The sequence below is a fragment of the Panicum virgatum genome, chromosome 7N (genome assembly GCF_016808335.1).
Source record: "Panicum virgatum strain AP13 chromosome 7N, P.virgatum_v5, whole genome shotgun sequence".
Classification (NCBI taxonomy): domain Eukaryota; kingdom Viridiplantae; phylum Streptophyta; class Magnoliopsida; order Poales; family Poaceae; genus Panicum; species Panicum virgatum.
This window is the reverse complement of record NC_053151.1, coordinates 6,364,527-6,436,451: the sequence shown is the minus strand read 5'-3', so window position 1 is coordinate 6,436,451 and position 71,925 is coordinate 6,364,527. Positions and strand designations below refer to the sequence as shown.

Genomic DNA, 71,925 nt, shown 5'->3' with positions numbered 1-71,925 from the left:
CAGAAGACTAAGAAGACTTGTAAATCGGCTCTTGCGTGAGCATCTGGGCCATGTATCCTTAGATTTAGTTCAAGGTTAGAGATAGAGTCCGATCGGGACAATATTAGTTTAGATTGTTTCCCAAGTCTCTGGACTATAAATATGTATCCTTTGTTATTCGTAAGGAGAGCGTCATCACGACTCGCAAACAACAACTCTCGGCGCATCGCCACCCCTAATCCTAGGGTTTCATCCAAGTAAGCGCCATGCTGCGCTGATCGCTTCTTGCGATCAGGGCAGTATTGTTCTTGCTTTTACCTTGGTATTACTCATACTGAAGCGTTTTTTATGGCGAGTAGTACTAGTTATCATGATGTTCGTAGCATGACTTTTAGTAGATCTGTTGTGCTTCGTTGCTTATCATCTACGAATATCATGTTGTCTCTGTGCAGTCACGTTTCAATCTCATGCTAGTTCTTGTCGCATAGAATTAGTTGCACAGAGGCAACACCCTGCTTCTTTTATGTCTAGTAGATCTGATCTGTTATGGTTTGCTCTTATTCTTAAGAGATGGCATAATATCTGCTAGGTTAGGCCTTGCAAACGGATTGGATGATCCAGTGGTGTAATAGATGCTTTATCTTAGCCCAGATAGAGATTGTTCCGGGAATCGGCTCTTGCTAGTTCTTAGGCCTCTATTTTGGGTTGTGGTTTAGTTATCTGTTATGTTCATTAGGCCTAGTCACGTGTAGGATGTTCCGATCTAGCAGTGAAGCTGTTACCATCGTGGATTAGATCAATTAGATTTAATTGAAGCAGTTTTATAGTTATTTGCTTTATTTATCATATCTGGATACAATCAGATCCCATCTGACACCGGGACTCGATCGGCTCTTTAAAGCCGATGCAAGAGTCGTCTCGGGGAGCTGACCACGGCTCGGACTTACGTTTACACGTGTCTTTGTATGCAGGAAACTGTTCGGAGCACGTCTGCACCCTCCTGATCGGGTATAGGTCAGGTGGCACACCCGGTTTTCACACATCCTCCGGGCGCGTGACGGAATTGCGGGCCGTCGACGAGGGAGCAGTGCCTGCCAGTGCCCCAGCAACCTCCCGGCTCTTCGTGTTGCCCGTCGCTGCTCGCCGGTGGGTTTCGACTAACAACACATTCTGGCACGCCTGGTGGGACACTTCTCGGCAACAACGTTCCCTGCAACAATGACTGGAGCTCAAGATCAAGAACCCGCTCCCAAGCCCGTCACGTATGAAGAGCTTCCTCCTGAACACAAGAAGAAGTATGACGAGATCAAAGCTCTGCTGGAAGCCGATCTCATCGGCTCTTTTGAGAAGACTCGCAACCATGGCATCAGGTGGAAGGGGTTCTCACCAGAAGGCGCTCTTGACAATGTAGATCTGTCTGTACCATCTAAAGAGCGCACCATAGCCCTGCGTCAGGAGATGAACTACATGGTGGCCCATGCACTTCATCGGCACTCTCAGAGCCTGATGAACGAACTTGAGCGCATGGCGCATCGCGTCATCCAGGAGATAATCAAGAACCAATACTCATTTGCAGCTCCCAGACCATAGAGCTCGGCGATCTACGTCATCCACAAGGTCGGCGGTGATCCTGGAGAAGGCCAGTTCCTCACCGAGCCACCCAAGGAGATTCCGCACGGCTACACGTGCGCCTACATCCTTGACAGCGTCAGTCCAGCACGCTCGGTGCAGATGGTGAACCCAGGAGCTTCTGGAGCAGACGCAGAAAAACAAGCGTGGCTGGCAAAGTACGCTACTGGGCCGAGTGCTGAGCCATCGGCCCCAGGAGTTCTTAGTGTGGAGCAGGTCAGTGCAATACTGAGGGACCAGTTCGGCATCCTGGCCAAGAGGAAAGCAATCAGCTATTCCAAGCCGTATCCAAGCGACTATGACTTGATCCCACTGCCATCCAAGTATCGGCTCCCTGAGTTAACCAAGTTCAACGGGTCAGAGGGAGCCAGCTCCATCGAGCATGTGAGACGATACTTAACGCAGCTTGGGATGATCTCAGTGTCGGATCCATTGAGGGTCTGGTTCTTCGGCCAATTCCTTACAGGCCCAGCTTTTGGATGGTATGCATCACTGGCTCCGGATTCGATTCGGACTTGGAGGCAGCTTGAAGATCAATTCCATACCCAGTACCATTCGGAGGCTGCTGAAGCTGCAATTGCTGACCTCGCCCAAGTCAGGCAGAAGCGAGGAGAGATTGTGTCAGAATACATACAGCGCTTCAGGGAGGTCAAGAACCAATGCTACTCGTCGCGCATCACAGAGAAGGAGGCAGTCGATCTGGCTGTCCTGGGACTCACTAAGCCGATCAAGGATGTGGCTTTTCAGTTGGAGTTCACATCTCTGGCGCACCTGGTGCAGAAGCTTACAGCGTACGAGCATTATCATCCTGAGCTGTACGAGGACAAGTTCAAGCGCCATGTAAACATGGCCCAGGCGGATGAATCTGATGACTCTGGTGAAGAGCAAGAAGTAGCCGTGGCAGAGTGGACCCGGGGGGGCAAACCCTGTCCCGTGCAAGTGGGTCGAACAGCAGGGACTTGTGAAGGGCTTCGACTTTGACGTGACCAAGGCGGAGCAGATATTTGATCTGCTTCTCAAAGAAAAACAGCTGAAGCTCCCAGAGAATCACAAGTTGCCGACGGCCCAAGAGCTGCAGGGAAGACTGTACTGCAAATGGCACCACTCATTCACTCATTCCACGGGTGAGTGCAAGGAGCTACGTCGTCAGATACAATCGGCTATCGAGCAAGGCCGATTAATCCTGGCTCAACACACAATGAAGGTTGACACCAAGCCCTTCCTGCAAGCTAATGTGGAGCTGTCAGCTTTCGCATCCGAGGGCCAGGACTTGGCATTCCAGATCAACATGGTGGGACCCATGCACCGCCATGATAAGCAGAGGAGAGAGGCCGCTTCTGACAAACGGCCGCAAGATGAACGTGAGCTGGAACAGCGGCATGTGACTGAAGAGCAAGTGCGCCACATCCGCAATCGTGTTGCCCGTCGCTGCTCGCCGGTGGGTTTCGACTGACAACAGCCGCGCATTTGGAGCTGCTGGGCCTCGCGGGATGAGGAAGTGGGCCGATGCGGGGGAGAGGAAGAGGGGAAACGGGCCGGCTGGGTTTGGGCTGTTTTGCTGGGTTGGGTTGAGTCTTCTAACTCCTTTCCTTTTCTATTCTATTTCCTATTTCAAACACCACTCAACCTATTTGAATTCAAATTCAAATTTGAATTCAACCCTAACACTCAACCAAAAAGAGTAATGCACCAGCATGAATGCAACAACAAATTTTAAACTTTGCCAAATTTTAATTACATGTGGATCAAAATTATATTAAATGCAAGTCTAAGCATATAAAACCTTAGAAAATTAAATAAAGCCAATTAAATTTATTAATAATTACTGAAGTTTAAATTAGGGTGTTATAGAGGGTGACGAAGACCGCCGTCTGCGAGATGGAGTTGGGGCCGAAGTTGTGCAACTCTACCCCGTAATAGTCGCACAGCGCTCGCATAAATCTGCCGACGGGGATGCCGAATCCCCGCTCGTGGAGCCGCACGGGGCTCACAATGTAGCCGTCGGGGGAGATTCGGCTCGATCTCCTCCGATCGCGGGGGAATCCACGCTGGCCGCTCCGAGTTGATGTTCGCCGACAGTAGCCTCTCTGCAACCAGCTGCTCTAAAACCGCCGCGGTGGCGGTGTTCCTCCCCACGGCAACGGCTCCTGGATGTCCGACATCGCTTCGAATCGCCAGGGAACGCGGGGAACCAAGCTCGACGATGGCTAAGGTGTGCTCTCACTCTCTCCTTCTTCTTCCTCCTCTCGCTCTCGACTCTAGGCTCCGGATGCAGGGGAGGTGGAGAAGGCAGGGGAGACGAAGGCAAGATGGCCAGATGAGCCCAAACGATCCCCCCTTCCCCGCTTTATCCATCAAGACGGGCGGATTCGCCGCCGCGGCCCGAATCCATCGCATTGAATGCAGTAGATTTTACTGTCGCCGACAGCTAGGCCCCACGACCGCGGAGTCTCCCTCGCGCGCACTCGGCGATAATTATGGCGTGGTAACCGACGGGCACGACGCGACTGTAGCATTGTTCCAACCGTCAGCCGCCGCCCACGCCTCTTTGCCTACCCGAGGCAGCCGCCTGAAAAGGCGCGCCCCACACCATGCTATGCGTACTGGGCCACGTAGACCACGACTAGCGGGAGACTGGTGCGCACAACTGCCGACTCCGCGCCATTTTAGCGAACCGTTACGGAATATTCCCCCCGGGGATTCCTTACCGTCGAAGGAAATCAATTTCGAGGCCTTACTGATTAGGGGTTCGAAGCCTGGCCCGTCGAGGGTTTGACAGGCGCCCCAGATCACCAGAGTCAGGGACTGCATGGATGTGCCGTACAAGCTACCCTCGAACGCAGAGTTCGAGACATCCTACACAGTGTTCAAGGCCAGTCGAGGGTTCCTAGCAGGGGGATCCCATCGAGGGAGAGAATCGAGCCCTCGGACCCTATCGAATGGGTCCGAGCCCCGCCTAGCAAACCTTTGCAAGCGCTTTATGTGACGTGTCCACAGACCACAAGCTGACCCTTACCGAATGGGGCACGGACGTCCACTTGAACCACCCGCTAACAGCTCACTGAAGCAGCCATAGCTCGCGGACCAGGCATGGGTAGTATGGTGCGCTTCACCCCTCCTCCCTGTGGAAGGGCGACGAGGGTCATAATAAAAGGTGAGGGTCCCCTGAACGCCTTCACACAGGCCAGGGCTCGGGGGCTCCTCGCACGCCGCGGTTCAGGCCGCACCCTCGAATGGATTGACAACCGTCGATTGTGAAGTTCCATGTATTTAGCCAGAACCCCCACTCTTAACGCGCGCCCGCCAGATGGTTCAATAGGACCCCGAGTCACTGCGCCAGCATGAAAAACACAGAGGCCGGCTGAAAGGAATGCCAATGCCGGCTAAAAAGGAAGCTGAGCAGTCTCCCCAGTAAAGCAACCAAGCAGGGCGACGTTTATAGCCCTTGGACGAGTGCAAGCACTCCTCCAAGGCCTCGGGGGCTACACCCACGGGTGCACTGACGCGCCCCCACGGAGGAAACTTCACACATTCAAGGATCGAATCCCCCGCAGACCAGCTTGAACGCCCTCATCAGCATGATGGCGACATCCCCAGCAGCTGCGCCACGGTGCTCAAAGTGGCTATGACCTGCATAGACAACTCGGAGTGGCCACCTCACTACTTCTCCAGCGACGAACCCCGATCCTAGATCGGACTCCTCCAACAATGCTCCCCGGAGCACTGTTGCGCCCCCGCCGGGCAAACCGAGACCACCGCGGTCAGCACCCGAGTCACGCCCTCGAAGGGTTAAGCCTCTGCGGGGCTGATGCTCACCCCTACAAAGGCTTGGGGGCTACTGTCGGGTACCATGATTAGGGGCACCCTAACCAGGGGACTAAAATCACCCTAAAAACGCAAACACATGTTAGGCAACCGGACCCACGAAGGCCTACAGCCTCCTTCCAATCCGGAAGAAAGGAAAGGACTCAAAGAAGCCCAATACGCAGCCCACGTACATAGTGCGGCCCATCCATGCCCCCTCAAACCCGCGGGGCGATCTCCGCCTCGCTTGAGGGCTCCCCGTCGAGACCCTCGACCACGCCCCATGTTTTCGCCTCGCTCTAGGGTAGCGAGCCTAACCTCAAGAGAGCAGATCGACTCCGCCTCGCTCGAGACCACCCCTCGACCGAAAGGACAAACCACCATCCGCCCACTCTCCCGCCGTACGGAGGCATTAAATGCCAACCACTCCACCGCAGCGCCCGGGTTAGGCGGCGTCAGGACGCCACTCAGCACAGAGGCTGTGACCGGAGTCCCGTCCGCCAACTCCGGTCACTGCTCCGCCATCCCGGACGCTGTGGCGCCACTGTGAAAACCTGCGACGCTGTGTAAGACATGCTCGGCACTGCTCCAGCCACTGTACAGGCAACTCCTTGTACTTCCTTCGTACTTTCCCCTCCGCAGGAACCTCAAGCGGTATGGGCACGACCCTCGAGCGCGGCCCGAGCCTTGACCAGATCAAGACCCCCGCCCGCAGGACCATCGAAACACCGCCACGTCAAGCGCAGGGGACGGTACCCTCTACAGCAACCGCCACGCCACCCGCTGGAGCTATAAGGACGCCGGCGCGATCCCCAAAAGGCCAAGGATGATGCCCAGGACGACTGCCACGCCAGGCACCATGCCCCATAGTGTACTTTCTACAGTGCTCGACCACTGCACCCCCGCGATTCGGGGAGAAGACGACGACTTCCGCGATCTCCTGTGCATGTACACACCGCCCCTCCTTGTGTCTGTAAAAGGCTAGAGGCGAGCTCTATCTTTGGGATCTGGCGGGACACTACACTCGGCACCACTCACAGAGCACATACTCTCTTCTGAGCCCCGATATTGGCACTCGCCTTAATCAACTCCTCCTCTAGCAGAGACATGGGAGCTTCCCTCCCTCTCTCGCCTTGCTTGTACCCCCTACTACAGGCAGCCCCGGTGCAAGACAGTACAGTGCTCTCGCACACCCTTTGCTGGATGTACGGCCCCGCGACCGGAACCAGGATAAACCCGTGCGTGACTGTGTTGCCTCCTGCATCAACCATCTGGGATGAGGAACACGCAGCATCATCACTAGTTGGTGCCGGACCACCAGGTCAGGACACCGACAGTGATGAAAGAAAAGTGAAGCGTAGTTTGGTGAAGTTTGTAAAGGTTCAATGGAGCAATCACTCTGAATACGAAGCCACTTGGGAGCATGAAGATTGATTACGTCAAGAATACCCAGAATTCTTTTCCAATGAGTAAGTTTTCTTTCTACCACACCCCACTTCCTTAATGAAGTTCATCTTTCTAGATATTGTTATATGTGGACACAGTCACCATCAAGAAAACTCTAAGAATGTCTCATCACCTCACATCATCTCTACCTTTGTGCATTATCTCTTAGATATTTACCCTGTCTAGGTGAATATGGCCTCAACCTAGTCTGAGTTTTTCCTTCCCTACTTATCTACCTCAATCTCGGGACGAGATTTTCTTAAGGGGGAGAGTTGCCACGACCCCTGTGCTGGGCACGTGTGCTTCCATGGCGCACATCGTGGAGTGCCGCGTGTCAGCCCCACCATCGGCCATCCTCGTGCCACGTGCCTCCCTACCCTGCATCGATGAGTGAGCCACGGCAAGCTGCGCCCATCCCGCGACCGCGCACAGGCTCGTCAACGCCATGTGCCGGCCGTCGAGCGTGATTCATCCCCCTTCCCCGGCCTTCCACGGCATTCGTGCCATCCCTATCCTTATCCTCGTGCCCAGCCACTCCTCTTCCTCCTTCAGTTCGAGCCGAGCAGAGCCGCCCCGCCATTGCCGCCGCCGCCTGGAGCTCCGCTACCGGCCACGATTAACCACCCTCGGTGAGCCCCTCGCAGTTTCCTCGCATGGGGAGCATCCCCTCATCGTCCTCGACCCGTTCCCCTCCTAATCCGGTCCTCTCCCTAGCCGTGTAGGGCCATCGGCGCCGCCCTCCGCCCGCCACAGCCCGCTGCCATCGCGCCGCCTCCTCACTGCCGCTCCCCGTTCTGCGCCTTGCCGGTGAGGTTCGCCGCCTCCTTCTCATCGCCATGCGCCCTATTGACGCTCCTTAGCGCCCCAATTTATGTACCGCAAGCACACGGATCGTGGTAGCTTTTCCCTTAGAGTACTCCCCCAAGGTTTATCAATCCGTGGATCGACAAAGAACTACCTAAGGTTTTCCATCTAATCTAACAGATCTATCCTAATATGAAGCATGAATTGCACATATAGAGTAAACCTTTGATAGATATGAGTGTTGTGTAAAGGTTGATCTCATCCATGAACATAGGCATAACCATAGAAAAACCAAAGACATGACTAGGCCTATCATCATCTAGTTGTAGTTCAAGTTAATGAGCAAATAAATCATGCATATCAATCAATAGCATCCTTAAATCAAAACCTCCAATCCAACCCCTCGGGAACCCCTCTACTCAGGCCGTGCCCAGTCACAACACTCCCTTTGGACAAAGACACCCCGAAGCACGCTAGACGTGTCGAACCCCCTTGGGTAGATCCGGTATGAACTCCTAGCCAACATAGCTACAAGAACACCACATGCAATCTATGTCGAGAATAGATCTAGGAATAAGCACACCCAAGGCAAGAACGAAATAAAAAAGGAGAGACATGATTGCTAGCGATTCGGAAGACATGATTATCATTACTCACATAATAGATGTGTTTGGATCATCACCGCCGTGTGCACACCATCGATGAATCCAACTAGCTCATGAACTCCGCCATGGCACAACCACGCAGGGAGGCCATGGCGGCTAGGGGCGGCCTAAGCCATCTCCTAGACAACTTCGAAGACTTGCGGCGGCCGTCGTCTCCCTCCGGTCTTGGCCCTAGGTTTTCGTCGAGTTCTGGGTGGATGGATGCCGCGAGTTGAAGGGGAGGCCGAACCGCCTCGGAAACGGGCTAGGCCGGCCAGCTCATGGGCCTAGGCCGGCCGGCCTACCCTCTTTCGGGCCCGCCTCGGTCTCATCTTTCGCGTGTGGGCTCCTTGCATCTTCTAGAGTTTATGTCCTTCACGATTGCACCCCTTTGGATGTCGTTATCTTGGAGATATCTTCGTGGAAAGGATAGGATAGGGAATCCTTCCTTAAATCTTCATTTGCTTTGCTTAATCCCGAAGTATCTTGATCTCATCTTCGTGGACTTGGTCCTTTGGGCTCTCTTGGAGGATGGATGTGCATGAATGGGCTTCGAATCAACATGGGCTTTGGTCATTCCTTTGGGCTTTGGCCTTCATCTTTCTCCGTGTTAGCGCTCGATCATGGGCCTCGTCATTTTATGCTCCAAAATAGGCCAAAAACCTGCAAAAAGCGAAGTTCCTCCAAAATATATGTGCAAATGTGAAAATGACCAATAATTAGGCCGGGGTTAGGACGGTTAGTAATTTTGATATTAAATTCATGCCATTATCAAGGATAAATAAGGGATAAAATGGGTACTTAAGGAGCGCCAACATTCCCCCCATGCTTAAACCTTGCTCGTCCTCGAGTAAGTCCAGGAGCTTTGCTTATAAAGAAATCAGCGTTGCCCCTCAATGTCCTCTCTGCACTTAGTCATACATAACAAGACATATTGCTCTCTCAAGTATTTAGCATTTAAGTTCATGTTGTGACCGGCTACTTTTTCATTATGGAAGATAGACTAGCAATTAAAAAACAAACCACAATAATAAATAAATGCAATGCCCTCAAACTTAAGCGAACTTCAAACCTTTACCTTGTTTCATCGTGAAGAGTTTTCAAAAGAATGCATATCAAACATAAGTGAGGTTCTCTTGCAAAAGATCATGGAAACACTCATCTCATCAAGTCGCTCAAACCTACATTAGATTGTCTTCAGCCTATTCTACTCATATATAAAAGTGGAAGGCTTATGTGGAGCTTGGTAGGTAAAAACAATCCTAGCAAAACATTATACTTGAAATATTATCAAACTAAGAGAGAGATCTAATGGAATTACCGAGATTAGTCAAAAAGGTCATTGGAAAAAAATGTTGGAGAGGGAGAAAGATGAAACACACACATTTAGATAGGTGGACATGTGCAAGTGGCAAATGGATGATCCCGAGATACAAATGAAGTTCTCGTTATCGGATTGCACATGGTTGGATGATTTGAGTATGGAATAGTTCTTCAAAGTAACTTGAAAAAATAATGAAGCCAAAAAGAGCTAAGGAGCATTTTATTCTTCTCTTTTTTTTCTTTCATTTTTCATTTCTTTTCTCCCTTTTTTCATTTTTCTATTTTTCTCTTTATTTCTTTTTTTCTTTCTTTTTGCTTCTTAGAACTTTTGATAAAATAGAATACTTACCCAGCCATCCCCTATGCTTGAACGAATGCTCGTCCTCGAGTATGAATAGTGGGAGAACCAACTAGCTGGGGTAAGTATCTCAAATTCACCTCCTTCTTCGTAGAACCTCTTGAATCTCCGGGGAGCCTTGTCTCCCAAAACTTTTCTTTATATGGTGCCCTTGATTCTTTTTTATTCCGTCGAAATGATAATCCATACTTAAATTGGGTTGTGGTCAAGGAGGTAATCACAAAAAGATATTTTTGGTTTAGGGTGGATATCCAACGTGGTTTGTAAAATTCCCAAAGTAGAAACTCACAATGCATGGATAAATAGGCTAGCAAAAAGAAGGTTACACAAAAAAAATGGAATGACCAGCTTCTTAGTCTCATACCAAAGAAATCAATCTTAATCCAACTCATCAAAATATAAGTTTGCAATCTAAAGGTTTCATCATGAAAGCACGTCTCTGTCCATGTGCAAAATTTGATGAAAACTGCAGGGCTTGCTCTCGAACTTTGGAGATGTTGACGAATTTGATTTCTTCTTTGATCACGAATTCATGGGAACGCTTTGTCATGCCTGCAAAACAATCAAGTGCACACACTATCCCCGGGGTGACGGTCGGGAGTAGAGACAAATGCCAACAAACCAACCATCCCTAGAATCTCAACTTGTGGGATAGCTAGCTTAGCGAAATCTGATTAGTGTACGTGTCTGCAAGTGTAAATGCAGATCAAAGGAAGATATATAAACAATGACAATGTTTGCACCAAGTTCTAAACACCATGTTTATAACTAGGTTGCTTAATTTTCTATATAGCCATAAAGATATAACCTAGGTCAAAACACCATGTTCATTTCAAGGTTAAAAATTCTTCACGACGCAAGAAAGGTAAAGCGCATTGCAAAGCTTATAAATCAACCTAAAGCAACATGAGAACAAAATGGATTGCTATCTTGGTCAAAAGAGCTTAAAGATGGAGGTCCGCAAACAAGTTTAAACACCACGTTTACACAAGATTGCAAAAGATAAATGCTATCATGATAAGCATTACATGGATAGGAAAGCATACATCAATAAGATTGAGACCAAGCTAGCAAAATGAGGGCATGAACAATGGAATGGATGCAAAGTGCAAATGCAAAGTTAGCAAAAACAAGTGTTAGCAAGGTTGAAAGGACCTTTCGATGTTGTTCCGCAACTAGCTTATTCAAAAACAATTGCTAAGAGTGACAAAAAGCCTCCGCGACACTTCATAAGAAGTGAGGCTTTTGTTAATGAAAAGGTTATTTATCGAAAAGGACCAAGCAACCGAGCTAACAAGGTTTTAGAAGTAGGTTTATGGGTTTCCTATATTTTTGGCTTAAAATAAAAATTTTGAAGAGAGAGTGTTGGGTATAGAATTCCTATCTAAGGTGGTTTTAAAAAAACTAGAGAGAAATAGAAGTTAGATTTTTTTTGAATGAAAAACATAACCTATGGTTTTAGGATTGCTCTATGAGTGGTTTTCCTAAGGGTTTTAGGATCTCAAAAGCGAGGCTAGTCAATGTTTTTAGAAAAAGTTTTTTTTTCAATGCAACATGCAATGCAATGCAAGGGTGAGACAAACAACATGGTATGCAATGCAACACAGGGTGGGTGAACAAAATGATATGACATGATGAGGTGGTCTAAATCAAAACAAAAAGTTAGCCTAAGTTAACTAGCCACAAGTTTAGAATCAAAGGGTGGTGCAATGCTTCATAAATCTCTCTAAAAAGACATAAAGAAAAAGACTCAAAACACTAATAGGCACACAAAAAGGTCTACAAGTTTCCCAAGATCAAATAACAAAGTGCTCCCTCAATAGCATTTAGAATGAACAACATGAAGTTGTGGTTTTTGTTAGAGCAATGGTACAATGTTACTTGATATTCCGATTAAAGAGTGCAATGTAGACGGTCATATTAATATATATAAAATAAAAGAACAGGTTGCCTCCCGCAAAGCGCTTCATTTAAAGTCATAGAGCTCGACTTTCTTACCTTTAAATTGATGCGAAGCCATGGTCCTTCATGCAAGAGGTGAAGGTGTTCCATGCAGCTCTTATTCCACTTCCCTTGTTGGACATGATCAATCACGCTTAATGGAAAACTTGCCCAATCGTTTCTCACATCATCATCACCTCCTTCTTTGTTGTCCTTCGTCGCTACCTTTCTTTTCACGGATTTTCCTCTCTGTCCAGATTGGGAGTTGCGCCAACCAATTGATCCAATGCAAGGTGCACGGAATCTTCTTTCCAACAAGTCTTCATTTGCCCAAAACGCATTCCAATTGAGGGAGTTATGCCCCTTTTTCCCCGTCACTACAATCTGCCCCGTGCTGATTTCAGCACATGCATCTCCGATGTTTGAGACATAGCTCCTCCCGTGGGTCTTCAATTGTATCGATCATGGATGCGTTGAAATGAGGACTTGATTGAGATCCTGAATATTCAACTTTCTTGCATTGTAAATCTCTGGATTTGTGCACAAAATTGATGAGGCTTAGCGACGTCTGTTCTTGAAACTTGAAGATGTTGATGATGGTGATCAAAATTTTGGGCATGGTTTCCCTCCTTATCATTTGAGTTTCATGTCTTGCATGGTTAGTGAAATTCGGGGCTTCTCCCGACATGTGCTCTTTTAGGGTCATGAGCTTGACCAAGCGCAAAGCAAGATCGAGATTTGCAATTATTTGTAACCATATGCAACATAATCACATCCTCAATTAAATTTCAACAACAAGGCATGGTGTAATTAAATACAGCATGTGTTTCTTGCATAGCACGGAGCTCATTATTAGGCAGAGGTTCTTTAAGCATGAAATCAACATTCTCAAGAAACTCTAGCCTATCATCATGAAAAGAACAAGGCATAGAATTTAAACTTTCATTCCGACTATCGGTTCGAGCATGAGATTTTTAAAGATTATCAACAAAACCAATAGAAGCTTGAGAATTCAATGTATACCTTGGCCTCGGAGCTTTTTCATACTCATTGGAGTCGTGGTGCTTTGTGCGAGATGTCATCTTGATGCACTCTTCATGGTCTGTCGTGGTTTGCTTCTCACATCTCCATGTGTTGAATGTTGCGCTCTTGTAATCGTCGTGGTTTGTTTGCAACATCTTCATTTGTCGAAGGTCGACCGCTTGTGCCTTCATTTGCCAATGTCATTAGGGTTCTTCCTCTGTTCCAAGCCTCTGAATTTTATCATATACGCTTGATGAAAGCATCGCCCAAGCTCCCCTTCATTGTTGTCATCGTCATCTTCTCTATCTTGTTCTCATCGCATTGCTCCTGTCTCTTCTTCATGGAATCTCTCCTGTATACTCAACAGAACATATACCAAAATATAGACCTATTGAAATGTTTATGAAATTACTTTTCCAACGAGTGGTCATTCATCTTAAACCGAGTCCAAACGAGGGAGTTATGCCCATTTCACTTTTGGCGCTGCGTGCTGTCCAGAAATTTTCAGAGTGCACAACCTTCAATGTTTTGGCCATACCCTCTTGTAGGAATCTCCAATTGTCTTGGTTATTGATTCGTTGGAATGGGAACTTTGTGGAGCTTTTGAATATCCAAAAATATGCTGCTATTTGCTTCTGAGGTCGAGCTGGACATTGATGAGAACAATATGTTCTTGTGTATTCATCCGAAGATGTCAATGATCTCGATCATGTGGTCTTTGGAGCGTAGTGTCGTGCGTCCCTAGGCTTCAAGGTCATCACCATTGATTACCAGCAAATATCACGGCTTCAATGATGTGTCTTCTCTATTGTTCTTGCTCTACCCAAGGTGTCGGGATTGGAAGATGCTCCTGTGCTTCGTGTTGATGATCCGAACGGTTTCCTTCCTTGATAGAATCACTCGGTTAGAAGTATATTGAGCATCCCACTGGAGAAGATAGGTGGTGTCGTGGTTCTTCTAATCTTTTTGCCTCCAGCTTTGGTCAACTTCAAATCATCATCTTTTGCGTACACAGCCTTCCAATCATCCTTTGACAACGTCATCACCTTCTTCGTCGGTTGCTACTGCCTCTGTCCTTGTTGAATTCGCCTTCATCCAGTGCAGAACATGTACCAAACTTCTGCTCCATTGCAAGGTGCATCAAATTATCTTTCCAACAAGTGGTCATTCGCCCCAATTAGACTCTGGATAAAGAAGTTATGCTTGTTTTATTACGGCGCCGCAATCTGTCCAGAGGGATTTCAGAACGCGCAATGTTGAAAGATTTTACCATAACTCCTCACACCGATCTCCAAAGTTGACGGTTCTTGATCCGTTGGAAAGAAGACTTGATGGAGCTTCAAAATAATCTATTATTTTCTCATGGTACTTCTCTGATATTGGATGAAAAACTCATCACAACAGTAACACTTCATAGATGATGATGATCGCACAATTTTCTTCGCGGGCATGCTTCATACTTATTGCTTGAACAAACAATTCTTCCCAAAAGCATTAGTCTTTAAAATTAATTGATACGGCGGTGTACCTTATTTATCATCTTTTGCTTTGGGGAGTGGGGACTCGATAGCGGATGCTGGGCCACTAACAAAAGTTAGCTCCTACCACTAAAGAGCGAATCTTGATGTTGTTGCCGTCATGTCAATGTGGACGTTGTCGATATTCCATGTCGAGGCTCCTCGATCATCTTGTTACCGATTGTTGAAATTTGTTGAAGTGGATTATGGACTTCTCGAAGTCCAAGTTTGGTGTCTAGCTTTTTCCACCTGCTTTCAAGGACACAAACAAGAAAACAAGGGTATATGCAATAATAAAAATTAGGGTTAGTCCAAAAAAACTAGATAGATCGCCCTAGGGTTCGAGTTGCCGATCCCCGGTAACAGCGCCAGAAAAGCTTGTTGATGCTCCTTAGCGCCTCAATTTATGTACCGCAAGCGCACGGATCGTGGTAGCTTTCCCCTTAGAGTACTCCCCCAAGGTTTATCAATCCGTGGATCGACAAAGAACTACCTAAGGTTTTCCATCTAATCTAACGGATCTATCCTAATATGAAGCAGGAATTGCACATATAGAGTAAACCTTTGATAGATATGAGTGTTGTGTAAAGGTTGATCTCATCCATGAACATAGGCGTAACCATAGCAAAACCAAAGACATGACTAGGCCTATCGTCATCTAGTTGTAGTTCAAGCTAACGAGCAAATAAATCATGCATCTCAATCAATAGCATCCTTAAATCAAAACCTCCAATCCAACCCCTCGGGAACCCCTCTACTCAGGCCATCCCCTGTCACGACGCTTCCTTTGGACAAAGACACCCCGAAACACGCTAGACGTGTCGAACCCCCTTGGGTAGATCCGGTATGAACTCCTAGCCACCATAGCTACAAGAACACCCCATGCAATCTATCTCGAGAATAGATCTAGGAATAAGCGCACCCAAGACAAGAACAAAATAAAAAAGGAGAGACATGATCGCTAATAGATTCGGAAGACATGATTATCATTACTCACATAATAGATGTGTTTGGATCATCACCACCGTGTGCACACCATCGATGAATCCAACTAGCTCATGAACTCCGCCATGGCGGCTAGGGCGGTCTAAGCCATCTCCTAGACAACTTCGAAGACTTGCGGCGGCCGTCGTCTCCCTCCGGTCTTGGCCCTAGGTTTTCGTCGAGTTCTGGGTGGATGGATGCCGCGAGTTGAATAAGGTGCGAGCTATTTATGAGCCGAGGATGCCACCAGTCGAAGGGGAGGCCGAACCGCCTCGGAAACGGGCTAGGCCGGCCAGCTCATGGGCCTAGGCCGGCTGGCCTACCCTCTTTCGGACCCGCCTCGGTCTCATCTTTCACGTGTAGACTCCTCGCATCTTCTAGAGTTTATGTCCTTCACGATTGAACCCCTTTGGGCGTCGTTATCTTGGAGATATATTTGAGGAAAGGATAGGATAGGGAATCCTTCCTTAAATCTTCATTTGCTTTGCTTAATCCTGAAGTATCTTGATCTCATCTTCGTGGTCTTTGTCCTTTGGGCTCTCTTGGAGGATGGATGTGCATGAATGGGCTTCGAATCAACATGAGCTTTGGTCCTTCCTTTGGGCTTTGGCCTTCGTCTTTCTCCATGTTAGCGCTCGATCACCTCGTCATTTTATGCTCCAAAATAGGCCAAAAACCTGCAAAAATGAAGTTCCTCCAAAATATATGTGCAAATGTGAAAATGACCAATAATTAGGCCGGAGTTAGGACGGCTAGTGATTTTGATATTAAATTCATGTCATTATCAAGGATAAACAAGGGATAAAATGGGTACTTAAGGAGCGCCAACATGCCCCTGCCCCGAGCCCCTCCGACCTCGCCTCGCCACGCCGCCGTCCGTCGGTGCCGGCGCGTCGCGCACGTCACGCCGTGGCGCGCACCGCTCACGTGGGCTCGCCCAGGCGCGGGGTCAAGGCAAGCCTTGGCCTTGACCCGGCCTGGTGGTGCCGCCCGGGCCCACCTGTCGGTGGCCGGGGTGGCTGCCCTTGGGTGGATCTAGCATTTTTGCTAGGGTTTGTGATGTTTTATATGTCTGTAATTTTGTAAAATCCATAGAAATTTATGTATAGCTCCGAAAAATGTGAAACTTATTTTGTTGGGTTCGTATCGCTCAGATCTACTTAGGAAAAATATTGTTTTTCATGTTACTTTGCTGTAAATTTATCTATAGTTTTATCTTGCAAAAGGAATTAAAATGCTTATTTATTTGTATATTGCTCTACAAATTCCAAACCAAATTTTGTTAGACTCCTTGTGAAGTGTAGTTTCCAATGGTATAACTTGCTCATATGTTTCCTTGCTGTTTGTTAAAGTTTTAGGGTGTTTTCTTATGCTCTGTCCTAAAATGGTCTAGTGTAGAACTTTTTGCTGGAAAGTGATAAGAGGGTGAACTAGTTTTGTTACCTTTATATTCTTTCCTAGTATCTATGTAAATTTTCTTGGATTTGTTTAGTTAAGTTTGCATGTCTTTTCTATTTTATCTTGTTTTGAATAGCTAAAACTTAATATATTTTTTATTAATTATAGGAAAATGCTTTTGCTGCAAAACCAATTTGCTTGTGTTCCTTGCATTGTCCTCTATATTCTCAAATTATTTCATGATTTATGTTTGCTATATAAGTTTATTTCTTAATTCTTGCATCGCATTCATGCATTATAGTGACCGAACCGTCGGAGGTCGAACCCGTGGAGCCCGCCGAGTCCGTTGAGCCTAAACCCGGAGTCCAGTTCGCAGTCGAGCTTGAAGTTAACCAAGACAAGCATCTAAGCATGATTCCTTGCTCATATTTAATCTGAGTTAGTTAGTTATATCACCGGGTAATGTTGGGTTATATAGTATGTATGTATTGCATTCTTGTACCCAACTTCATGCATTGTCTTTTCTTGATTTGTTATCCATGTCCTTGTCACTAGTTAGTCAGTTAATCACTTAACTTGACTAGATACTTAGCCCTGCTTAGAATATTTATATTGCTCGCTAGATAGGAATAATTTGGAGGATCACATTTACCATTTACCCTTGATCGCATTGGTTCGGCTTGGTGGTACGGTCTGGTAGTATCAAGGTTCGAGCGGAATGGTAGGGCCTAGAGAATGAAGTCACTTGGGCATAGTCCGCTTGGACCGATTAAGGACCGTCCGTGGATGACGTTGGTTTTGAGCAACTTTTCGTGCTACCACATATCCAATATAATGGTACGGATGAGCCAACTACCTCCTTTGACTTGATCATTGAGGCCCGGTCCTAGACGCGTGGCCAAGGGGCTATGTAGAGAGGCTTAAGGGTGTCCCCGGTGGACCTAAGTGACTCTCCGCGCAAACTAGGCGTACCCTCAACGGTTGAGACTTGTTGGGAACGGTTGACGCGAGTACCCCCTTATCCAACCTGGCTAGTTGGGTGAGTCGCATGGTCCTTGCGTCATGTGGGTAAAGTAGTACACCCTTGCAAGGTTTTAATCAATTTGAATTGCCGTGCTCTCGGTTATGAGCAAGCTCTTTATCCCATGAACTCCTTGTAGAAAGTTCGGTTCGGTTGGAAGTGGTTCCTGACACCTTTGTGACTCATTATATGTTATACTCTTAACTAACTAAAATAGGGGTTTGGCCAATATTAATTAATTCTGATAGGTGATAGCCTAGAGAGCTTATGCTACTGCAATAATTATTTAACCTTAAAGTTTTTATTTGAGCCATTGCATGATCCTTGTTATTTAATCGCGTAAGTCTTGCGAGTACATTTTATACTCAGGTTGCTTTCTAAACCTAGTTGCAGGTGAGTCCGAAGTGGTGTTCGGCCACTTCTACCCCGCTGATCCAAACGTGGGGGAGGAGTAGGTCGTGGTGACTTGATGATGTCCTTGAGTAAGGCATCATTAACTTAGTATGTATTTATCATAGTCGAGCTCCGTGAAAGCATGTAAATTCAATAAACTTTAAGTTTCTGTTTAATATGAATTTCGTGAGCCCAAGGCTTGTGTTGAAAGTAGTTTGAACCCTCTTATGTTAAATCTATGTTGAATTTGGTAATGTAAAACTGCTCTTTATGGTTCTGTGGCGACATATTTGATTGTAAACGGTATGTGCATATGCTGGATCCTAGCCGTATGTTGGAGTACATACCGGGACTACCGGATTTGCGATTGTTTTAGATGAATTGTGTTGATTAAATGCCTCTAAAATGTGGATTAACACGTGGCGTGTTGAGAAACCAACACGTGTTAACTATCATCTTAATAGATTAATCAATAGTTTTCACCTAAACCAAGTGTAAATTGGGCGTTCTCACACTCGGCTCCGCGCCACGGTGAAAGTCGCCGCGCTGCCACTGTCGGTGCATCCGGCACGCCCCCTACTCCCGCTAGGCCCCGCGCTCGGTGGCCTAGGCAGCACCACCTCATGCCCTCCCTCTGGATCGTTCCGACGCTAGGTGCCAGCTCGTTGCCCCGAGATCTGTTGCCTCCTTGCCAAGCACGCCACTGCCGGGTCCTCGCCGCCCCTGGCCTCACACGGTCGCGCCCTTGTGGGAGCATTGCCAGTCGCGCTGCTCCGCGTGCTCCGGAAGAATCACAGAATTATTTGGCTGGTGTGGAAGAGTCAGGGCATAAGTTTGTTAGCTAGCATAGCTTATTTTTTCATTTTTCCTCACTTAAACATTGTAATCCCGTTTAACTGTTGTAATGGCGTAGAACCCGGGCGACTGGAGCTGTGCCCAGTCCGCGCCGTGGCCGCCAAGTTCGCGCTCCCCGCCATGTCCGCGTATTGCGCATGCCCAACGAGGATCGCCTTGCATGGTGGAGTCCGTTGGAGTGGGCATTCGTGGCGGGGGAGATCCATGAATAAAGGAGGATCCGAGGCATGGAAAAAGCTGCAACAGTTGCAGCAGAAACTTGTGTCCAAGTCCAACTCGCGTGCGTGAGTCCACCAGGTGTTCGTTGCATTCGTGTTCTCATACTCGATCTCGCCGGCAACGTTCCAGAGCTCGGCGGGCACCGCCGGCTCCAACAACTGGCATCAGAGCGAAGGTGGATCCGTTCTACTCCGGCTCCGTCAGCCCACCGTCGTCGCCGGCGTTGAAGAAGCAGAAGTTGTTCGAGCGCCGGGCGACGAAGAAGAAGATGGGTGATGGGTCGAGCAGTTCCTCTGGCGGTGCGGTCAAGGAGGGTTCACTCATGTGGCCCATGCTATCGCGCTCCAATTACTCGGAGTGGGCGATGCTCATGCAATGCAACTATGAAGCCATGGAGATCTGGGATGCTGTCAAGTCCGGCGGCGCAACCGTGAAGCGCACGCAGGACCGGCAAGCTATGAGTGCACTGCTGGGCTCCGTGCCCAAGGAAATGTGGCAGACGCTGGGCGGGAAGAAGACCATCAAGGAGGCGTGGGAGGCGGTGAAGACGATGCGGCTCGGCTCAGAATGCGTGAAGGACGTCAACGCCCAGAAGCTCTCGAAAGAATTCGAGAACCTCCAATTCAAGGAGGGGGAGACGATCGACGACTTTGGCATGCGCATCACCAACCTCGTCGCCGACCTGAAGACTCTCAGTGAGACAATTGCCGACGAGAAGGTCATCAAGAAGTTTCTGCGCGTCGTCCCTCCGCGCTTCACCAGCATGGTCGTGTCCATCGAGATGTTCTGTGACCTCAAGAAGCTCTCGATGGAAGAGCTAATCGGGCGGCTGCGTGCGGCGGAGGAACATTTCGACGAGCAGTCTGACGACAATGTCGATCAGATCACGGACAAAGCGGGTCGGCTTCTTCTCGCTGAAGAAGATTGGCTCGAGAAGCACAAGCATCGTTTCCACTCTGGGAACAAGTCTGGAGGGAATGGTGCCGGCGGCGGATCCTCGAAGGGCAAGACGGTGGCGCGCTCCGATGGCGGCGCCTTGGGGCAGGTCAAACTGACCTCCGAGGGTACGCCAAGAAGGAAGGGCCGATGTCGCAACTGCGGCATCTATGGCCACTGGGCGGAGGATTGTAAATGCCCAAAGAAGCAGAAGAAGGAGAAGAAAGAGGAGGAGGCGAATGTGGCGGTGGATCAACCTGCACTGTTCCTAGCGTCGGTGAGCAGGCCAGTGCAGGTAGCGGCGGAGGTCGTTCACTTTGTAGAGAACAAAGTTGTTCCTGTGGAGTGCCCAGACGGTGTGTGGGTGCTGGACACCGGTGCCAGCAACCACATGACAGGCACGCGGGCAGCGCTCGCACAGCTGGACGAAGGCGTTCGGGGCACGGTGAAGTTTGGAGACGGCTCCTACGTGAACATCTGCGGCATCGGCTCGGTTGTTATACAAGGGCGGCAGCAGGAGCACAAGGTACTCACTAATGTGTATTACATTCCTTATTTGAAAACAAACATTGTTAGTCTTGGCCAACTGGAAGAGGCAGGTTGTGAAATCTCCATGAAAAATGGCAGACTGAAAGTATTTGATAGTAGTCACTTGTTATTGATCTCGGCTCCCAGAACTGCAAATCGCCTGTATACAGTGAATTTTGGTGTTGTTCCACCTGTCTGTCTTCTGTCGAAGATGGATGATGAAACTTGGAAGTGGCATGCAAGATATGGGCATCTGAATTTCAGAGCACTGCGTGATCTAGGCAGGAAGCAGCTAGCTGCAGGAATACCTGTCATTGATCGAGTTGAGCAAGTCTGTGATGGATGCACATTGGGTAAGCATCATAGAGCACCATTTCCCAAAACATCTTATCGTGCAGAACAGGCCCTAGAGTTGGTTCACACTGACTTGTGTGGTCAGATCACACCATCTACACCAGGTGGGAAATCCTACTTCTTGTTAGTAGTTGATGACTGCGGCAGGTACATGTGGATCGAGCTGCTCAAGACCAAAGATGAAGCCTTATACTATTTCAAGAAGGTGAAAGCCAGAGCTGAAACTGAAATTGAAAGAAAGATGAAGGCTGTTAGGTCTGACAGAGGTGGTGAGTTCAACTCAAACCAATTTATCCTTTTTTGCAATGAACATGGCATCAAGCACTACACTACTACACCATATACACCTCAGCAAAATGGTGTGGTAGAGCGTAGAAACCAGATGGTGGTTGAAATGGCCAGATGCATGATGAAGAGCAAGGGAGTTCCTGCTCAGTTTTGGGGAGAAGCAGTGAATTCTGTTGTGTACATCCTCAACAGATCCCCTACAAAGAGCTTGGAAGAAAAAACTCCCTATGAAGCCTGGTATGGTAGGAAGCCAAGTATGGGGCATCTCAGAGTGTTTGGGTGCAGGGTGCATGTAAGACAGTAGGGTCACGTTTGAAGAAACTGTCTGACAGATCAAAGAAGATGGTGTTTTTTGGGTATGAAGAAGGAACAAAGGGTTACAGGGTTTATGATCCAGTGGAAAAGAAACTACAGGTCAGCCGAGATGTGATTTTTGAGGAAGAATTAGCTTGGGAGTGGAATAGCAGCAGCAGTAGCTCTCAGACTGACAGTGAACTGCAACAGTTCACTGTCTATTATCCGACAACAGAAGCTGATGAAGCCCAGCTCCCTGATCCCCCATCGGCTGGGTCAGGGTGGTCACCTGGAAGTTCTAGCATCCTAGGAGAAACACCAGCACCACAGAACACACCACAGAGTGCACAAGGGCAGCACCCACCTGCAGTCGAGTTTGTCTCGCCACTTTTGGCCCCTGATTCAGATTCTGAAGAAGACAATGGCCCTGTCAGATACAGGACCTTGAACAACATGTATGACACCACTGAGGAAGTTCAGAATTATGAGTATAGTGGCATGTGTTTACTAGCTGCAGAAGAACCAGAGAATATCGATCAAGCTCTAGAGGATGAGTGCTGGAAGAAAGCAATGATCTCTGAATTAGAATCAATAGAAGAAAACAACACTTGGTATTTCTGTGAGCTGCCAAGAGGCCACAAGGCAATAGGACTGAAATGGGTCTATAAAGTGAAAAAAAAAATCCAGAAGGAGAAATTGTCAAGTACAAAGCAAGAATTGTGGCAAAAGGGTATGCACAGAGACAGGGGGTGGATTATGATGAAGTGTTTGCACCAGTGGCAAGATTGGAGACAGTTAGGCTGTTGTTGGCACTTGCTGCATATGGAGGTTGGGAAGTACATCACATGGATGTGAAGTCGGCTTTCTTGAATGGTGATCTCCAAGAAGAAGTGTATGTTCATCAACCACCTGGTTTTTCTGATCCAAGACATGTTGGACAGGTGCTCAGATTGAGAAAAGCCCTATACGGCCTGAAACAAGCTCCAAGAGCTTGGAATGCTAAGCTTGACAGTGAATTATTGTCTCTGGGTTTCAGAAAGTGCAGTGTGGAACATGCAGTGTATAGAAGAGGTGTGGGTGAATCCCTTCTGTTAATTGGTGTATATGTTGATGATTTAATTATCTGTGGGCCAAGTGTGGTTCAGATCACACATTTCAAGCAACAGATGAAGAACACATTCAGCATGAGTGACCTTGGTCTGTTGAGTTACTACTTAGGCATGGAAGTGATGCAAAAGGATGGAGTGATCACCATCTGCCAATCCTCCTATGCAGCTAAGATTGTGCAACAGTGCCAAATGACTGGTTGCAATCCAGTGGATACACCCATGGAACAGAGAGTTAAGCTCACAAAGGCAAAAACAGGCACTGAGAAAAATGTGACAAGATACAGAAGCATCATTGGTATGCTCAGGTACTTAGTAAACACCAGGCCTGATTTGTCATTTGCTGTTGGGATTGTGAGCAGATTCATGGAAGCACCTGACAATGAGCATTGGGCAGCAGTGAAGAGGATCATCAGGTATGTCTCTGGGACTCTGAACTATAGCTGCAAGTTCATTCGAGGGGAAAATTCAGAAATGTTGCTGCTGGGATACACCGACAGCGATCAGGCAGGTGACTTGGTCCAGAGAAAGAGCACCTCTGGTGTTTTGTTTTTCCTGGGATCTAACCTGATTACATGGTCCTCTCAGAAGCAAAGGATTGTAGCTCTGTCCTCATGTGAAGCTGAATACGTAGCAGCTGCTCTAGGGGCCTGTCATGTATGGCTGAGTCGTTTGATTGCAGAACTGAAGAATGAACAAGTTCAGAAGTTCAGGTTGCTGATCGACAACAAGTCTGCAATTGAGCTGAGCAAGAACCCCGTGCATCACGAGAGAAGCAAACATATTGATACCAGGTATCATTATATTCGTGACTGCATTGAACAGGGCGTGGTGGAAGTCGACCATGTCAGAACAGGTGACCAGCTGGCCGACATACTGACGAAGCCGTTGGCGAGGATGCGCTTTGCAGAACTGCGAATGAAGCTAGGCGTCACCAAGATCGAACGGGATTAAGGGGGTGAATTGTTAGCTAGCATAGCTTATTTTTTCGTTTTTCCTCACTTAAACATTGTAATCCCGTTTAACTGTTGTAATGGCGTAGAACCCGGGCGACTGGAGCTGTGCCCAGTCCGCGCCGTGGCCGCCAAGTTCGCGCTCCCCGCCATGTCCGCGTACTGCGCATGCCCAACGAGGATCGCCTTGCATGGTGGAGTCCGTTGGAGTGGGCGTTCGTGGCGGGGGAGATCCATGAATAAAGGAGGATCCGAGGCGTGGAAAAAGCTGCGACAGTTGCAGCAGAAACTTGTGTCCAAGTCCAACTCGCGTGCGTGAGTCCACCAGGTGTTCGTTGCATTCGTGTTCTCGTACTCGATCTCGCCGGCAACGTTCCAGAGCTCGGCGGGCACCGCCGGCTCCAACAAAGTTGGGTCCAAATATATGGTCTTGTTTAGTTCAGAAGTATTCTCTTGGTGAAAATGTGGATACAGCAGTGTCGTGCTTCCATGAAATGCTAGAAAAAAGCGGCAGCGAGAATGTGGGTTCTGCTCTTGAGGTGCTGGTTTCTGGATTACACAAGAAGAAAAGGGTGAAGGAAGCATTCAAAGTTCCGAAGAACATGGTAACAGAGAAGGCTGTGGTTCCGTGGCAAACTACCTACAAGTATTTGATCCACAAGTTACTCCGCCAAGGACATCTGAAACAAGCTTTTGAAGTGCTAGGTTTAATGAAAAACCATGGCTATCCACCTTTAGTTGATCCTTTGATGCCTTGGGTTTTCTGAATGCAACATCTTTGAGAGGGGGGCGTCAAGAATAGTTTATACGCGCTTATTTCAAGCTTTGTTCAAAGAAGAGAGGCATGAAGCTGCCAACAGCTGCTTTTCCAGTCTCCTGCTAGCATCCAAAACCATGCAGATATTCGTTATATTTTCAATAAGCAGGAAGAACCTGTCGCAGCGGCATTGGCAGAGGGTTGATACGTGACTAAATTGAGTTTTTGATGCCCACATTTGGATGGCAAGCTGAATTTGCCCTTTTGACTTTGTAATAGGGAATTGAGCTGATACTAGAAACTTTAGCTGAAATGCTTGCACTATTTCCCAAAGAAATAAGTTACATTATTTTCTTTTAAAAACATTCTATGTAGTTTCATTCTATTTGAGCCACATATTTCCATGCCTTAAGCTGGCAGGGCCGTATGAATCAATAGTGTCTTTGTACTGCTTTGTTATTGGAAGATGCAAAGATTGGTTATTATCTTTCAGGATCGGCTGCGCTTGAACTCCTAAATGGTTAACACTGAATTCATAAAATTTGTGACATGATGTCTGTGGCTATCTGTACAAACACTCTGTACACATAGGCTGACCATCTGTATAAAAACTGGGCCGGCAGCTGTAGTGGACAAGAGCTGAAACAAACTGAGACTGGCGAACTGTCACAGATCGTGTCTGCACCTGATAATTGCTGTCATCTTTTAATCTACCTGAATCAATAAATGCTCATCTTGTGCTGCTACTAGCTTTTTCCTGGAACTGCATTTCAAAAGAGCAAGTCAGTGTTGCTGCTGTTCCAGATCAAAGACAGTAAATTATTAATTATAGGTTTGAATGTTTGATCAATAGTTCATATATATTTTGTTGAAAAGAACATAACTAATTATAGGTATGATGGATCCATAACTCTTGAAGATTTTTCAAAATACGTGCGTGCATGTACATTTTACTAGTACCAACAAATGATTCAATGGTGCACTGGTAGTGCACTATTTCCCCCATGTAGCAGGTTTGGGGGTTCAAATCCTCACTTTGCTTTATTTTGTTGAATTACCCTATGTAGTGCACAGTCCATGCTGATGGGCCGAGTCCTTCACCCGCGTGCTAGGCCGAATATACTGACTGGCTGAATTAGGGGCTAAATCTTCCAATTAATTTTCTTAATATAATAGATATGGGATTTGTACCAATTACCCGCTCACCCAATTAAACAACATGGAAGTCACCCAATTAAACAACATGGATGTTCTAAAATTTAGCCCAACAACCCACGGTGCCAAGACACACTACCTTTAACTACGTCCATCATTCCTACTCAGCAACTCCGGAGTCAACCCGCCACACACTCCCCTCCGGGGTGATTGGTTGGCTGGTTGAAGCCTAGCCAGGCCACCAGAGTTTTTTTTTATCAAACGCACCTGCATTACTTAAGGCAAACGTACACATACAAACCCATAGGCACATTCTAGCAGGATACAGAATGGACAGCTGTCCAAGCCATCTTACACAAATGACCCTAAGAAAAAAAGAAATATCAACCAAGTCCTCGAGATCTTCTGTGTACGCCACCAACGCCGCCCCGTGATCCCCTCTGTCATCGCCGAAGCCATCGCCGAAGCTGGAGAAGAACGGTAGCAGCACCAAGGCCAGTGGAAGCACCATCGCACAAGGCTTTGAAACGAGCCGCCAAAGAACAAAACCAAGAAGGAGCATCGGCCTGGGACGCACCCCATGCTCCCCTGGCCTAGGACCAGCACACCTCGCCGGCAACGAAACCAGTGCGCAGATCCACCCACCGTCAAACCACAAACCCAGCAGCAATCCCTCTGCATCGGGCTGTCGACACCTCCAAGATGCCAAGCAGCGGACTCCTACACCAACACCAAACTCACAGAGCAAATCAAGAAGAGCGAGCTCACCCAGATCTGCCCGGAGTAGCAAAATCCTCTCCGCCGCTTCGCCGTCGCCAGCAATCGACAGAAGGAACAAACTCCTCTCCACCGCGCCTCCGACAGCGGCCAGCAGCAAAAGGAACACCATTATTCTCCGACGGACCGACACCACGGCCACCCCCGGAACCCTAGCTCCACCGTCGGACCTCAATAGCGAGCAAAACCTAACCCTAAGCAGCCATCTACCTAAGCTATATACATCCGCGCGACGATTCCACAACACACCTCCCTCTCTGCCGACGAGACCATCGACGAAGAAGAAAGGGGGCGATGGAATCGCCGCCGGAAGCGGCGTGCGCGTCGCAGTCGCCCTCTCCTCTTCTCTACTGTAGATGGGGAAAAGAGGAAGGGAAACGCTCTCTCAGGCCACCAAAGTTGGCCATATGCAAAAAGCATCCCTCCGCCTAGCTCTGCTGGTAGGGATGGAAAACCGACATGAGATATCCGAATTATTCGACATTTATATCTGTTTAAATATAAATATAAATATATGTATCCGTATCCGTATTCGAATTTAATTTGGTAATAAAGTGGATACATTTGAATTTGATTTTCACTATCACTTGCAGATTTTATTGAAACAACCAGATTTTATTGAAACACAAAATCAATTGCAGGCATACACACTATATAATATCGGATTAGTTTCGCACTTTGTACTGCTGGCTTCTTCTTTAGCCAACCAACAATATTTTTCTCTCACACCAAACCAATACCAGCCACCAACCACCAGCCAGCCAGCTCTCACAGCAAACCAGCACCATAGCCAGCATTCGTTGCTGAGCCCACCAGTCAGCCACCAGCTGCGGACCTAGAACTGTGTAGCATTAGCATAGCGCTTTTCGTTTATTTCCCCTTCCGCAAACCAAAATGTTGGCGGCTCGCCGGCTCTCCGCCGCCACCTCCGCCTCCACTTCTCCTCTCCTCGGCCGCCGCCTCTCTGTGCAGACCCAACCCACGCCCCCTCCGGAGGCGACCGAGTCGGGGCCGGGAGCGTGGGCCCGCCGCGCGGTGGCGCTCTCGCTGCTGGGGCTGACCGGCGCCGTCGCGGCCAGCGCCGTCAGTGACCTCTCTGTGTTTCTCTCCTGCTCCAGGTCGTGCTCTCGAATCCCGTGGCGCCTTACATTCAGTATTTGCGTTTCTCGTGATGCTTGTCTTTGGGATCAGCACGCCCTTGAATGTTTGGGTTTGTAAGCCATTGTTTTAACGGTATATGTAACTGATTTTCGTTTCACCTGTTCTATATTTAGGATTTTTTGACCTGTGACCTAGACCTATATGCGTAGTACTTTTGATCCCTACGTAGAGGATGAATGGTGACTTTGTGTCAGCCTGTAGGATTCTTGTACCTTGGAATGATGCTATGTTAGTCATGTAATGTGCTTACTTGCCATTGTTGGATTTGGTTTCCGTTGTCCACAAGAAGAATTGCTGTGGCTTACTTCTTTTGGTGCCCTTGTTGCAGCCAGGCAATAGAGAAGGCCACCCAGAACCTGCAGATAGTGAATGCCATTGGCAAGCCGATTGTCCGGGGTCCCTGGTACAGTGCTTCCATTGCTGTGAATCATGCGAGGCATTCTGTCTCCTGCACGTTCCCAGTGTCCGCCCCCCAAGGAAGCGGGCTTCTGAAGTTCAAGGCTGTTCGTTTGGGAGGTATGTGCTAGTAACATCACAAATCAAATTTGTCGAGGTAATTCCAGTCGTTATGAGTGAACTGATTAGACATTCCTATTAGGATCCTGTGATGTTACTTAAGCTACACCAGCTCAGTGCCTCCAAAAAACTGAAAGAGTCTTCCGCTAATGTCCATATTGTAGCTTAACCTTTGGATGTAGGAAATTATATCTATACTTTAGTTTTTCCCTTGTGTACTAAATGTTGCAGGAGTTGTGGTTACCTTAGTGGAAAGGAAGACTATAACAATACACATTGTTTGCAGACTTAGTTGATTGATAGCAGCTCTTAAGCCAATTTTGTCATTCCTTGGCATTACAGACCTACCAGACCTTACAATGCCCCACTCCCCCCAAATATTATTGTAGGACACATTAAAAAATGCTAGGTGGGCGACTGGACAATAGGTTATGGGTTATGTCTGTTATGTTAAATTTCTTTGAATTTATCAGTAAAAAATAAAAGAATCTATACTTGTTACCAATCTTTTCTATAACCTATATTGTTCTTTTAAAACATTAGTTTTAGCTTGTTGGTCGGCTTTCATTTTAACCCATGGCCTATGAAGTTCATGAGGATTCTTATGTAGATGAAATGATGAATTGATGATTATTTACCATTTAGATAATCTGCCTAGTTAATTGCTTCGTTCTGTGTTCTCATTAAGGATTAATAATTTTAGAAGATTGGTTTAGGATTTAGCTCATGTGATAGTCATGGCATGATGACATAGGGAAGCAAACTATGTGAAGGAAACTTGATGTAATGTGGATGCAAATATAAAATACATTATCATAAGGTATGGTGCAAAGAAGAAACAAACAGATGTCAGTGAAACCACAATACTCGGTTTTAAGTGAGCTAAGCACTCATTATCAAACATCGGAGTTAGAGATTAGGAACGCTAACCACAACAAAATTGGCCCCTAGATGCTTATTACATATTTGGCATCCACATCGACCTAAATGGATCATGATACATACTTCAGATTCCTCTCTAGGAGACATCATACAATTAGATCTTGTACCTCTCGCCCAATAAATCTGGCAGTTCTGGTTTATGCTTGATATTTGGCAGTGGAAAATTTACAGAACTCAAAAAATATCAAATCATAATTCATTAATACATTAAAAACAGTATTGTAATGTCAATGGACTCATTGCATACCTGCTTGATCTATGCTATCTATACTATCATGATAGCAAGATCGATAATCAGAAAATCAAGAAATAAAATGCAGGGCTTTATTGATATTAAGACAGTAAGTTTTACTAATTTACCTCATGTATAATGCTGACACAACACATTAGGTTCGAAATGGAGAGGGCACAAAGGCAACCAGAAAACTCAAGAAATTGAATATTGAAATCGCTGTACTAAATTCCTGCTGAGGGTGTGGTTTGGTGGAGTGGAAGGGAGAAGAGGGGGAGGGGGGGGGGGGGGTTCAGGGAATGAAGGAGATGCATAATGGGTTGTTTTGCCTCGATGAATGGAAGAATCGGATGGTATTACATACAGCATACAAAAGTGAAGAAATTCAGACTACTAGTTCTAAGTTAAATATTGAAGGAGTATTAATTGTTGCTAAGAGCAGAGGATTGGTTGCCCAACTTCCAAGTAATTTTCCTATGGTTCTATCCTAACCTTTATGTTAACTTTCAATTGCCTAGGTCCATTTGTCATTGCTGTATTTTTTCTATAGAGCTTATACTGTACTGATTTGGGCAATAATGGTAATAGCTAATCAATGGCCTCATTTTGGAAAACTGTAACAACGATGTTTAACCACAATTGGTAAGGCTTGTCATAACAAGATTCCACATAAACAAGAGCTTGTGTAGTGGAGGTAGGACTCCACTACCATGGGTATTTTACAAATGCTGTGATGTCCCCATCAATCTTTGCACCCTGTATTTCTTCTCATTCTGTACTTGTTAAATGCTGCTGTGCTTTATGCTCTTCTAGCGTTATGGATTGACTTATAGATAGGGCAGCAGGAACAAACCGGCTAGTTGTCCGCTGTGCTATTATAGCCAGCCCCTAACAAACTTACTAATATATCCTAACAAAATAACTATCCTGATGTGGCTAATAACCTGGTAACAAAAGATGGTAGGTAACAAATAAATCAACTTACCAAGGCTGGAAATATCTGGAATTACAAGTTAAATGTTCCTCTATTTCATTTTTTATTTTTGAAGTTTTCATATCCCTTATTGGGTAACAAACTTTTTGTTAGATGATGGAAAGTTGCGCAGCAAACAAACAATGGCAATGTTGGTATGGTGATTTGCTCCGTGACACTGACAGCGACTGGTTGATACTATTTCTAGTGCCTGCTGCTCATTATATGGAGTTATTGTCTTGCACTCTGAGAGCTTTTAGTGGGTCAACTAGAAAAAAACTTAAAACAAGACAATTCCTTCTTCCTATTGTGCAACATTTTCTAGCAGATGTGAACTTTTTTAATAAAGTAGTTCATTCCCATTGAATTGAATCACTGTGGTTTGATGCTTGCAGTGGCAACTTAATTAGTATCTCATCGCATTTTACTCTCGCAGATGAATCTTGGTATTCATTCCTAAAGCCCAGTGACTGGGAGATACTCATAATGGATGCCATCCTTGATATTCATACTGAAGATGGGAAACCGCGGACGATGAGGGTAACCATTCCAGACAACACCCCTGCTCCACCTCCAGCCGACTGCACCGCGTGCAAGTCCCATACAACTCCGCCTCCACTGCCAGCGGATAACTGAATTCATTTGGATATGATTTATTCATCTGAATGTGGCTACCATGGAGTGATCTGTTCTTTCCTCAATCCCCAGCAAACCTGGAGGAAATAAGTGTCATATTTTTTTTACCCAAGAAGGTGCAGATCCATATTAAGAAATAGAAGAATACTTTTTTGACATTGGAAATCCGGACACATGGGATAGGATAGGTTAGACGAAAATATGTATCCGGCCGTTCATACTCTAAACTTCTGAAGGTCATGTTTATCATTCTTAAACAGCTAAGATTTGCTTTAGGATCACTTGCTAGCAATAAAGCATGACAGAAAGTTTAGGTTGATATTGCATACGGGAAAATATAGTTAGCTAGGTTTATGACTTGTGTTCTCATTCTCTTTGCAATGCTTGCCTATTAGGACTACATAATTATGTTTTCCAGCTTTCTTGGAGAATCATGTGTCGTGTCTGCTTGCAGGGCTGGCCCTTTGGCAGGCCAGCCACAATGGGCTTTCGAGATTTGGCTAGGACCGTGTACTTCTCAATACACGGCTATGTAGTCCAACGTAAGATTAATGCCCAAGAACAAGTACTCCCTCCATATTGTAAAGAACATGTACTCCCTCTACATTGTAAAGTAAGTCGTTTTCAGTTTAAAAATATAGATATGACACTCTAAAAATATAGATAGCAAGGTATGCTGGTAATATACATGAATATGGTATTTCTATTGGTAAAATACGGTAGAATACCGCAAACATATTTCTCAAAAACGATGGAAGACGCTCAAATCATTTTCGTTTTCACTTTCATATTATTTTACCATTTTCGTTTTCATTTTTTCGATAATTATTTTCATTTTCATTTAGCTTTAAAAGTCGATAAAATTTCAAAAATGATCATCGAAAATCAAAAACTATAATTTTCGTTTTCATCCCTACGGCCTCGGCTCTGGCCCTCCTTTTTTTTTTCCGTCCTCCCTGCGTCTGTTGATGTGGTGGTTCTGCAGCTAGAAGATGGGTTGCGATGCGTGAATGCGTCTCTACCTGCCCCAGCAGCTCCAGGCGTTGTTTTGCACTGCGGCGCATACGTATTTTGTTCTTGCGCACGGCCAGATTACCCTGTGTTCTGATGTACCTCATGAATAGACCAGATTACCCTGTATTTTGACGTTTCTCATGAATAAAGGTCTTTGACGTTCGGCCAGATTACTCTTTGTTTTGACGTTCCTCATGAATAAAGATGGACCAAATTACCCTGTATTTTGACGTTTCTCGTGAATCTAGGTCTCTGATGTTTGCGCTGCCGTGTTTTCTCTTTCGCCACTGGCGGTCCGTGAATCGGGCTTTCGCATCAGCACGCGCCGAGGGTTCCTCGACTCCACCCATCGCAGAGCCCCCAAGCGTTCCTCCGCGGTCGAGCCGCCCGCTGATTGCTTTTTGGCTGAATCAGGGTGCTCGGATCGAGTGTCAAAAGGGTAGACCGAGCGGAATCCTATCGCCTCCCATACGTAGGCCTATTCTACAGATGATGCATTCGTGACTTTCTCAAAAAAATAAATGAAAAGGCGATAACAATGTTGCTACAAGCAATTGAACTAAAAGAACCTCTTCAGTTTGTCATATACAAAATGGATTGGCCATGCAGATGTGAGATCCTCGTTTGCCGCACGTCAAACTTTCAGATCAAAATTACGCACGCCGCATGCTAACCACACCAGACAAGCACTCTTTACACATCAAATACCTAGAGGGGTAAAAAGGGGGAAACAAGAAAAGAACTGCACAACGCACACTCTGGGAGGGCCCGGCTTCTTACATTGGGCGTAACATTTTTTAAGCACATACTGACATAAGAGCACATTCCATGAGATACAATAACCCCTCTCTTCCTCAAACGACGAATTGTATATCATGATCGATGTGTAGTGCACTATGAGCAGCCCAAACATTTACTTACTGGGCCTAGGAACTCCAGGAAGCTTGATGATTGTGGGGGACTCTGTTCCTCAGTTTTTGAAGGCAGGTGTCTGAGGAATGCCCTAACAGCACCTGTCACCCCGTCTTCAGATTCCATGGCTTTAGCCAGCTCCACAGCCTTCTCTTTCACCTGAAATTTCATGGGGTATTTATTCATTACATTCAAGGGTGGATGAGTCTCCTCTGACTACTTCCATCTGACGCGGTCACAGATGTGTGGGCCAAGTGTGTCAACATCACAAGAAAGTTAAATCAGAACCCGCGCCATGCTACTCAACACTAGGCTACTAGTGAAATAACACATCCAACACTACTTTTATGTGGCATAGGGGCTCTAATTGTAGTTTGCACGTGTGTATTCCAACCTGTCCCACGTCAATTGCCAAGAGATAAAGCTGTTGGCACCAAAATATACTAAATGTTTGTGATACATGCTAGAATTGAAGAATTTATATTCTATCACGAAACAGAAACCATGTTATGCAACACATGTCATGACTTTCTTCTTGTTAAGCTTAACCCCCATCGGAAATTAATGGTGGGGGGCATAATATTTAAGGTGCAGCAACCTTCGCTCATTAGACTAGTTATTTGGGTTGAGTCAGGCCCGAGGCCTTTATTGGTTGTGGGCTCCAGGAGACTCGGGCCTGGTGGTTCTTGCTATCTATCTCCTCAGTATCAAGTCGCAGGGAAAAACAGCAATATCAAGAAAACAATTTATGCTCTCTAGCCCAAAAATTGCATAACTTACCGCTGGTTCCAGCATGAACTTTATAGCATCAACCAATTTCTGCAAACCAAATTGATCAACTGGAATTGGTGGAGGCCCTAGCCCTCTTGCGTGCACCCGATCGCCCCAGAAAGGTTGGTCACCGAAGAAAGGTACAATAGTTGTAGGACACTGCAAAGTCAGACACTAACATGAACAACTAAATTAAGTACAAGAAATCTCTTACAGTACTAGTGTGCAGCAAGAAAGGTGTTTTAAACATATGCCTGATTCCATCCTATTCCAAACATAGGCTGAAAGGCAAGTGGTGGTAGTTTAAAATGTCGCCCTCTTCTCAACATGTGTTTGCGTCAAGGACAGTGTGAAGTGTGAACCACTTCCAGAGCCAGAACAAAAAGTCTGTTGTCCAGTGAAACTTACAAGAACAAATTCGAACAAACTATTGTGCATAGAACTAAAGACGTGGAGAGAGCGCTTACCGCCGCTTTAAGACCAGCAGCTGTAGTTCCAGCACCACCATGATGCACCTATGTAGGCAGGGGGGAAAAAGAGTAAAGCATAAACCTCCACTCAAATCTTAAGTAGCACAAAGTCACCGTCAAAGTATCAAATGTGAATTTGCTGTCACTATAATTAAAATTTTACAAGGTAAGACAACAAGCTAAAAGGGATATGTTCAAGAAGTGGCTTACCACTGCCTTACACTGCAGAAAAAGCCAGTCGTGAGGGCAGTTGTCCAGTAGATATACAAAATCTTTTGGTTCTGCCACTGCCAAAAATTCTGAATTCTGTTAGAATAGAATCTGAATATATGGCAGGCAAAAAACCGCAAAACAAACTAAGGATAGGAACTTACAGGTCCCAAGGCCACCCCAGCCTTTGTTAATGATACCTCTCTGTCCAGTAATTTCCAGTGCTTTGACAATAATTTCAGTCATCTTTTGTGGCTCTTGAACTGGCTAGTATATCAGGAGAAAAGACAAATCAAATGCCAGAAAGTTGTTAAGGGGAAACCCTGAGAAGATATTGACAGACGCACAGAGCCCCTATCACTATTTTCATTCATTCAAGTATATAATTAACTTTGTAGCTTATCCATATGCAAGCTTATAGCTTATCCATATGCATGCTTATAGAAGATATAATCAAGTAAAACGTATTTATACATAAAACAATCAATGGTAGCAGTAGTTCATATGCAATCACTTTTTATAATGATATATTGGAACACAGATTTGGAATGAATGGAATACTACAGATCTAGAGATGTTCATGTCACGTAAGTATTTGAGGAGAAAATCACAAAATTCTGACATACTAGCTGGCAAAGGGTGTTCAGGGGTGATAGCACAAACTAATCCATTAGCAAAAATTAGTCTCTGGTGTCAAAACATGAACCATGCCTCAGACCGCATAATAGGCTTAGTAGCTATCAAAATTGGCTGTTTTTGAACTCAGCATTTTTGGACAAGTCATCTAAATAAATTGAGCTTAAAATTTCAAGTGAATACTTCTGTTGCACAAGGATTCTAGACTTTGTACCAAAATCATTCATTCACATTCACATATAAATGCTACCAAAGGACTACAAAGCTCCAAATGGATAAACTGCACTCTTTCAGTTATCATAACTAGTGAACATAGCATTTAAGATGCTGCTATGCAGTAAAACAGCTAAGGGTGCCTATGGTACAAGCACTGTCAATGGCATTAGGATATAATTTACAAAATACGTCATATTCAAGTAACCCTATTTAGACAGGAAGAATTAAGTACAAACCACATACACAAGTGCAAGTCAAAGAAAATTGCCAGCGTGTCTAGAATACTTTAATACAATGAATTAAACAATACAGTCAATCAGATCAAATAAGATTATAACTTGTATAAATTGAAAATAAAGACAGGTTAGCTGATCTTACAAGGCTACCAAAACCAACATATATGGGCTTGTCACCAGCTTCAAGCCATTTCACAAGTGGTTCAGGAGGCACATAATTGGAAGCCAGATCAAGGAAGCAAAATCCAACAACATCAATCTTGGGGCCCCAATCTGCACTTCGATATATGAAAATTATATTGAGATGCTGGCCCATTCAAAAGTTTTAAAAAAATGCTAGAGGCTAAACCATAATATGCAAATGTAACACAAAATGTTTTGACAATAAGCTACTACACTAGTGCATCATGTCTCCTTTAAAATTAACTATGTGGGAAAGCTCCTCACAATACAGTTAAACAAGCAATTTTTCATGTTATACTTCAAATGACAGTTCACAGAAATTTTAGACTCCTGAAAACTACAGGCAATTATGATGTTACTAACCAACCAGTTAGGCAGTCATAACTGAGTAACTGACGCATGCTCTCATATAATAAGAAGTCCACAAGAGCGCTCCCGTAAGTCATTCAGAAGCTCAGGCACATTACTCCTCTAGTGCCATGAACAGTTAGGTTCTTCACTTACGCAAAATTTGTAATGTAATGTAAGGTAAGTTCCTTTTCAGTTAAACCAACTAGCACATGTGTTTACTCTCTTCAGAAACCCTGACTCTCCTATGACAATCTTTTCTATTCATTGCCGCTATGGTCTTGCAAGTGACGACATAGCTCAAAAGAGTGGCAGATGGATGAATGATGACCATGATCGCACCAGCATCAGGACGGCACCAAGGCGTGGCTAAGGAGTTGAGCATGTGCCACGGGGTCGAAGCACAAGATCGAGAGAAAGTTGGGAAGGAGGGAGTTCTATTTCCTTTCTTCAGCAACAACATTGCCATGTCTCTTATTAACGACCATAGTCTAAAGATAGGAGTTTGGAACCAGCAAAAGATATACTAATTTAGAAACATAGTTCCTGACTCATATAGACCAAATCAAGATGAAGTCCATTGAAGATAAACTACTAGCCATGTGAGCCACTGCTAGACATCAAGATGAAGTCTCTTGGCTGACATCTGGCTATGGCACCATGTACCACGATATGGTGCTGTGGGGCTCCACCATTGAGCTTGAAGCCTACTATAACATCTCCATGACATGAAGTCTATCCTATTTACTCACGGTGATGGTGATAGCTCTGTCCAAAGAAAAATACATTTGTAAGTTGTAACAGTGGCTGACCCACATCACTCTGTGTAGATTGGATAACTGATTTGGTCAATGACATATGGGTCTGGTAATAACATCACTTTACCATCCATATTAAGATCCACTTCATGCAAAGAGTCTTTTTTTGACATACAGCATTTTTTTCAGAATAGATCTTCAAGATTTTAACACCTACTAATAGATTAGCTGCCACCAGAAAGAGATCCAAGTTCAGAGTTCAGACCAACATGCTTTGACAACTAATATGGGAAAAGAATGACCAGTTAATTGTACAAATTTCAGCTCAAGCCAATAGATATGGCAAACCTTTTGGTTTGGGGACTAGATGAGGACTCCAAATGTATCCATGAGGAATGTCATTGCCAGAACCCTGTGCACCACTTAGGTATGTTACAGGGCGCAGCTTCAACTTTTTCTTTCTAAATTCATTTATCATATCTCTTATTCCAAGCCAAATCATTGAGTCCACAATTTGATATGAAAGCTGCAAATGGAGAAATAATTGTAAAGGCAACATATCAAATCAGATAGTCATCAAGATCATCCAATCAAGTATGTATGCTCTAGAAAATGCCTTTGGCTAGTGAGTTTGGGCTTGCTTTCCATTGCATAAGAAATAATTGTAAAGGCAAAGTATCAAATCAGATATTGTCACCAAGATCATCCAATCAAGTATGTATGCTCAAGAAAGTGCCTTTGGTTAATGAGTTTGAGCTTGCTTTTTTATCACAGAAGCTTTTCATTGATTTACTGAATTTTAGCAAAAGTTTGCATCATTACATTGATCCAATATCCAGTTTGATATCAGTTGCACACTGACAAGACTGGTCTAACAAACAACATTTAACAACGTAGGATAACATATCATGAGATGATAGTAGATACCTAGATGATTCGGTTATTCACCGATACCTAAACAGTTTCTGAACAGATCAACTTAGTTCTTTTGATTTGTGGATTAATAAAGAGAATGGAATTTGCATGATGATAAAGCATTGGGATGACTATTATGATTATTCTCCTCGTCAATTTTCCATTTCCAATCATTTAGGAAGGTCCAGACCATTTGGGAGACGAGAGGAAGTCAAGTAAAAGTACTATTTTTCCCCAAAGCTAGACGCACGTTAGAGTTGAAAGGATTCAGACTTAGTAGGACCAAGACCGAGTACATGATGTGCGATTTCAGCGCGACTAGGCATGAGGGGGGAGACGTTAGTCTAGATGGACAAGTGGTGGTCCAGAAGGATACTTTTCGGTATTTAGGATCGGTGCTACAAAAGGATGGCGACATTGATGAAGATGTTAGGCATAGAATTTCAGCTGGCTGGTTGAAATGGCGGCAAGCTTCTGGCATCCTTTGTGACAAGAGGGTGCCATAAAAGCTAAAAGGCAAATTCTATAGGACAGCAATTCGTCCGGCGATGCTATACGGTGCTGAATGTTGGCCTACAAAAAGGCGACATGTCCAGCAACTGAGTGTAGCAGAGATGCGGATGTTGCGGTGGTTTTGCGGGCACACAAGGAGGGATAGAGTCCGGAACGAAGTTATTCAGGATAGGGTCGGAGTGGCACCAATTGAGGAGAAACTTACCCAGCATCGGCTGAGATGGTTTGGACATGTCCAACGAAGGCCTCCTGAGGCGCCGGTGCGTAATGGGGTTCTTGAGCGGGTCGACAATGTAAAGAGGGGTAGAGGTAGACCTAAACTGACGTGGGATGAGTCGGTTAAGAGAGACCTTAAGGATTGGAATATCTCTAAAGAGATAACTTTGGATAGGAGCGCTTGGAGACTAGCTATCAATGTGCATGAACCTTGAACTTATTTCTTTCGGGTTTCATCTCTAGCCTACCCCAACTTGCTTGGGAAAAAAGGGTATGTTGTTGTTGTTGTTGAATGTAAACTTACTCGATATCCGGCAGATTGCTTGACACGAGAAAGAGGATGAGGAAATTCACTAGTTGGCCTGAATAAACAGCACAAGTTAGAACTGCAAATACCATAGAAGATCTGTACTCTTTAGAGAAAAAGCAGGATAACAGAGACTCACGTCCATGGCATGGTAAAGAATATATGAATTGGTACTTTTAGTGCTTCTGCCACATGCGTATGTCCTGAACAACAATCATGATTATAATTCAAATTAGTGAGCTAATATAGGTCTTGATCACAAGAACAAAAATACGCTGGAAGGAGACAATCAAGTCGCAGCATGTAGAATTAACTGTAACATTGATTTTAATGGAACCTGTTTGCATTATATGACATAGACTTCAAGCTAAAAAGATTTTGCTTGTAGTACTTTTGAGAAACTGATTGCCTTCCAGAGTTGGACTGAACAACTAAGAAAAAAAAATAAAGTGTCACAGAAAGCTGGCTCATAAAGAGGTACTATGGCCTGAGCCCTCCTAAACGCTATGGCTGGGCAGTGTCTTTTCGTCCAACCTGAATGTTGCTTTTGCCGGCCTGGCCAACGCACCACATGATCAGGTCTCAGCAAATTTAAGCTTGCCTGAAGTGAAACTGATAGGACGATTTTTCTCTTGCAATCATTATGTGATTTTCTACATGAATAGTCAGACTATGCTTTTCTTCTCTATTGCAAACCAAGCCAAAGAAAGAAATGGAGGGACCTCTACAAGAAATATGAAAAGGAAAAACATGACTTTACAGATGATAAGTGTCGCTATATAATGTGTCAAAGGGAAAGATCAGCATACTACAGATGAATAAAGGAAATAATCAATCTACGGTAGAATCATCTTAAGTCAAAAATGTATAACTGTCACATGCAGAATCTATCTCAGGAACTTTTTCTTTCCTTCAATTGGGGATTGTCTCTAGTGCTGGTTACAGTTATAATAAATGAAATAGATTTCGATAATCGGGAAAGAAAACAAAGCAAGATGCAAAGAACCTTTAAAATAAATGAGATATACTGACCATAAGCAGGTGGGTTCGCAATAATTGCATCTACTTTGAAAGGAATGCCAGTGTCAGGATCAGGATCCTTGCATGCGGGCAGCAAAGAAAATATTATTTCTTTAATCTGTTTTCTTTGAATAGCAATTTCTGATGGTCCCGAAGGTAGGAATCCTTTATTCTTCACCATGTCTGCTCGAATTATGAACGTATCAAATATATTATCTTAAAATAATGTAAAAACTCGGAAAAACTTGTTAAAAATCATACATTCAGCAAGTACTTTGGGATCTCCACCAAGCGGGTAAAACTCCAGGCCAGCTGTTAGTACAAACTCCTTAAAGTTGGCATGAGTTGCCAATCGCACACGGTGCCCATAATCCTGCAACAAAAATCAGAAATAACAAATGTTGGCATTCAGCTGCAAGAAGCACAAAGCTAACCTGAATTAACACAGAGAGAGCGAGACAGCACCAGAGACAGAGAACTGGATTGATAAAAAGTTTCAACAATGACTGACCTGTAAGCGTTTTCCTATAGCAACAAATGGTTGCACATCTCCTCGTGTACCCACAATAAGTATAACAATTTGCATAGGAGGCCTGTATGGTATGTCTGTTCCATCCAATGATTCGTCAACAGCAACTTCAGTATAACCATCCTCTGTCCCACCAGCTGCAGCTGGTTCCAAACCACTTGGTACATCAACAACCACAGTTCCATCATCTTTTACTGTAGCAATCCGATTTAGCATTTTGAGCTGCATGAGGTGGACCAAAGGTAAGGAAACAAAAAGATCATGAAAAAATGAGCAGAAAGCTGTCATCTTCCTACTAGGAAGCCTTTAAACTTTTTCAGGAGTACATTGCAGTCTTACTTATGACTTCCTCATCAGTTCCAAATAGACATTGCATTAATTTTAAAATATACTGGGAATTAAAAGACAAAAAAAATCTCAAAAGAAACGGATAAATAGGAGCCCTGAGATATATCCACCTTCTTTTTTATTGGAATCCTTTCATCAAATAACTGTTTAGCAGGATCATCAGCTGGATTGCTTTGCCGGCGACGCTCAGTTCTGGACCTTTCCAAATTTGATGGGCCTGCAGTTTCATTGGTTATTTCATCATTCTTAATCACCCCTGGCATGGTACTTGCTCTATGGAGGCCTCTGTCATCTACTGGGAAAACAAAAGATAGTCATGTTAGCAAAAAGAAAAATAGATAGCAATTATCATCACTAACTATAAAGAATGAAGACAAAATTGTACCAACAAAAACTACAATAGTACAGATCAGTCGAATGCCAACCCCAAACATAGGTTTGGCTGTGGTTTAAAGTTTTCTGCAGCAAGCCATCCTTAATAGTTGATATCAACTAAATCATACTTAGTTATACTTGATTCACTGAAACTGAGTGCAATGCTGATTGTCAATATAACCCAGTTCTAGTAAGGTCAACTCATTGATCACACCTAAATACAAAAAAAAAAAATCAATGCAATCCACTAAAGTTTGATCACCTCAGATCTCAACAGACATGACCTCTTAAGCATAGCAGACCAAGACAACAATACAATGTCCAACATGCAAGATCCTGTCAACCTAAATGAATCTAAAACAACATGCCAGCATGTGATAGCACCTAATTTTGAAGGTTCCCTCTGACTTATCTGTAGCTGGTACCAGGAAAGAAGAAACGAAGTGTTCCTCTCCACGCTTCTTGAGCACAATTTTTCACATACCATTATTAATAATCATTTTTAAACTAAAGCATGATGGATCGAAGGTCCAGCAAAGTTCAATTTCAGGTAGCAGTGTAAATTTAAGACATTTCTTAAAATCGCCAGCATTGGTGTAAGGAAAAAAAATCTATATCTCAACAGCTTGTCAATATAGAGACTATGGATGATTTTCTTGAAAGGTGAAGAGACAACTGCAGTTGCCATTTGCCAAAGATTCTAAACCGACCACTTCAGTCCAAGATATATACAGAAGGAAATGTTGGCCCCATTTCCACAGCTTATGATTGAGCAGAACCTGCCTATTGGAAAACTGGTGAAACGCACACCCCAATTATTCTGCTTATTTGGTTCATCCTCAGATTTTGCTTGCTAATAAACGGTTGCTGAATCCTGTTATTTTGGATTTTTAATCTGAGGAGAAGCTAAAAAATAAGAGGTGACAAACAGGGAGTTATCTTCTAGTTTGATAAGCAATAATGTTATTCACAGTTCTCAGAGATATAGCCAGAAAGCACAAACCATGAAAACCTGACAAATCCTCACCGAAATACACAAAATACTAAAATTACATATTTTTTGACCGCTCAATGCTCTAATAAGAATGTGCATGCCTAACCATGGAGCATGTAATATCTAGGCCGCTGACTTCATTTCAACAAGCCATAAGCCTAGAAAACAACCGTAAAATGACTACCATGGGAAATGGCACATTTATGTGTCTGGCATGTTTCAGCAAGTCATAAAACTTTAAGCAAGACTAAACAGAACAAGATATCCAATGTTGCAACCTAACAGTTAGATTGTGTGACCAACAGAGACAACATCAAAGAAGCTACTAGCATAAAGCAAAACCTGTCTGCCAATGTGTATGAATGCAGAGTAATCCAGTTGTGCTAAAGCGGAGACGGGACAAAGCAGAAGCGGCCCCTGCCCCGCGCGCAGCACACCCTGGGGCGGCGGGGCGAAACCCCGGAGCCCCCACCCGACAGAAGCAGCACCGAAACCCCACGAGGCAGGAGGACAGGAGAGCGGAGGACGCGCGAGATCACCTGCGGAGGATGACCCCGCGGCCGGGGGGCCGCTCCTCGTGCGGTCCCCGTTGGAAGCAGAGGGCGCCGGCGCCTCCCCTCCTGCCGCTCCCGCGACGCCGCTGCCGCTCCCCTCGGTCGCCATTTATAGACGACCCGCCCCCACCGACCGACCGGCGGAGGAGGCTCCTTCTCGCGAGCCGCCGCCTCTGCTGCTGCGGCTGCGCGCCGCCAGATCCACGCGCTCGGCGGGTGAATATGCTTGGCTTGGGCTTTGGCTCCCTCCCTGGCTTGTGCGGCCGGAATTGGAATTCGCGGGCCGTGCGCCGCGGCGGAAAGCGGAGCGGGGAGAGGAGAGAGCGAAGCAAAGCGGCCGATGCGATGCCTGCAGCTCAGCACTCAAGATCGCAATGGGTACCCGAAATCTGAGTAATCCACGGATTTTATCCAATAAAAAGATAGGTATGTAATAAGTTTTTTATCTGTGAGTATGTTATTGGGCAAAATTTTATACCCGTCGGGTATGGCGGGTACGGATGCGCATATATACTATCCATACCCACCTACCCACGGGTAAGAAATACCCGCACAAAAGTCAAGCTATCCTAAGTGCCTAACTCATTTTAACCTATATGACCCATGAATTTGACCCAAATCCAATTAATCCCTCCTAGTATATATATTGTTGAACTCTTTTTAAATCCTACTCCACACTCACTCCAATTTTAATTTGAAATGAATTATTTTTTATATGAATATGTGATATTTATATGTAATTCTCGGTATGCTTTTCGGGTACGGGTTACCCGTCGGGTATAAATTACCCACCGGTGACGGGTATGGAAGCATTTTCCTACCCGTATACGGGTACGGGTAACCCGACGAGTAAAATTTAGTTCTAACGGGTACGAATATAGGTGGCTACTACCCGACAGGTATATGCCCATTGCCATCTCTACTCAGCACTCTGCCTCTGGCTCTGCTCTTCTCCCCCTCTCTCCCTCTCTTTCCGCGCCTGCTTCGCTGTGATTATTTTTACTTTTTTTATTTACTTTTTTCCTTTTTTTGCCTTTATTATTTTCTGCCTTTTTTCTTCTCCAACGACTCAACCTGAGGTGTGAGCTGTGGAAATAATAAAAAAGACAACTCGTAAATGGCCGTATCCTTTTCCGTTTCCCCAGGGGCGGAATCATTGCGTTGTGGGCGAGAGAGAGCGAGCAGGAGGGAGCGCAGGTGGTGGCGGCGGCGGTGGCACGTTGACCGCTTGCCCCGATGCTGCCTGCGTGTGCCCTGGGCAGGTGGTGCGGTGGCGAGGGCAGTTTTTTTTTTTGAAAAGTTGGCGAGGGCAGTTTGGAAAGCGTTTTTTACCATCGGTTGAACGGATTTTAGGCCCATTCCAAACGCAGGCGCGGCTGCTGAGCAAAAGTGGCTACCGTATTGTGCTAAAAAAATTCAGAGAAATAATAGCTATTACTCCCTCTGTTTCTTATTAAACGTCATTTTTTATTTTCGTGCCACAAATTTAACTAGATTTATAGAAAATACGTGCAACATTTGTATCTCCAAATAAATTTATTAAAAAACTAGATTTAAAGTTCTATCTAATAATATCAATCATGTATCATAAATATTAATATTATTTTATATAAAATTAATCAAAATTATTTCTCGGAAAGCGAGAACGACAGTTATTTAGGGACAGAGGGAGTAGTTCCAAAAAAAAAGGGGACAGAGGGAGTAGTACGCAGCAAAAGTAGCAACCGTTTTTCTAAAATTCACTAGAATAATGTAAAGGTCTTCATGCAGCCTAAAATTATTTTTTTCGAAAAGGTTCCTATCAAACACATATAACAGCCGTTTCGTTTTTCGGAGAATCAAACTTTCTAAACTTTGGCCACCTGTATCTGTTCTTTCTAGCCTTGGAAACACATAAATTGAATTGTCCTTAATGATGACTTTGTTATAATATATTTTGCTATGAATTTATTATATATGATGGGTAACGTTTGTTCATAGAACGAGTATGGGAGCGCTTTGTACGGCCAGTGTGTGCATGGGAGCTTGGGGGATGGGGATCTATATAAGCCACATTACTTCTATTTTCATTACCAGATCATCAGTGTCCTCTAAAACCCATTCGTCCATCTATCATTCCCTCACCCTCCACTAGCATCAACCATAATGATCATAATCCTCCACTAGCATCACCCATAATTATCATAACTCAAGCACCACTACTGATGACTTTTCAGCTCATCGTCTGAGTTTTCTACTCCCTTCAACTATAAAAGGCACCCCCAACCTCTTAGAGTTTATCAAAAAAAAAAAACTCTCTCCGCAGCAACGCACTGGGAAGCACCTAGTGTCAATTGTTCTTGACGACAAGAGGGAATTAAAACTCCATGTTCTCATATGGGCATGCGGATGTAACTCTTGATGTTCGGTTTGATTGTTTGTAGTTGCAGATAAAAGTTACCACTCGCAATGTTGATGCTGATGTCTACAAGTTTAGTATTTTCTTGTCTATTTTCTATTAGGTACTACCTACAACTTCAATGATCCCTTACAGATACCCTTGTTTTGTTTTCCAAGAAACGACTTATTTTCTATAATAAATATTAGCTTACGATATTAATTAACATGTATAGTATGTATAGGCTACATTGACAATTTTTGGGTTGTCTATGTGCGGAGGTCAAGCGTTTCAAGCGTGCATACCTTGGGCAAAATCACGGTACAGCTATAGAAACAAATTTGAGTGTTGGTGGGTTTCAAAGCACGTGATTGCGTGTTAGCATTCTTCTTTTCATTTTTTCCCCCTTCGAAACAAATCCGATGGCGACTTGAAGGTGAGCTGTGGCGATGAGAGCCCTTGCGTATGGAAATCGTTTTGGCCCTTCCACGAATCCTTTTCGTCTATCATAGATAGAACAAATTAGATCCAACATGTGCCGCGTTGTTGGTACCGCTTCTCACCCCACAACAAAAACCACTGTTATATGTTCAGCAACACTACAACAGGCACATATGTAGATAGGGAATATATCAGGTGCAAACCAACCTCTTCGTGCAAACCGTGCAAACTTGAATCTGGGCCATCGGATCAACATCCAAGGGGCATAGGAGATTGGGTAATTTTATAATTAACCATCCGCTCTTAGATTGGGTAATCACACTTTTGCAAATCCCCCCTCCCACCCCTCTGCGCCCTCTCCCCTTAAATATTGATCCGATGGCCCAGATTGAAGTTTGCACGGAGAGATTAGTTTGCACCTGATATGTTCTCTATCTCTACGTGCAAACCATGCAAATTTCAATCTGGGCCATCGAATCAACATTCAAGGAGCATGGGGGATTGGGTAATTTTACAATTAACCGCCCGCTCTTGGATTGGGTAATCACAATTTTGCAAATCCCCTCTCCCACCCCCTGCGCCTCTCCCCTTGATCTGATGGCCCAGATTGAAGTTTGCATGATTTGCACGGAAAGGTTGGTTTGCACCTGATATGTTCCCTTATAGATGTTATACGTCACCAATGTACTTTTAAGAACTTAAAATATCCAGATCCTCGATCCAAAACCCATAATTCATGCCTTCGCTGTAAGGCGTGCATAATGAATCAATGTTCTGGCCAAATTTGCAGATCACATAACACCATGTACATTCAGAATGAGATCCTTACACTGATCATTTTATGGTCTTACTTATTACCCAAGTTTGCAAGCATGACGAAGATGTTATTCCAACCGCACCCAAAGTCAGTTTAAACATAAAACAGATGATGAAACAATCTCAGAAATCGGAAACGTCGATGCCGCAGTTCACTCTCAAACACCAAACATCAGGCTGAACTATTGGTGGCAAGAGGGACAGATATGATGGCAACTCCCAACGCGACACCGAAAATACGGTGCGAGATTGAGAACGTAGACAATGGGCGGTTTGCAACAGGAGCTGCCACGGGGCGGCTTGTGTGCATGGCTCGGCTTCCAGGTGCAGACACATTTGGTCGCAGGGCTGCTAGAGGCAAAGATGTGTAGCCTTTGGCTTGCTCAAGATTTGAGTTCGAGCCACCAATAGCACCTGAAAAGATGAATGCAATAAATTTAGAATGGCCAACTGTGTGGAATGAACTGAGCAGAGCCACTGCATTCCACCTAAAGCACATCTAAAGACATTGATTTGCACATAATTTACAACAAAGGACGCACTACGTGGACGGTAGTTTTTTCCATGAAGCTGTATACCAAATTTTGCATTATACCCAAATAAAAGGACGAGACATAGTTGAAATGACCACATGTTGACATCCAAAATTGGCACACATGAGGTTTGCTAAACAATCTGGGCAGATTGGTCAGACCTATTGTGTAAACCGGTCAGACCGGTCAAGACAAGTTTATCAAATTGTAATTTGGATTTAACCATTGCGTAGATCTCATCAAGATGGTCGAAATGCATATACATAATGTCCAATTTGGACTCCGGATAAAGAAGTTATGCCTCCCGGAAGACCTGCACCCCGGTCTGACCGGTCAGACCGGACCAGGGGCGATCAGACCGGTTCGGAGACCGGTCAGACTGGTCCGAAATGCCCAATTCGAGTTAGGAGTTATATTTTAACACGGGATTTGTAAGAGTTTCGACTCCTAATGGATACAGACCACCTCACCCTATAAATATAAAGGGTTACGGCCGATTGAGACACATCCAATCGAATCAATCTACTACTCTTTACCTTTCAAGCCCTAATTCTCTTCCAACCTCGACATGCTGTTCGTCTACTGATCTCCACAACTAGAGATGGCGTCCTAAGGCTTGCTGGTCGACTTAGGGCACGTCCGGCGACGTTCACGCCCTGACGGGGTCCCTTCCAGGTGAGAGCTTCGACGGCCTTTACTAGTTTGCTCGTAAACTAGTCATTCTTCGTCACATACGTGCATTGATTATCATTTGCTGGTTTGCTTGTAAACCTCGCCATCTGTAAGCATCTAGGCCCTCTAGGTATGTTTCGGTGATTAATGATAACCATTATTGTGACTAATGAGTTTGTGCAGCTTAATGAATCATTATCGCTCATTTGGTCATATGTTAAAGAGGCCCCTCAATTTCATTATTCAAAAAGGCGATCTCGGTATTCAACTCAAATATATATCAAAACTAAGGATCTTTCTAGTCCTAAGTGTCATAAGGTTGAGAAGGTCACTTAGGTTAGTATATGTTTTATAGTTTTGTAGTGATCGCACTATTAAGAGGGGTTAAGACCAAGTAACTTGAGCATGGACATGGTCAATCAAAAATGAATGCACACTATGGTCACTCAGGTTTCTAGAAGTTCAAATAAGTGGTTTTCAACTTATATGTCAAGAATATTTGGATTTCATTCAAGACTCAAATCAGGAAAGGCTAAATCAGAAAAAGTCTATACACCGGTTTAACCGACGACTCCATTTTTCTATACATCGGTTAAACGCCGTTAGCAGAGTCTGGACAAGTTCTATACACCGATTAAACCGACGATGTTTGAAATTAACATCGGTGCATTAGTCCAGAGTTGGTTTTTCAGGGTATCTCAAGTTCTATACACCGGTTAAACCGATGATGTTTAAAATTAAACGTCGGTGCAATTGACCAGTGAGATGGTTTTTCCAGAGATTTCAGAAGTTGTACTCACCGGTTAAACCGACGATGAATTTGAGTTAACGTCGGTGTAGTTGTCCAGAGAATTGGTTTTTCAGTTGATCAGTGGACAACTACACTCACCGGTTAAACCGATGATACGTCGGTCAATCTACCCCAGTTGTAACGGCTAGTTTTCTAAATGGGCAGATTACATGCATTGGTTAAACCGACGCTGGCTATTGGAGGTTCGTTGGATTAACCGGCGTTAAGTACTTTTCTGGCAGCTTTTCTCCAATGGCTCTATTCGTGTGAGCTGCCTATATATACCCCTCCAATGGGTCATTTTGATCACTCTTGACACCAGGCAACATTCATATACTCATACTATTGTTGAGAGCCACCTTGAGCTTCATCTTCCACACATTTGTTCTTTCAATCATTCAAGAAGCAAGACTAAGGACTTGAGTAGAGAGAAGCTTGTGTGCATCCGTTCTTGGTGATCGGTTCTTGCTCAAGTGAAGGCCCTAGCTTGTTACTCTTGTTGCTCAAGTGAAAATCCGGTTGTCTCTTGCCCACTCTTTCATTTCAAGTACTTACTTTCATGCAATTATTCATGTGCTTGACCTTAGAGATCATAACTTAGCTCTACCTTGCTTAGTTTCATATCTAGTTGTATCTTTGATAGCTTGTGTAGCTTGCTTAGTTAGCCGGTTGGTGAATTGAGCCTTACTAGCATTGCATAGGTTAAGGTTGGTTTAAGTGTTTTAGAAATTTGAAAAAGGCCCAATTCACCCCCCTCTTGGTCCATCAATCCTTGCACCATCTTTCACCACGTAAGTGTGATAGTTACCCCTCTCGAGACGACCGATTTCGGCGAAACCCTAGAAACTGGTCTGTTCAACCGGTTTGACTGGTTTGCGCGGCCTCGCTGCCCTTCGGTCCGTTTGCGACTTGCACGCTCGAGTGCTCTCGTGTGTTGACCGAGATTTGCGTCAACACATTTTGGCGACTCCACTGGGGAAGATAATTCTGGTTATTGAAGCAGCCGAATTTTTCAGCCCTAGCCCTATGATCATTGATTTACTATCTTGTTTTGCCATTAATATTGCATCTGGTGTTTAGACCGATTGCATTTATACTTGTGGTATTGCATCGGGCTGCCTAAGCCGATCGCAATTCACTTTGCTTGCTGCTACATATCGAAGATCAAAAGAAAAGCAAAGTGTTGGTCATTGAGTGCTTGGATTATCGAGATTTATTGATCACAAGACCGGAAGCATCAAGACCTACTAAGGAGTATTCATCGCGAGTTATTCTTATTCTCCACAGCAGTATTACTACACCACGCCTGAGGTACAACACACAAATACATCACATATTACTAATAATTATTGTGCTAGTACCACAAATTCTCATGTTGATGTTGCTAGATATAATGATAGTGTGCATATTGCATCGGCTAGTCATTATTCAGATAATAGATTTTATTATGCACATCTTAATAATTCTAAAAATTACATGCAACAGCCTATGTCAAATAACATGCATACTTCGATTTTTTATGCTGCTAGCAATATACAACATACACCTTTTCATACATCGACAGCGGAACAAGTTCAAATGCCGATAAACAATTATCATGGCCAAACTAACATGGTGAGTTTGGCCAATCTTTATAAGGCACTATATGCTAATAATTTTAGTACTATTCAGCAAGGTGTTTTACATATTTATTCATCGGCAGCAAATTCACAATACTTGCCTCCATCTCAGAGTATGCTGATGAATGTGAAAATTGGCCATGCTTATTTTAACTATCCGGCCAATTATTCTCAAATCTCATATACTGCACAACATGTTACTACAGCAGAGATTGCATCTATAATTTCAGCACCACATGCAGATTTGAAAAAGGAGAATCTTGATACGAATGAAGTGGGAGAGCTTGTGGGCGAAATTCGCGCTCATGAAATGGGGATCCTTGGTATGTCCGAAGAGCCAACCACAAGCAAAACAATCGCTCTCAAAACCAAGGCCAACAAGCACCGCAAGCTCAAGATGATCAACCAAGAATCAAGCTCAAGCAATGAAGAAGAAGATCATCATGAAAGCTCATCCGATGATGAAGAAGATGGAGAACTTGCTCTCATGATGAGAAAGTTCACACGCTTGAGCGACAAGATAAACAAGAAGAGTTACAACTTTGACCCTAAAAGAAGAATGTTCCGGCCAAGGGAAGATTTTAAGCACAAAACATACTACAATTGTGGAGAAAAAGACCACATCTCTCCCGATTGCCCCAAGCCGGACAAGAGAAAGAAGGACAACAAGAGCAAACATCGCCATGACTCAGGCGATGATGATGAAGATGAAAAGAAGAACAAGAACAAGAAGCTTGGAAAGAAGAAGAAGAGCCATGACAAGAAAACCAAGCTCTTCCCAAAGAAGAAGGGCCACACCAAGAGAAGCTTCTTGGTGGAAAAACAAGAATGGGTGACCGATGTCTCATCAAGTGAAGATTCAAGTGATGAAGAAGATATCGTCACCATCGCCCTCACCAATGAAGAATCACCGCTACTTCCACCACCCATGTGCCTCATGGCAAAAGGTAACACAAATGTATGTGAGGAGGATAGTGATAGTGATGAAGAGCTTGACCCTTATGAATTTACTAACCTCATCAATGAGTATACATCCATTATCAAGAGGGAAAAGGGCAAAGTCAAGACTCTTGAGAGCACTCATGCCAAGTTAGAGCTTGCCCACTCCGATTTGCTTGGCAAGTACAATGACTTGCTCAAAAAGCACAATGAGTCACTTGTACTTGCTAAGCAAGTTGAAGAGAGCCACAAAAAGCTTAAATAAGAGCATAGGGAGTTGGCTCACAAATATCAGGAACTTGAATTTGCCTATGAAGCCATTGACCCAAGTCTTGAGAACTTTGTCAATGAAACTATTGAAAAGGTCAATGCTTCTACTTCATGTGATGACCTACTCATTGATGCAAGTGCTACTAATATTGTGCCCGAGCTTGCTCCTTCTAGGGAAAAGGAATTGATGGATCAAGTGGCAAGCCTCAAAAGTAGTGTGGAGAAGCTCTCAAGAGGAGAATACATCCACAAGGAAATTCTCTTCAACAATGCTCGTGACTATGGCAAGAGATGTCTTGGTTCATTTCCGGAGCCAAATCAAGGCACCACTCCTTCTCTGGAGATCAAGACTAGCTTCATCAAGGAAGTTGGTTCATATTGCCAACATTGCCAAGTCACCGGGCACCACACTAGGGAGTGCACCTTACCATCACACCCTCTTCCCACTTTACCAAAGAATTACTCATCAATGTTTCAAAATAACCATTTTCTTTTGAGTAAAGTGAAAGGCAAGGTGAAGGCCAAATTCATTGGCAAAATCGCTAAGGAGTCAAAGAAGAAGCTCCCCAAGCAACTTTGGGTCCCAAAAGCTGTCCCAAAAGCTCTTGTCACACATGTGCAAGGCCCAAAGCTTGTTTGGGTTCCAAAAACTCAAAAGTGAATTCTCATGTGTATAGGTGAACTACAAAGCTGGTGGAAAACATTGGGTACTTGATAGCGGTTGCTCTCAACACATGACCGGCAATGATAGCATGTTCACCTCTCTTGAAGACCCCGACGATCATGAACATGTCACCTATGGTGATAACTCAAGGGGGAAAGTCTTAGGTTTGGGTAGAATAGCTATTTCAAAAGATTTATCTATTTCTAATGTCTTGTTTGTAGAAGCACTTAGTTTTGATCTTATTTCTATTGCTCAATTATGTGATCTTGGACTAACGTGTACCTTTGACAAGAATGGTGTTGTAGTAACTCTTGAAGAAGACAAGTCATTGGTATTCACGGGGTTTTGGCATGGCAACATTTACTTGGTGAATTTCTCTTCAAAGCAAACAAGCTCCATGACATGTCTCTTCACCAAGTCGTCTCTTGGGTGGCTTTGGCATAGAAGAATTGCTCATATTGGCATGAGCAACCTCAAGAAAGCCCACAAGAGAGGGATGATCACCGGCTTGAAGGACGTCACATTTGACAAGAACAAATTATGTAAAGCATGTCAAGCCGGGAAGCAAGTTGCAACACATCATCCCATCAAGACGATGTTGTCTACCTCCAAGCCGCTCGAGCTACTACACATGGATCTCTATGGTCCAACTACAACAAAGAGCATTGGTGGTAACCACTATTACCTAGTAATTGTTGATGATTTTTAACGTTATACTTAGGTCATGTTTCGAGGCGATAAGGGTGAAACTCCGAAAGTCTTCAAGACATTTGCAAGAAGAGCACAAAGGGAGTACAACTCCCCAATTATGAAGATCCGGAGTGACAACGGCACCGAGTTCAAGAATATGAAAATTGAAGAATGGTGCGATGAAGAGGGCATCAAGCATGAATTCCCCGCCACCTACACGCCTCAACAAAATAGAGTGGTGGAAAGAAAGAACAAGACACTCATCAATCTAGCAAGAGCAATGTTGGATGATTATGGCACATCCGAGAAGTTTTGGGCGGAAGCAATCAATACGGCTTGCCATGCATCCAACCGAGTGTATCCCCACCGACTCCTCAAGAAAACTCCATATGAGCTCATCACCGAGAAGAAACCAAATATATCCTACTTTCGAGTCTTTGGTTGCAAATGCTTCATTTATAAGAAGAAAAGGCTCGGTAAGTTTGAAAGTAGATGTGATGAAGGATTTTTTCTTGGTTATGCATCAAACTCCAAAGCATATAGAGTATTCAATCAAACCTCCAGGTTAGTTGAAGAAACATGTGATGTAGAGTTTGATGAATCTAATGGCTCCTAAGAGGAGGTTGTTGGCTATGACAATATAGGTGATGAGGAGATTGATGAAGCTTTGAAGAAGATGTCCATTGGGGATATCAAGCCGGAAGAGGTGCATGAAGGCAATGATCAAGGGGGAGGACCTTCTTCATCTACACCAAGCACCACCATGGCACCCCAAGTGGATGAAGATCAACAAAAAGATGATCCACAATCTCAAGAAAATGTGCCAACGCCAACACCCCAAGTCCAAGAGCAAGAAGAGCAAAATGTTCCACCACAAGCACAAGTCACACATGATCCACCCCAACAAACATCCACGCATGTACCGCTAGTGAAGCATGGTCGTATCTCCAAGGATCATCCAATTGGTCAAATCATTGGTAGTCCTTCCAAGGGAGTAAGAACTCGCTCTAAGCATGCTTCATTTTGCGAACATTACTCGTTTGTCTCTTGTATTGAACCCACTAGCATAGAGGAAGCGCTTGAGGACTCGGATTGGGTGATGGCCATGCAAGAAGAATTTAGCAACTTCACCCGCAATGAAGTTTGGGTCCTCGAAGCTCCTCCGAAAAACAAGAACATCATCGGCACTAAGTAGGTCTTCCGAAACAAGCAAGATGAACACAGGGTGGTGATACGCAACAAAGCAAGACTTGTGGCAAAAGGGCTTTCTTAAGTCAAAGGTTTGGATTTTGGTAAAACTTTTGCTCCGATCGCAAGACTTGAAGCTATCCGCATCCTTCTTGCTTACTCTTCACATCATAATATCAAACTATATCAAATGGATGTGAAAAGTGCATTCTTAAATGGCGTTATTAACGAACTTATTTATGTTGAGCAACCTCCCGGGTTTGAAGATCTGAGGAATCCTAACCATGTTTATAGGTTGCACAAGGCACTCTATGGGCTCAAACAAGCTCCAAGGGCTTGGTATGAGAGGCTTCATGACTTCCTAATCATGCAAGGCTTCAAGATCGGGAGGGTGGACACCACATTGTTCACAAAAGACGTCAACGGGGATCTTTTCATTTGTCAAATTTATGTTGACGATATTATCTTTGGCTCAACTAATAATTTACTAAGCCATGAGTTTGCTACCATGATGTCTAGGGAATTCGAGATGTCCATGATCAGCGAATTGACCTTCTTCCTTGGTTTTCAAGTCAAACAATTGAAGGAAGGGACGTTCATCCATCAAGAAAAATATACTAAAGATATCTTGAAGAAGTTCAAGATGGATGAATGCAAGTCGATCAAGACACCAATGGCAACCAATGGGCATCTCGACTTGGATGCGGACGGTAAACCGGTTGATCAATCCCTCTATCGTTCTATGATAGGGTCTTTGCTTTACCTTACCGCATCTAGGCCCGATATAATGTTTAGTGTGTGCTTGTGTGCCCGCTTTCAAGCAAACCCAAAGGAATCACACCTCTCGGCTGTAAATAGGATCCTTCGGTATCTCAAGCACACCCCAAGCATAGGCTTGTGGTACCCCAAAGGCGCTAGCTTAGATCTCTTGGGATACTCGGATTCGGATTTTCCCGGAAACCGTGTGGATCGCAAGAGTACCTCCGGGGGTTGCCACTTGCTTGGGCGTTCTCTAGTTTCTTGGTCGAGTAAGAAGCAAAACTCTGTAGCTTTGTCCACCGCGGAAGCGGAATATATAGCGGCCGGTGCATGTTGTGCCCAAATCCTATATATGAAGCAAACCCTTTTGGACTTTGGTGTGAAACTAGATAGGATACCACTCCTTTGTGACAATGAAAGTACCGTAAAAATTGCCAAAAATCCGGTTCAACACTCTCGCACAAAGCACATTGATATTCGCCATCACTTCTTGCATGATCACGAAGCTAAAGGAGACATATCTCTTCAAGGTGTGAGATCCGAGGAGCAATTGGCAGATATTTTCACAAAAACATTAGACGAGAGTACATTTGTTAGGCTAAGGAATGAGCTTAATGTATTAGATGCGGCAAACGTCATGTAAGTTGCCTTGCCATATAGAAAAATGCATACATATAGGACACTTATCTAACCATGGTAAGATAGTGATGAGCATGGGCTTAGCTAGAGGTGGTGGTCCACTTGTTTTCCTCTAGGCTTGTAGAAAGGCTCATCATGAAGAAGCTTCCCGTGGGTTCAAACTTGACAAGTAGAACTTAATTTTTTGTTATGCATTTCTTGTCATATAGATGTGCACTTCATATTTACTCTTCTTTTGCATGTGGTTGTAGCTTGCACCATCATTGCATGCGTAAGGGTCACAAAGGAGATCACTTGATGAAAATGAGACTTGTTTCATATACAAGAACTTAATTCATGAAAAGTGAAAAGAACAAAGTGTTAGGTGTGTTATTGCCTAGTGAGTCATGTCATGACGAGTTTGAAGCTCTCTATCTTCCATATTCCTATGACATGGCTCATACATTTTATTTGGCACTTTGTCTCGCTTTGCGGCTTTTTCCTTGTATTCAAAAAGAAAAACTATTAAGCTATTGTGCTATCCTAAATATTTTGAGGGGTAAAGTCGCCTATGCAAGTCCATTAACTTGAGTCTAGTTGAATTTTATAAGTTTATTGGACTTAGCATAGAAGAGTGAGCTGAGTGAAGGGTTTTCGGGTTCACCGGTTAAGCCGACGCTCAATGGATAAATGCCCATCGTTTAACTGGCGTTACTAAGTTCTGTCCCAGCTCAGTCAAACCTGGCGTTCAACCGGCATATTCAAATGTCAGAGCATCGGATTAACCGACGAACACAACACAGATCTGACCTATCAATCAACCGGTGATAGCAGCATTCAACCGGCGAGTTCAATTTGCATATCGTCGGATCAACCGGCGCTCAGATAAGTTTTTGCTGGAGTCTCGGGTGAACTGAACCGATGCATTTGACCGGTGTTCTAAACCTAAGCATCGATTTAACCGACGTTAAGGAAAATCGCGGGCCCCACTGGTCATATATGTTTCTTGACCGCGCCGTCAGCCTCTGTTTCCCTTCATCTCTTCACGACGCCGCGCCCTCGACTCGCCCACGCCGCCTCTCACCTACGCCGCTACCGCCGCTCGCCCACTCAGCCGCCGTCGCTGTTCCACGCCGCCTGCACATAGCCGGCCCGGCCGCCACCACCGCGCGTCTTCCACGCTGCCCGCGCCGCCGCTCACCCACACTGCGCGTGCTCCACGCAGCCGCCGCCGCCGCGCGCCGCCCATACACCAGCGCCGCCCGTGCACCACCGCCGCCTGCACGACGCCTCGCCACCACCCACGCATCGCCGCCGCTCGCGTTGCCTATGCTCCACTCATGCTTTCACATCGCGCACGCCAACTGCTCGACGATTTGCCCAAGCCGCTTTTTACAGTACTTTCATGCCGCGTTCGCGTTCCTGCACTCCCGCCCCACGATCTAGCCACCGTTAGCTGAGATGGGTCGCGAGAAGAGGAAGGGAAAGGAAGTTGTGGTCGAGAAGCTGGTCCGCAAGCGGACACGAGCAGAGAGGGAGGCCGAGAGGGCCGAGATGGTGGCCAAGGCCGCTGAGGAGCAGGCGTCAGGCCGTGCTCGTCCGTTCGCGATCAGGGAGCAGCCAGCCAGGGGCAGGGGCAGAAGTCGAGGTATGGGCAGGGTCCGAGGTGCCAGGGCCACCAGAGCCATGACTGAGGCAGCAGCAGAGTCAGATCACTCAGATACAGCTGCAGATTCAGATGCAGATTCAGAGGCAGCACAATCAGAGCAGTCTCAGGGGCAGAGTTCTCAGGGGTCACCGACTATACGACGTTCTGGCCGCACTCGGCAGACGTCCCCAGCAGGAGAGTCTTCGCCAGCGACCGAGTGTCGCACTAGACCGAGGACGCGAGGAGGTCACCAGCCACAGGAGCCTCACAGGTCCACAGCTGTAGCAGCAGCAGCTCGCAGAGCCGAGGCCCTAGAGGTCGAGCGCGCAATGTTCCGTATGGACACTGTTGTGCATCTAGAGCCAGGTGTGCTGCTCTAGAACTTGACCAAGGCCAATGCAGCGAAGGTCAAGAGGCTCAGGTGGAGTGTGTCAGAGGAGGACTGGTTCCCCGTGACCTGTGACAGCAGGATTGATCGTAGGTTCTGGACACTTCTATAGGCCAGTTTGTATGAGTCCTATCAGAGGCGGGGCCACAGGATCTTCCCACACAGGGTGCTCGACTGGGTCTCTCTGAGGACAGCTGCAGGGGGAGCAGATATTAGAGATCACTTTGCACACTTTAGAGGTCTGCCCAGGCTGCTTCAGATGGAGCAGAACAGATATATCGAGGACTGGGTCAGAGTGTTCTATGCCACAGCCTGGATCGCTCCCAAGCGCAGAGCCGTACACTTCGTGTTTGGAGGCCAGGTCTTTGGTTTGTCCAGGGCGACGATTGCAGGGATTCTCGAAGTCGATTTGGTCGATGTCTCCCTGCATAAGATGATTGGCGGGATTGCACCTTCTCACGAGGCGATCTCTCAGTGCTTCCGCCAGCCGTTTCCAGCGTCATATGCCAGAGTCCCCAGCTTGCTGACCCCAGAAGCATACGCAGTTCACATGGCCCTCCGGAGGACTCTGTTACCGAGGAGTGGCTACCCAGAGAGGTTTACTGGCCTGCAGCAGCTGCTACTACTTCACATCCTCACTCACGAGCCGTTTGATATAGTGGACTTTATACTAGCTGAGATAGAGGATGTGATCACTGACGGGATAGGTGTTGTACGTCAGTTTTCTTATGCTCACCGGATCAGCTACATCTGTTCTATGATTGTGCCAGCTGAGTCACCTGTCAGTGCAGTTTACCGTCAGGATGTGGCCCCCCAGGTTTCCTGTCTACCGTCCCACAGCACCACAGGACAGGAGGAGGGGCAGACAGGCAGACAGAGCTGCTATGGCACGACTGTCACCTGAGGTGCATGCCCAAGTAGCACAGGAGGACGAGGCACTCCTAGCAGCCGAGGCACAGCTTCCTGGAGGAGATGATGAGATACATTGGTCAGAGCTTGAGTCAGACTCCTCCGAGAATACCGAGTACTTTCCTGCAGCACCAGCCAGTCATGACCACGAGGCAGGAGGGTCCAGAGAGCCAGCTTCAGAGTCACCAGCAGCTGCTACTGTCACAGAGTCCCAGGTGACACAGCCGTCCGAGCTTACCTCTCTCTTTCAGCAGCTTGTCACTCAGCAGAGAGAGGATTGGATCGCACAGGAGGAGGCCAGGAAAGCCCATGAGGCTCAGCTTGCAGTAATTCAGAGGGAGGCCGCCCGAGAGCGTGCTGCAGCCGAGGAGCATTTTGTCGGGCTTATTGATCAAGTTTCTCAGAGGACAGACGCTCAGTTCCAGCAGATGCAGCAGGGCATGATGGCGATGTTCGGGATGATTACACAGCTTTACACTCACACCGGACTCGCCCCACAGCAGCCAGGACAGCCAGGACTTCAGGGTGTTGGAGCACCTCATCTTGCAGTCACTCCAGCTCCAGCCCCTACTGCAGCTCCAGCTACTATGGCGACACCAGAGGCCACGTTCTCGATGTTCGCACTCCTTGGGTCTTCCGGTCGTCCGCTCTTCTCACCACTGCCAGCGACTACACTCTTTCAGGACTCACCGTCAGTGGTTCAGTCAGTCGCCCTCCCCGTCGTACCACAGACACTACCTTCAGGGGGAGGAGGAGAGGAGTCTATAGTTCCGCAGTCGACGCAGCCGGTAGCCTCAGCAGTCACGACTTCAGATGTTGACACTTCCTCTGCTGACCCGGCTACCACTTCTACGGACCCTCTTCCAGGCAGTGCCAGCACGAGAGCCTCCACGACTGCTACACCTCCAGTCAGCTCAGACCCTCAGCTCCCGACCGTCACCGAGGGCTCTCCGTCCGACGACGACGATGATGACGACGACCCGAACCGCTTCCTCGCCGTGCCGCAACAGCAGGACCCGTAGCTCGCCTTTTTGGTGCTTTGATGCCAAAGGGGGAGAGAGTTAGGGGGAGTTGGAGTCAGGGGGAGGGTAGAGCTAGAGAGAGCTCGTAGCTACAGGACCTCGATGTTTTATATCTCATTTGATGTTAATTCATGGATATGTACATTTGACGCTTGAGTATGCTGTGTTTTGAGACATATCTAGGGATTTCGTTTGAGTCGTTGAGCTCATTGGTTCTCTTTCGAGTTTGCTTAAGCTTATCCTGTATTATCTTTCTCGCTCTCTCGTTATTATTTATGTTTGTGTTGTCATCAATCACCAAAAAGGGGGAGATTGTAAGCATCTAGGCCCTCTAGGTATGTTTCGGTGATTAATGACAACCATTATTGTGACTAATGAGTTTGTGCAACTTAATGAATCATTATCGCTCATTTGATCATATGTTAAAGAGGCCCATCAATTTCATTATTCAAAAAGGCGATCTCGGTATTCAACTCAAATATATATCAAGACTAAGGATCTTTCTAGTCCTAAGTGTCGTAAGGTTGAGAAGGACACTTAGGTTAGTATATGTTTTATAGTTTTGTAGTGATCGCACTATTAAGAGGGGTTAAGGCCAAGTAACTTGAGCATGGACATGGTCAATCAAAAATGAATGCACACTATGGTCACTCAGGTTTCTAGAAGTTCAAATAAGTGGTTTTCAACTTATATCTCAAGAATATTTGGATTTCATTCAAGACTCAAATCAGAAAAGGCAAAATTAGAAAAAGTCTATACACCGGTTTAACCGACGACTCCATTTTTCTATACATCGGTTAAACACCGTTAGTAGAGTCTGGACAAGTTCTATACACCGGTTAAACCGACGATGTTTGAAATTAACATCGGTGCATTAGTCCAGAGTTGGTTTTTTAGGGTATCTCAAGTTCTATACACCGGTTAAACCGACGATGTTTAAAATTAAACATTGGTGCAATTGACCAGTGAGATGGTTTTTCCAGGGATTTCAGAAGTTGTACTCACCGGTTAAACCGACGATGGATTTGAGTTTACATCGGTGCAGTTGTCCAGAGTATTGGTTTTTCAGTTGATCAGTGGACAACTACACTCACCGGTTAAATCGATGATACGTCGGTCAATCTACCCCAGTTGTAACAGCTAGTTTTCCAAATGGGCAGATTACATGCATCGGTTAAATCGACGCTGGCTATTGGAGGTTCATCGGATGAACCAGCGTTAAGTACTTTTCTGGCAGCTTTTCTCCAACGGCTCTATTCGTGTGAGCTGCCTATATATACCCCTCCAATGGGTCATTTTGATCACTCTTGACACCAGGCAACATTCATATACTCATACTATTGTTGAGAGCCACCTTGAGCTTCATCTTCCACACATTTGTTCTTCCAATCATTCAAGAAGCAAGACTAAGGACTTGAGTAGAGAGAAGCTTGTGTGCATCCGTTCTTGGTGATCGGTTCTTGCTCAAGTGAAGGCCCTAGCTTGTTACTCTTGGTGATTGGCAGCACCTAGGCGATCTTGGTGATTGAAGGTGTTTCTTCCGGAGCTTGCCAAGGATTGTGGGAGCCCGAAGAAGTTTGTACGTGGCTTGAGCTCCACTACGCCGGGATGGTGAACGGAGACTCTTAGTGAGCGCCCAAGTCTCGTTGACATGGGAGGTGATAAGACTCTTAGTGAGTGTCACAACGTGGATTAGGGGTGTGTGCCAACACATCGACCCCACGGGAAAAAAATCCGGTTGTCTCTTGCTCACTCTTTCATTTCAAGCACTTACTTTCATGCAATTATTCATGTGCTTGACCTTAGAGATCATAACTTAGCTCTACCTTGCTTAGTTTCATATCTAGTTGTATCTTTGATAGCTTGTGTAGCTTGCTTAGTTAGCCGGTTGGTGAATTGAGCCTTACTAGCATTGCATAGGTTAAGGTTGGTTTAAGTGTTTTAGAAATTTGAAAAAGGCCCAATTCACCCCCCCTCTTGGTCCATCGATCCTTACACCATCTTTCACCACGTAAGTGTGATAGTTACCCCTCTCGAGACGACCGATTTCAGCGAAACCCTAGAAACTGGTCTGTTCAACCGGTTTGACCGGTTTGCGCGGCCTCGCTGCCCTTCGGTCCGTTTGCGACTCGCACGCTCGAGTGCTCTCGTGTGTTGACCGAGATTTACGTCAACACATTTTGGCGACTCCACTGGGGAAGATAATTCTGGTTATTGAAGCAGCCGAATTTTTCAGCCCTAGCCCTGTGATCATTGATTTACTATCTTGTTTTGCGATTAATATTGCATCTGGTGTTTAGACCGATTGCATTTATACTTGTGGTATTGCATAGGGCTGCCTAAGCCTATCGCAATTCACTTTGCTTGCTGCTACATATCGAAGATCAAAAGAAAAGCAAAGTGTTGGTCATTGAGTGCTTGGATTATCGAGATTTATTGATCACAAGACCGGAAGCATCAAGACCTACTAAGGAGTATTCATCGCGAGTTATTCTTATTCTCCATAGCAGTATTACTACACCACGCCTGAGGTACAACATACAAATACATCACATATTACTAATAATTATTGTGCTAGTACCACAAATTCTCATGTTGATGTTGCTAGATATAATGATTGTGTGCATATTGCATCAGCTAGTCATTATTCAGATAATAGATTTTATTATGCACATCTTAATAATTCTGAATATTACATGCAACAGCCTATGTCAAATAACATGCATATTTCGATTTTTTATGCTACTAGCAATATACAACATACACCTTTTCTTACATCGACAGTGGAACAAGTTCAAATGCCGATAAACAATTATCATGGCCAAACTAACATGGTGAGTTTGGCCAATCTTTATAAGGCACTATATGCTAATAATTTTAGTACTATTCAGCAAGGTGTTTTACATATTTATTCATCGGCAGCAAATTCACAATATTTGCCTCCATCTCAGAGTATGTTGATGAATGTGAAAATTGGCCATGCTGATTTTAGCTATCCGGCCAATTATTCTCAAACCTCATATACTGCACAACATGTTACTACAGCAGAGATTGCATCTATAATTTCAGCACCACATTGTAAATCCAGTAAAATAGCTATACTTAATTTTTCTAAAGCCGAAGATGTTATACATTTTAATAGTGATTATTGTGTTATTGAGCAACATATTCTGGCTGAAAAAAGTTTAAGCATTGAAGAGCGTCCAACTGTCCGAGAACATGACAATGGAGGCAAGGAAGGAACATTAGCATGTCAGCCGAAGGTGATTTCTAGCAGCTCTGGAAAGACCGGTCTGACCGGCTCTATAAACCGGTCTAACCGGTCCATGGAGGATACAACTGTGGGCTGCCATCAAGAGGAGAAGCACGATATCATCCATATCAAAGTTCCACACCTTTCCAATATATTCGATGAGGTACGCTTTGCAAGTAATTTACCCAATTCCAAATCAAATCGTATGGTTTCAGTCGATACATCTACTTGTGACATGATTGTGAGTAATCTTAAAAGATCGATTGAAGAAGGTAATTTACTTGCTAGCAACAAAATAATTTCAGATAGTATCGGCCAATGCATTGTGAAAATTAGAAAGGCCGATAACAATGATATTTTGGCATTTAAACTCACTCCAGCATCATTGCCAAAAATTTTCTCTACATGGTTTACTTGTGGTCATTTTGAAATTAAAAGCAAGAAACTAAAACCGAAAATCATTGTGAAATCTGATGATGATATAGTGATAAGCTTTAAAACATCGGATATGAGAAGCTCAAGAAAAGGTATAGCCGAATGGATCAATGAGAAATCTGAACAGTTCGTTTGGTCAGCCTTAAAACCTTCTCCGCAAAATCGTCGGTTAGAGAATGTAAAGTACACTTTTGATTTGACTTTGTGTGATGAGTTATTTGATATCTTGCTTGAGCAGAATTTTATTAAACCTTTTGATCACAAAGTCTTGTTATCATCTCTTGATGCAAAGGATGCAAACTGCATAATTCATTGGATCATAGAATTGCAATATGTTTCACCAAATTATACAATCGGCCATTAACTCCAGACGATTAAAATTTGCTCATGCACAAGAGAATGACCAATTGAAATCAATTGGTCTTGGTGATAAGAAGTTACAAAATTGGCCAGCATCGGCTAGTTCATGTAACAACGAAAATATTGGTGAAAAGGAGGATTCTAACTCCATGAATATTGAGAAAGACATCGTCTATGAATTGCAATTTGAGGATATTCTTGAGGATGATGAGCTTAGTGGAATTCCAAGGAGCAGTGGAGTGCAACCAGGATATTCACAATTGGGACAGGAACCGGTTACTCCTGCTGTGCTGGCAAAACAGGTCAAACTGGTTTGCTCAACTGGTCAGACCGGTACTGGACAGGTCAGACCGGTTCTGATCAAGGACACCCAGAAAAACTAAAATCAGAGTGTCCTAAGACAAATGGGGGTAAAGACCGTTGTAAGCACAAGGGCAGAAAGCCGAAGCTCAGTTTTGATGAACTTCTGGCTAAATATCTAAAAGAGAATGAGGCCAAACGTGCTAATCGGTCAAATGATGTTAAATCATCAAGATTGCCTCCTAAACCTAAATCTAGGAGTTGGAATTGGCAAAAGAAAAACTTTTATTCAGCAGCATCATTTTCTCCTTCGGAGCCATCAATGCCAATTCCATATGCTCCACATCCCACAGATTTTCATCGTTATTCATCATGGGGACAGGATGATTCTTGGGCACATACTCCTTCATATTTTAGACCATATCATGTAGAGTATGCAGCGCCAAGAGAACCAGTGCATGCAGGACAGCCACATGTTGTAAGTGACCGTTTTATGTTAAAAAATCAGTCTAGAGTGCATGAGAAGAAAAAGGTTGTCAAGCAGATTTACATTGTGAAAAGAGATGGCCGCAAAGATACACGTTCAGATCTGAATACAATTGATCAAAAGCCGATTAATGTGTTAAAGACTTCGGCTATTGGCGACAAAGGAAAGGAAAAATTGAGTGTTGATATTCCTAGTGTCAAATCTGAACAAAGTAAGTTCAAAGGGCCAAAAATCAAGAAGGAAGTGCCACTGTCCAAAATTGAAGTACGACCGAGATGCTTACTCGGTTCATCAAATTGGCAAAAGAAGAAGCTCCAGAAACTTAATGCCCAAGAGTTGAAAGAAAAGAACATGGCATGGGTTCCTAAAGGGAGCATTCGAACTCAAGACAAGGATGATGGTCAAGTAAAAGGGGCAATGCAATTAAAAGAGAAAAGAAGGTCCAAGGGACGATCTTCGAATATGAGATTTGCACCAAATCATCAAAATTATTGGTCAATCCATCATCCATTTGATATACAAATGCCTCATATGCCTATGTTTTGGAATTCATCTTTAGATGTGTTTGGTTATCCCTCATATTCTTATTTTGATCCTCGGATGCCATATGGGTCATTATATCATGGAGGATTATTACCAAATTATTACGCATATTGAGTAATTTCAAAAGCCGAAATATTTAGTTCCTAGAGATGGTTATAATTCTTATGTTTGTGTGTGTGTCTATATATATATATATATATATATATATATATATATATATATATATATATATATATATATATATATAAAATATTTCTGCACCTTACTTCGGCTATACATATTTTTTGGATGAATTCTCTTTGGACGATAATTTATATTGTTCTTGGCTGCATATACGGCCGATGAATGTCTTTGACCAACGTCCTAAAGCGTTAAGCTTCCCAATAAGAGTTCGCTTAGTTGCTTTAATACACAGGGGGGGGCAGGGTGTTACTTAAATGAGCATTTTTTTTCCTTATGGATTTATATTTTGTTGGATCGGCTTGAAAGAGTTCTCGAGGCATTGGTGCTATTTTATTTCATCAAGTGATGCTATTTTAAAACGTAGAGCCAGTTTAAATGTTTTTACGCCAATAATTAAGCTGAATAAGAAGTTTTACATTCGAGCTAAAAATCTTGTGATCCATAGGTGTGAAATATCCAAAAATGTTTGGTGGTTCAAATATTGATAGGTGCAGCAAGTACCCAAGTTAAAATTAATGCTTACTTGGATTGCTAAATGCTTATTATGGGAATGTCTAAATGTCATATCTTACTTTAATGGATTCATCAAATATCATATATCTAGATATGTCAATAACGGAGTTGATATTTTGACAAATCAAACATCTAGCTATGTGATTAGAAAGGGTCAATTTCATATTAAAAGGCCGATGTTTGTGGATGCCAAAGTATAATCTCTGAGCATACCGGTCCAACCGGTTTATCAGACCGATTCATGAGACCGATCTGACCGCTTGTCAAACCGATCTAACTACTTGTCCTATAGAAAATACTAAGTCGGCTCGAGTGGCCCAGAGTCATTATGCAACCGAGGTTAGTGTTTGGGAACAATTTTTTATTGATTATCAACAGATTTCTAGCTGTATAAAGGTTCGGCATTTCATATTTAGTTATGTTTTGATGATGAGTTATGCCATTGAGATGCCGAGGGTTTGTTCTTGACAATAATTTAATCTTGGCCATTTGCACCATGATTGTGGTATATTTATTTATGAGGCCGATTATGCTATTGTTGGTTGAGGAACATTGCAAAGACCAATTGTTTTTATGATGATTTGTTCACTTTATACATTTGAGGTTATTGAAAGAGTGGGAAGATGATTCTAGCCATTGCATCAAATGCTCATAGCTGAGGTGATGTGTACTCAGGCTCATATCTCAATGAAGATACGGGAACGTGAGCAGCAAGGTGAAACTATTGTCTTGAACCGTATCAAGATGTGTGGTGGACCGGGTTCCTTCATCATTAGAGATAAGGTGTGATTGGTGCATAAGTTCTTCTCAGTGTTTCAGTGCAGTTTTGGCTTTGAGAAGTGTTTCTTGGTACGTAAGTTTTACCAAAAAATAGGGGGGCATATGTTGATATCTAAAATTGGCACACATGAGGTTTGCTGAACAATCTGGACAGATCGGTCAGACCTATTGTGTAAAATGGTCAGACCGGTCAAGACAAATTTGTCAAATTGTAAATTGGACTTTACCATTGCGTAGATCTCGTCGAGATGATCGAAATGCATATATAGAACGTCCAATTTGACTCCGGATGAGGAAGTTATACCTCCCGGAAGACCTGCACCACGGTCTGACCGGTCAAACCGGTCCATGGGCGGTCAGACCGGTTCGGAGACCGGTCAAACCGGTCCGAAACGCCCAATTCGAATAAGGAGTTATATTTTGACATGGGATTTGTAAGGGTTTCGACTCCTAATGGATATAGACCACCCCACCCTATATATATAAAGGGTTACGGCCGATTGACACACATCCAATTGTCAGACTCGGGCCCACAGAACTGTGCACATCGCTTCTTGAGTTCTACCTGTACTCGGAATTCGAGTAAAAATCAAGACGTAGGTGCTTCCTGGAAAAAAGAGCATTGCGGCTGCTTCTTTGCTGACACGGATGACAACTAGCAATCAATGTTGTCGCCCCTAAAAATCCCTCCTCCGCGCATGCATGGATCAGCAAGCGTGAATTGGGAAGGAATTGCTGGGTGCACACGAGATGGCTACCATGAAGGCTTCAATATGCTAGCTAATTGTACACGAAAGTGTACGCGCGCTACTCTCCAAGATCTACACAGCAACGAGCGACATCCATACAGCTACGACTACTCAGCATCGACTACTTCGATTACTCGGCAACGTCAACAACCTCCGTCGACTACTTCGACTACTCGGCAACGTCAACAATTTCCATCGACTACTCGATGGCACGGCGTCGACTACTTTTCTTGACTAGAAAACTAGTCGAGAGTGGGCCTCGCACCATCAATAACTAGTCGGAACCAACTCCGACTAGTCGGCATCAATCAAGCTAAGTCACTTATATTTTTTTCGACTTGTTTTTCACAAGATCGACTGCTTTTTTGGTGTACGCCTCTTGACCGAACCTACACTCGGGGGCTACACCATAATCGACTGCTTTGTGCGCAACCCACACTCTTGTCGACCTTTTTTTTGTGCGCAACCCGCACTTTTGCCGATTTTTTTGTCCGCAACCTGCACTCTCAAGTGCTTTATGCACACCGCGCATCTTATTTATCGCCTTGTCGACTTCTTCTCTGTTTTCGTTGTCTTCTATCAACGGTTGCTAAAGTACTCGAGGAGCACACACCAACCTCGACTCTTCTGTATGCCTATGTTCCTACGCGTGCATGCGGCCAAGTTCCCTGCGCTATGGGCTACGGCCATCAGGGATCAGGTGCTTACACGTAATAGGCTAACTACTCGGGACATGACCGCAAGACACGAAAAAAAGTTTATATGCATTCTTTAATGCTAGGATTTTCTCCCGTTCTTTTACTTGCATTTTCTACAATACTGGGATACTCCCAACTTGATATCATGTATATCATTTTACAATATATTTTTATGTTTATTTCATAGGAGATCGGACCTGGAGCATGCTGCTGGCATGTCCTGCTCTCAGGCTCGGGGGCTGGACACCAAAACTACTCAACGTGGCTTCCATGGCTTGCCTGGCTCGTAGGCTCGGGCGCTGGACGCTGCAAAACTACTCGATGCTGACTCATGTGAAGATCGGAGGCAAGAAAAATTCTACACTGCCTGGCACGACTTTTGGATCCTTTATTCCAACTCTTGGAATTTGGATTCAAGGCTCGGGGGCTGCGGGACACGTGTCATCGACGGTTTATTTTTCAAAATTTTGGAAGATAAAGACCAGAAGATTGAAGACTGATTTGACCCTCAGCCTGATTCTATGATTCAACGTAAGGCTCGGGGGCTACTCCATATGGAGCGCGAGTTTGACCCTCAGCCTGATTCTATGATTCAACCTAAGGCTCGGGGGCTACTCCATATGGAGCGCGAGTTCATCGCGCACCATATAAAAGAAGACTTTCGGGGCTTGAGCACCTCACAGCCTCGATGCAGCCGGAAGTACTCGGAAGATCACTTGAAGCACTCGACGGAGCACTCGAAGTACTCGAAGATGATTTCAGAAGTACTCGTGCCTGTAGTACTCGGCTACGAAGAGCTCGGGGCCTTGTCAGACCCAGGCCCACAGGACTGTGCACACCGCATAGATATGAAGAAGATTCCGGATACACATAGGGAAGAAAAAAATTATAATCCTCCTAGGACTCTACTTTGTAATCCTCCTGGGACTCCTACCTTGTAAATCGAGTAGGATTCCACCCCTGGACTATATAAAGGAGGGCGGGGTACCTAGATCGGCATGAACCAGCGCAGGGCGAAATATACCAAACCACCACACAGGACGTAGGGTATTACGCTATTCCGGCGGCCCGAACCTGTCTAAATTTGTGTCTTGTGTCTTTGCATTTACCTTCAAGTTCTAGATTCGGCGATCTGCTCCCAACCATCTCCTATCTTAGGACATCCTAAGGTAGGCGAGCGGTAAAAGTACCGACACCAATCGAATCAATCTACTACTCTTTACCTTTCAAACCCTAATTCTCTTCCAACCTCGACATGCTGTTCGTCTACTGATCTCCATGACCAGAGATGGCATCCTAAGGCTTGCTGGTTAACCTAGGGCACGTCCGGCGATGTTCACGCCCTAACGGGGTCCCTCCTGTGCGAGAGCTTCAACGACCTTTGCTAGTTTGCTCGTAAACTAGTCGTTCTTTGTCATATAAGCGCGTTGATTATCCTTTGCTGGTTTGCTTGTAAACCTCGCCGTCTTTCACCACGTAAGTGTGATAGTTACCCCTCTCGAGACAACCGATTCCGGCGAAACCCTAGAAACCGGTCTGACTGGTCTGTTCAACCGGTCTGACCGGTTTGCGCGGCCTCGCTGCCCTTCGGTCCGTTTGCGACTCGCACTCTCGAGTGCTCTTGTGTGTTGACCGAGATTTGCGTCAACACCACGTGGTATGGATCCTTTGCCTCCAGGTCCCACATAATTCATGATTAACCATGAACTATTACCTACCAGATATTAATAGTGCAAAATCACTGGCAACTAATGGACATTATTGATCTTCACTTGACTTGAGCTCAACACTCTTATTTCATTTCCAACTATATTACTAAATATTCAAAATAACAATCTACTTGGAAAGGTACTAGAGTGCTTTCAGCCTGCCACCATCTCCTAACGAGTACCCAGTGTTGTTGATAACTCGAAACTACAAGAAGCATAGAAGACATAAAAAAAGTGCAGGTCTCCAAGAGTACTTACCACGGAGAGCAAATGGAGCATCTCTCAAGGGCGCAAACTGAGTGTTGTTGTTATACTTCTCCATTGCTGCACATTCAACCAATAGTCGTGCATCAGCATCAACACAAAATCACAGTTTGGTAAAAAAATGAATAGAACATTTTGCAAACCTTAATGTAGAAAAAGTAACTAATTAATCAATTAAATTGAAGAATATCCAAACCAGTTGATCCTAATAAACATGATTATTTAGAACAAACCAAGTAACTTATTTCAGCATATTCCTGGACCCTAGTCAGTCTCAAAGTTAACCAAAACCTGAAATATCAAAATGCAGGACAATCCAACATAACATCTTAGGCTCCACATTATGTAAAGTGTGACTGTATGCAGTGCTCAATAGGATATTGGAAGTTCTCACTGTACGGAGAACACAAATTTGAGCATTATGTCATTGAAATTTCTAAGAGCTTCACTCATATTTAAAGAAAGCCTGTCTAAAAGTCCAGTACACACACCCACGCACGCACGCACGCACCCACCCACACACACATTGTAAATAAGCACAAAGCATGAGTTGCCATATAGTCGAACGATTGTAGCTAACTTATGTTTTCCACTTATCATCAATGAAACGAACTACATATGTCTATCCTACTAAGTCCTGTGAATTTAAATGCATCAAGAGGAGAGGTATGCAAAAATAGAGCTATTTGTGGTTTCAAATAGAAAAAAGTCTAAATTACTCCCCTCAACTATAGCTAAAGTCCGGATAACTCCCTAAACTATCGTTTGGTTCATTTTACCACCCCCCCAAACTATGCTCTTTGGTTCAAATTACCTCCTAATATAATTTGTTCTTTTCATTTCTCCATGCATAGGCGGAGTTTTAAGTTGAAATGTTATAAGATGATAGTACACATCATACCACATATTAGTGAAAATGGATCATATTTTTTATCATTATTTTGATAGGTAAGGATATTTAATAATAAATTTATCATTGGAGTTCAAAATTATATGATAATAATGATAAAAAAATTATAACAATTTTTTAATATGCATTGTGATGTCCACTACTACCCTGCAAAACTATCGTACACACTATGTTTTTAAAGCGTTAAGGCGAGGTAAGGCGAGCCACCACCGCCTTATCGCCTAGGCGACGCCTAGGCCGGCTAAGGTGGGCTAAGGCAACACCTTAGGCGAGGCGAGCCACCACGGCCTTGTCGCCTAGGCGACGCCTTGAAAACACGGCGTACACATGATAGTACATATCATACCACATGTAAGAAAAAATACATCATAATTTTTATCATTATTTTGATAGGTTAGGATATTTAATAATAAATTAATCATTGGAATTCAAAATTATATAAAAAATAACAACAAAAAAATTATAACAATTTTTTAATATGCATTGTGATGTCCACTACTACCCTGCAAAATTTGAAATTAAAATTCAACTTGTGAATGGAGAAACAAAAAGAGACAAATTGTATAATGGGGTGAAAGGAACTAAATGGCATAGTTTAGGTGTTAAATTGAACCAAGTTATAGTTTAGGTGGTTATTTAGACTTTGGCTATACTTGAAGAGAGTAAATTGGATAATACAAATAAATTGAAGGATGCAACTTGTAACTACATTTGCAGCAGTGAACAAAGGAGAACATGATTGAAACCCTGAACCCCCGTATTATTACAGAGATTTGCACAAAATCAACTATTCATAAGAACATGCAGTATTTCAATCATAATACATAAGTCATATCAGGGTAAGACTTAATATGAGGGATGAGACATTCATTTGAACCCAACAAAAATTTTGGGAGAGAAAAAAACAAACACAACAACATGAGGATGCGTGAAGGTATTCATTCCAGGAAGGAACATTAGGGCCTGAGATATCTGCAGAATAAACCAAGATATCCAGTGAAGAAAGGTAGTGCTTCCTTACTGACAATAGAAGCAACAGTACATTGTTGTGAAGGCATGCAAGTCATGAAATTTTTGTATTCACAATTACTACTCTTTTGCCGGGGGCAAAAGAGTTAATACCAAAAACAGTAAATGTGTAAAACCATTCTACCAACAACTATATTATAGTAATTTTCATTCATTTGGGGCATAGTATTGATTTGGCCACATCAACCATGGCATTGGAAGGGGCCACGATTCAAATTCAGTTGTTTGGATTACCATGGAATTGGCTTTTGGAATCCTATAAAGCAGCCAAATCTGCGCACAAGTTCTCCTTCGGCCCACCCCCCCACTGGCGGCGCCCCGTCGAGCAACCGCCTCGACGACATCTAGCTCGCAAAGAAGCCGTGGCCGCAAGGAAGAAGAGGGGCCGCGGCCGAGAGGAAGAAGAGGAGGGGGCTGGTCGCAAGGAAGAAGAGGCGGGTGTTGGGGACAGCCACGGGTCGTCCATCCAGCGCAGCCGCGGATGAGGATGGGGAAGCCTGAGCAGGAGCAGAGCAAGCACGTCACTGTACTGCACAGGCGTCGGTGCTGCCGCCTAGTGTGCCAAGTGAAGAGCTTGCTACAATCAATATCCAGACTGCCTTCCGAGGTTACCTGGTAATGTGAAACCAGTTCTAAATTCACCTGTCCGGTGCCATTTGGAGAGATGCATGCCTGGTTGGCCAATTGCTATTACTGTAATTTGGAGCTGAATGGTTTAGTATTTTCTGTCTTTTTTGTTTAACAAGTTTTGTGTGATAAATGAGAATTTGCACATGATCTTTTATATTATTTTGAATATAGTTGTCGAAATTGTATGAACAGGTACAACCGTGTCACTCATATTCTTTGACCATGTTTCGGAAATTCCTGGCAATTTTGTATCTCTGTCATATATATA

General features: G+C 44.6%; 3 protein-coding genes across 6 annotated transcripts; 1 reads left to right on the top strand and 2 right to left on the bottom strand.

Moving 5' to 3' along the window:
• The first annotated feature begins 27,329 nt into the window (after positions 1–27,329).
• Positions 27,330–31,365, top strand: LOC120682013. 2 transcript variants are annotated; one of them, XM_039963731.1, is made up of 3 exons: positions 27,330–27,604; positions 27,976–28,163; positions 30,747–31,365. In XM_039963731.1, the coding sequence occupies exons 1-3, from the start codon at positions 27,381–27,383 to the stop codon at positions 30,944–30,946; spliced, it is 612 nt and encodes a 203-aa protein (XP_039819665.1). In that variant the 5' UTR covers positions 27,330–27,380; the 3' UTR covers positions 30,947–31,365. The 2 variants fall into 2 exon arrangements, 1 of the variants encoding a protein (XP_039819665.1); XR_005678174.1 differs by having other exon boundaries at positions 27,406–27,604; positions 27,980–28,163.
• Positions 31,366–32,499: 1,134 nt separating this feature from the next.
• LOC120682012 (sterol 3-beta-glucosyltransferase UGT80A2-like) lies at positions 32,500–42,832 on the bottom strand. Of its 3 annotated transcripts, none has more exons than XM_039963728.1 (14): positions 42,457–42,832; positions 40,659–40,843; positions 40,183–40,422; positions 39,933–40,044; positions 39,684–39,854; positions 38,791–38,854; positions 38,649–38,706; positions 37,049–37,226; positions 35,554–35,684; positions 34,488–34,590; positions 34,324–34,400; positions 34,111–34,158; positions 33,653–33,802; positions 32,500–33,031 (listed from the first exon to the last, which is right to left on the bottom strand). In XM_039963728.1, the coding sequence occupies exons 1-14, from the start codon at positions 42,578–42,580 to the stop codon at positions 32,855–32,857; spliced, it is 1,818 nt and encodes a 605-aa protein (XP_039819662.1). In that variant the 5' UTR covers positions 42,581–42,832; the 3' UTR covers positions 32,500–32,854. The 3 variants fall into 3 exon arrangements, with proteins under 3 accessions (XP_039819662.1, XP_039819663.1, XP_039819664.1); XM_039963729.1 differs by having other exon boundaries at positions 40,659–40,840; positions 42,457–42,817; XM_039963730.1 differs by having other exon boundaries at positions 40,659–40,846; positions 42,475–42,817.
• A 3,445-nt stretch (positions 42,833–46,277) lies between these two features.
• Positions 46,278–69,146, bottom strand: LOC120682011 (succinate dehydrogenase subunit 3-1, mitochondrial-like). The gene is made up of 2 exons (XM_039963727.1): positions 69,083–69,146; positions 46,278–46,519 (listed from the first exon to the last, which is right to left on the bottom strand). Exons 1-2 carry the CDS (start codon positions 69,144–69,146, stop codon positions 46,278–46,280), a joined length of 306 nt encoding a protein of 101 aa, XP_039819661.1.
• Positions 69,147–71,925: the final 2,779 nt, after the last annotated feature.

Coding starts and splice junctions, on each gene's coding strand:
- LOC120682013 (XM_039963731.1), top strand. CDS start 27,381: ATGTTGGCGGCTCGCCGGCTCTCCGCCGCCACCTCCGCCTCCACTTCT. Junction 27,605..27,975: donor GTGTTTCTCTCCTGCTCCAG/GTCGTGCTCTCG, acceptor CCCTTGTTGCAG/CCAGGCAATAGAGAAGGCCA. Junction 28,164..30,746: donor CAAGGCTGTTCGTTTGGGAG/GTATGTGCTAGT, acceptor TTACTCTCGCAG/ATGAATCTTGGTATTCATTC.
- LOC120682012 (XM_039963728.1), bottom strand. CDS start 42,580: ATGGCGACCGAGGGGAGCGGCAGCGGCGTCGCGGGAGCGGCAGGAGGG. Junction 40,844..42,456: donor CGCGGGGTCATCCTCCGCAG/GTGATCTCGCGC, acceptor TTGTTTTCCCAG/TAGATGACAGAGGCCTCCAT. Junction 38,855..39,683: donor TGCGAACCCACCTGCTTATG/GTCAGTATATCT, acceptor ATTGTTGTTCAG/GACATACGCATGTGGCAGAA.
- LOC120682011 (XM_039963727.1), bottom strand. CDS start 69,146: ATGGAGAAGTATAACAACAACACTCAGTTTGCGCCCTTGAGAGATGCT. Junction 46,520..69,082: donor TGCTCCATTTGCTCTCCGTG/GTAAGTACTCTT, acceptor TCATCTTTTCAG/GTGCTATTGGTGGCTCGAAC.